At 49.6% G+C, this 61,188-nt stretch overlaps 1 protein-coding gene and 2 long non-coding RNA genes across 3 annotated transcripts; 2 read left to right on the top strand and 1 right to left on the bottom strand.

The window, feature by feature from the left end:
* Positions 1 to 5,476: 5,476 nt before the first annotated feature.
* CECR1 (cat eye syndrome chromosome region, candidate 1) lies at positions 5,477 to 27,998 on the bottom strand. Its single transcript, XM_014937529.1, has 10 exons — positions 27,836 to 27,998; positions 26,442 to 26,767; positions 23,265 to 23,490; positions 15,917 to 16,127; positions 11,033 to 11,160; positions 9,842 to 9,932; positions 9,434 to 9,542; positions 8,344 to 8,501; positions 7,278 to 7,480; positions 5,477 to 6,385 (listed from the first exon to the last, which is right to left on the bottom strand). The coding sequence occupies exons 2-10, from the start codon at positions 26,752 to 26,754 to the stop codon at positions 6,277 to 6,279; spliced, it is 1,548 nt and encodes a 515-aa protein (XP_014793015.1). The 5' UTR covers positions 26,755 to 26,767; positions 27,836 to 27,998; the 3' UTR covers positions 5,477 to 6,276.
* Positions 11,181 to 23,259, top strand: LOC106885377. The gene is made up of 4 exons (XR_001411431.1): positions 11,181 to 11,472; positions 12,738 to 12,826; positions 13,888 to 13,955; positions 23,141 to 23,259. It is a non-coding gene; the product is annotated as an uncharacterized LOC106885377 (long non-coding RNA).
* A 535-nt stretch (positions 27,999 to 28,533) lies between the features above and the next one.
* Positions 28,534 to 37,874, top strand: LOC106885260. The gene is made up of 3 exons (XR_001411412.1): positions 28,534 to 28,642; positions 35,477 to 35,603; positions 37,163 to 37,874. It is a non-coding gene; the product is annotated as an uncharacterized LOC106885260 (long non-coding RNA).
* The last annotated feature ends 23,314 nt before the right edge of the window (positions 37,875 to 61,188 follow it).

Below are 61,188 nucleotides of genomic sequence, written 5' to 3'. Positions count from 1 at the left end.
GGGTGAGGATGGGGATGGGGGTGAGGATGGGCATGTTCTGCTCCAAAGTGAACTTTTGGAGACGTGGGGCAAAGGAGAGGCGGTACCTTCCACCTGGGTGAGGTGCTGTGCCTGCTAATGCCGTTTCATAGAATGATTTAGGTTGGAAGGGATATTAAAAATCATCTAGTTCTAACCCCTCTGCTGTGAGCAGGGACACCTCCCACCAGACCAGGTTGCCCATCCAACCTGGCCTCGGACACTTTCCAGGGATGAGGCATCCACAGCTTCTCTGGGCAACCTGTTCCAGTGCCTCACTAGCCCCATAGTGGAAAATTTCTTCCCAATACCTAATCTAAATCTACCCTCTTTCAGTTTGAAGCCATTACCCCTCCTCCTATCACTACTTGCCCTTATAAAAAGTCCCTCTCTGGCTTTCCTGTAGGCCCCCTTCAGAAACTGGAAGGCTTCTATATGGTCTCCCTGGGGCCTCCTCTTCTCCAGGCCAGAGCTTGTGTGCTTTGTAGTGTTTTCCTGCTGTGGATCAGCCATAGCAGAAAGCGTTGGTGTGGTTTGGGCTCCCACAGCATGGGGGGGGATGTTGGAGGTAGGGCCTGGGGACAGCAGGGGGGTTTGTGCCCACCGTGCTGCTGACACATGAGGTTACTCCTGCAGTGGAGACCAGTTTGGTGGAGAGAGCCATTTTTATAGCCAGGGCACCCACTGTTGAAGACGTGCCCCTGAAGAGCTTATACGCCCCAGCGAGCGTTCCCAGCAGGCTGGCAGAGCTGCTGTATTTATTTTTACAGGGAAGGCCGTCCAACAGGCTGAAGTGCTTATTTTTAAACCAACAGGGAGGGAGTTTGCCAGCGGCCGGGCACAGGCTGAGCCTGGCACACGCAGCAGGGACCGACAGCCCCATGGCTGCCAAGCACAGCACCCCGTGGTGCCCGCTTCGGCTTATGAACCCCCATCCTCCCAGCTCCTCCCAGCAGGCAGATTTTAGCCTGCTTATCCCTGTGCTAAACGCCCAGTAGTCCCATTTTCTCTTCAAGAGTTGAGGCTTTCTCTCTCACTCTACTAGGAGCTTCCCGTTCGGCACGTTATACATGGATGGACCTTACAATTTCTTCTGCAGGCACATCTGGCAACAGCTGTATCCCCTGAGATGCTCTGTCTGCCCTTCTCACACCAGCCCACAGGAGACTCCCTCTTCTTCCCCTGTCTACACTGCACTTTGATGTTTCCCCCACCCCCTTACAGAGCTGCTTTTAAAGACAAGCAAAACAGGCGGTTGCCCACAGCCTTCTCCCGTGGGTTACTATGTAAACTCTGCAGCTCTGTTTTCCCTGGACTCCAAGCCCTGTCATCACTCCCCCCCCCTCTCCTGACCTTCTAACAGCCCCCTCGAATGCAGCCATACCTTTGGTCTCGTCTCTTACCACAGAAGCTCTAATGGCCTGAATCAACTCTTCCCCCCAGCCCCGGTTTATCTCTTCTCTTTCTCTGCCGCAGCCTGCTCGTGGAATGATGGACAAGCTAAAGGTTGAGAAAATACAGTAAAATGCCTTTCTTATCCTGTAATGACCAAGGGGGAGGACACAGCCTGATAAAAATGACAAGCCAGAAGAACTGAGAGCCAAACCATTCATCTGCGTGTCCCTCAGCGGACTTGATAGACCTGCCATGATTGCAACTGCTGCAAGCCTGGAAAAGAAAGGAATTAAGTACTGAGCCAATTAGAGCTACAAGTTTCTGGCCCAAGAAATGTCCTTCTGCTACCTGAGAAGAGACTAATTCAGAGACTTACAGGAGAAAAAGCTGAAGGGGGCTGAGCATCAGGAGCTGGTGGAAAACACCTCTATAGCCTTGTGTTTTATGGCCAGAGGGCTTTGCTTAGCATCTGGCATCTGTGTAGTCCCACTGCAGTGATGGAGGCTCGCATGACATATAGATCCAGCTGCTCACTTGGGCCTATCTCTATTTTCAACCAGCTACTTTATTCCTCTGTTTTTATTGGCGTGATTTTTGGCAGCAACGACCAGCGCTGGATCAGCCGTTTCCTGCCGGTGAGTGACCAGGAGGCAAACATTTCATTTGCTAAAGTGCCCCAAAGGTAGTCGAAGCTGCTCTGTGACAAAACACCGCCAGACCTGTGACATGGTGTGCCACAAACAAAGCTCCATCCAGCTCCTGTGTAAATAAATCAAACCTGAAGAGGCCACAGGGAGAGGGGGATAACAGGCATGAGGCTTGCCGTATTCTTATGGCTGCTTGAAGTAAGCAGCACAGAAGCTTTCATGGACTTTCCACTCTCCTTCCTTGCTCCCGAGTCCATACGGAGACTGAAGGAGGGCACTTTCCGCCCCTTTAGGTCTGCCCTGCTCAGCCTCCCTCCATCCTTGTGGCTGCCTCCAGCCCTGCTTGTCGAAAGACCTCTCTCATCTCAGGCCATCAGGTTCTGAGCTGGTAGGTAGCACAAGCAAATCGTATCTGTTGGGCAGACTGTATAGGAAAACGCAGCCCAAAGCTGGATGAAGCTACCATGCGTTTTGGGGAAGGGGGGGGAGCTGGGGGACCAGTGTCACGTCTCTGCCAGCTTGACTCCACAGCACATTAGCCCTCTGGATCAAATTTCCCTTTGCACCATGTTGTGAAGACATTTTGGACCTCCTCCCATAACTGTACTCCAGGCAGGATGATGTGAAATATCTCCCCTTCCACTGCATGTTCCAGATTAAAACCTCACATGAAACACAGGTATAGAATCACAGAGTCATAGAATGGTTAGATTTGGAAGGGACCTTAGAGATGATTGAGTTCCAACCCCCCTGCCATGGGCAGGGACACCTCCCACCAGACCAGGTTACTCAAAGCCCCATCCAGCCTGGTCTTGAGCACCTCCAGGGATGGGGCATCCACAACTTTTCTGGGCAACCTGTTCCAGTGTCTCACCACCCTCACAGGAAAAAAATTTCTTCCTAATATCTAATCTAAATCTCACCTCTTTCAATTTAAAACCATTACCCCTTGTCCTGTCACTACACCCCACAATTAAAACAGGTTTAAAGATCTAAATATATACTATGTTCTGAAAGAGGCAGGCAAAGAAGTGTTAGATGCAGTGTGTTTGCTAACAAATGTGAGCAGGGAGGCAAGGTACTGAGGAGAAGGAAATGGACTGGCAGCAAAATCCTCGTAACATTACAGCTGAGTCTCAGGAAAGCCCCAGAGCCAACTTTACCTGAAGCTTTGGGGATATCTGAAGGGATTGATGGTTTTTAGTGGCTGTGATTCAGCCTAAATCCCTCCTCCTCTGCACACCTAGGGTTAGGGAGGTGGGGATGCGGTCTGGCCTTGTCAATTTGCACCTTTCTCCAAAATAAGGCAAGCTCTAAGGAAGAGTTGATGCCCAGCAGTAAAGAAGGCTGGCCCTCCTCTCCTCGGACTCTAAGGCCCTAAAAATGGTTAAAGCCCATCTACTGCCAGAGGACTCTTGAGAAGCTGCAGTCACCACATGGGTCAATGCCATGTTCAAGCAGGGATCCAGGGAATGCTGTGCCAAAGGAGTCAGGCGTCTCCATGAAGTTCAGGGTCACATTTAAACATATGTGATCAGGACGAGAAGGTTTCTACTCCCTGACCAACCCTAAGATGGATACCTTCAGCAGAAGTGGAGTCACTAGGCTAGTCCCAAATGCAAACATAGCCCTGTCAGGTCAAGGTTCACCTTTCTGAGGGCTTCCTCTGAAGATCACCTAGGCCTGTGCGATTTTAACCCCCCAGTGATTTCGGTGCTGTAATCCCAAACAGCATCACCGGCTGATGGCTCCAGACCCCAGGCCACACCACGTCGGTGTTTCTGATGCAAAGTAGGGAAACGGCCAAGTGCTCAACAGGCTTTTCCTAGGCAGGCAAGAACAAACTGGACACAACAGGTAAACTGGTCCCAGCAAGCGTTTGGCAAACAGAAGATCTAGCCCTGCTGCTAATGTGGGTAATGAGGAGGGAGTACTACAGGTCCATCAGTGGTTCAGTTCCTCAGGAGACCACGTGCAGGAAGAGCTGAAACCTTTCTACTGTGGCAGAAAAGGCAGGGACGTGGTTCAAACTATGTTGAGGAACTCAGCTCCTCCTACACTGCCTCTGTAATGATTAGCTTCACCTTGGCAGCAAAGAGGCTCATTTCAGTCATGGCAAATAAAAGATCTTCCTCCATCCAGGTATAGCAAAGCTGAAAGATCAGAGGACTTGGGGGGACAGGGCTTTGTGTCACTGGTTAGCACGCATTTCACCTGTTTGCAGCAGTTTTTCCTCAGCAGCAGTACAAATTAGGCATTTCCCAAGTCAGCATTTATAATCTGACCGTGGTCCAAGCCTATCTTGGGGACTTTAGACTGAGGTCTGTATGCAACATCCAGGGAGGAGGAGAAAAGGTGACTCTACTCTGGCTCCTCCTCCATGATAAAGCTCGTCCCAGGACCAGCTGTGCATCAAGACCCAGGAAAGGCCATTAGGCAAAGAGCAGCTGATGGTGATGATGATTCAGAGGAAGGTCTGGGGTGTGTGGGCAGAGAGACCTGGAACAGGGGCAGCTCTGGCTGAAAAGGGCTCTCAACCCCCTCAGTTAGTCAAATGTGTGACTGGTTTGTCCCTTTTTTTTGTGGTTTTGCGTTGCTGGCTTTCGCAATGCAGACACCTTTGGTTTGTTGTGGTTTCATTTGTTTTTTATTGTGGGGTTTTTAGTGTGGGTTGGGTTTTGTTTGTTGTTTTGGTGGTGGTTTTTTTCCCTGGAGATGAACTTGCAGCCTGGGAAATGTGGGCAATTTAACATGGGCTGAGCAGCTTGATCTGCTTTTCTAGCAAGTATATTTGCCTCCCACTAAGGTGTTTTAACCGAGGTCAGGGGAAATAAACACTATGGCCAGCTTGGGACAATTAGCAGAAAACATAAAGAGAGGCAATTTACCTGAGCTGGTCAGATCAAGAATAGCCCTCACAAGTCTGAGGCTCTGAGGAAGGAGACGCCTTTCAGCAGGAACTTTTGGAAATTCTCCCTTGGCTAATGCAAACCAGCATAATTGAAGTCAGGGGGAGACACTGGTTGATCCTGGCTGTGTGCTTGGGGTATGTATGCCGATGGATTTTGCTGAATTTCTTTACCATCCTGATTAAGATTTCTTTTTTCTTTTTTTTTTTTAATCTCCTTGCAACTAGTTCTCCTGATATTTTTGATGTTGTTAAGCAAGGGAATCTGCTTGTTCAGATGCTATTTATTAGGTAGTTGGGGCAATACCTTTTTGCCAAAGAACTGGAAAGTCCTCCCACAAAGGTCCAAGTGAACGAAGTGGATATCCATAGTGTGAGAGTAGTTCTCCACCAAGGTGAAAATCTGTCTGACAGGCTGAATAAGGCCACATTTGCACTCTGATTAGGTGACAAAGGCTGGTGGAGGAACCCCCTGAAATCAAAAGGCACTTCCTATAAACGCAGAGGCTTGTGTTCACATGGCCCAGTGCAGAGGGACAGTTTTAATTAAGCTGGGTGGGGGTGTTTTTTTCTCAGCTGAAAAGTGTTTTAGCTTCCTTGTGACCAGAGGACAAGAAAAGATCTTGCAAGAAAAGAACTCAGCAAATGAGGCACCGCTTTTTGGCTTTATGATCACCGTGCAACCAGGCTTAAATGTTCTGGGAGCAAGTTCCATCAGCTCTTTTCCAGCCATGGTAGGTCCTGAAATAGCAGACATCAGACCTATGACTGGTTCTTCGACCGAGCAGTGCTATTTTGGCAGCAGGCCCAGGGTTAAACATAACAAGAGTCATTTTCAGTCCTTGCTTTCCTGAAGGTCAGTGGCCCAAATGGTTGGATGTTTGTCTTAACTGTTTCCGGACAAGGTCTGCATTTTGTAATGATAAGGCGAATTTCAGAGCTCCTCGTGTTGGCCATGTCCTGCTAACTCTAATTAGAAAGCGTGTATTTCCTGAATAAGGATGTCAGGATTTGGTCATGGGCGGTTTTTAATTGTTTTGACTATTTTGAGCAGGGCTACTCTTTTTGTGGCTGCTATAAAAGCTCACTGCTCCACTTCACCTCCAGTCCATGACTTTCACAGGATAGTGCAGCTCATTCTTAGCATTAAACCCATAAAGCTGAGCTTACCAGAATCGCCCGCTGCCAGGTGAGACTTTGAGGTCCATTCATCTGCTCAGGTCCCATGGAAGAAGCAGTCTCCCTCTTAGCAATAAGCCTGGCTCGCTCTGGCTTGCCAAATGCCTTCTGAGATGTGTCTCCTCCCTTCTAAAGCTCCCTCAAAAAGCTATCGGAGAGGTCAGCCACAAATTGGTCCCATTTTTTCTGCCAGAGCTCTTTGGCCTTAGATTTCTCATCCGGTAGCATGGCACTGTATCTGTGAGGAGTAGAGAAGTCAGTATCAGACAAGAGACAAGGACAGCAGCTATTTCAAGATCAGTAGCCAAAATGAAGAGGGAGGAAGCAGTAACAGATTAACCCTTGCAGGACAGGCCTACACTGCACAGACTAACAGTGTAAAGAGGCTTGAGCTCCTGCCGGCTGGGCTTATGCTGGGATGAGAAGCATCATGGCCATATCAACAGCCACTGAGTCCTGCACCATGAGGACAAACAGCTCAGCTGTTTGCACATAAACTGGTTGCACCCAGTGGCAAGTACAGAAGAGACAGCGCTGCTGTTGCTTTCAGATGTCCCCTGGGCTTGGTCCAAATTGGTAGGAAATCAGAGTATTTGTTGTATTTGCGGGGACTTGGGACTGGCATGAGGATTGGCAGGGGATTTGGCAAACAGACAAGAGTCTAGGAATGTACAAAAAGACCCTGGGCACCATATCCAAACTATTTTGGGACACTCAGAGCTGTCCAGATAAACAGAAAAAGTGGTTGCATATACCCAAGCTACATGCTGGTAGATTGTCTTCCCATGTTTCCCCAATGGGCCATAGCAAACACCACGGCAAGTCAGATTTTGGCAGAAATAGACAAGTGATAAAAAGACATAAATGTTTCTCCCACACCCAGAACCAGGTGCTGGAGGAAAGTTTGCAAAGGATGGAAAAGGAGGAATAAATTGGGACACTGAGTCAGAGGAAGATCACCTGTGTCCTGCCCTTGGAGGAGACACACAGAGGCTTTGGATCAATGGAAGCCCAGTTCATGTGGCAGAGGAGACCCTGGGGCCAAAACCCAAATACAGCGGGTTTTCAGGGAGCAAGCTGATAGTCCCCTTAGTATTACTATGGCTTGATGAGACAGGTGAGGAACTTACTTTATGGAGTTGAGCGCAAGTTGTTTTAAAGTCCTCAGATCGGCATTCATCCCTCCGATGGCCATGAACGCTTCGTAGAAGTCATAGGAGACACCCTTTGCCCCAAAGATAGGGGGATCGTCGGGGCTGATCACGATGGGGTGCCCTTCAGCCATGAGGTCAGCTGCGGGGTGGCTCCGCAAGTCAGCTACCAACAGCAGGACCTTGGTGGGGAAGAGTGGGAGACAATATGATTTTGGGTTACTGTTGCAGCTGCGTTTGCATTACAGCACCCATCACACTGTGTACCTGCTATAGCTGCCTGTGTCACCAGGTAGTCATCAGGGAGGAAGAGCCTCCAGAGGGTTGTTCAGAGCAAGTTAGGTGTTCTGCTTTGAACTGCTGCAGAAGGAGCCTACTTGTCTCCACTGACTATACAAGGAGATCTGTTTCTTAAATTAATGACCTAAATCAAGGCCAGTGGGGTGAATAACCTCTGCTTATTTATAGAAATTTGGCTGTGACCGTTTCAGGAGCAGTTTTTTGGTTACGTATTTGCCATGACACTTAGCTGAGGGCATCTGGAGCTGGTATCAGGGTTCTCTCCTGAAAAGCTCGCGCCAGTACATCTTTACCCCAGAGCATCCTTTCTGCTGCACCCAGGGGACAACACACACCACATGCTAATGTGTTGCAAAAGAGTTCCCCCTGGTTATGAATACTACAAAACCAAAAGGGCTCTCAGTTGCTATCCCAGCTTCTCAGCCTCCTGGCTTTGAAGTATTTTTTTCCCTTGAATCTTTTTAGGCACCTCCCTGGCTCTGGGCCTCATCTCCTCTAGGGAGGACCTTCCCAGTTTCCTCTGGATAGGAATTTAAATGATTCTGAGCTGACTGGTGTTACAAGCCTTATACAGACAGAGTGTGTGTCTGTGTAGCAAACTGCAGTGTGATGTGGTACAAAGGAAACCAAGCCAGCTTGCGTGCACCAAACATCTAGCTGACCCCTGTTCCCTGCTGCTCCAAGCTGCCATGGTACATCTCATCCCAGTGTCCCAGCCCTGAGACCTAAGCTTTCACCAACATACCTGGTTGGAGATGGGACAGACTTCTACAGGAATATCCTTCTTCAGAGACAAACTTCTGGCTACCGGGTGTTTAATGAGGGCAAGTCCATGGCCAATCCGGCTGGTATTCAGTAGTAGTGCATCCAGCACGTTATTGTCTACAGAGGTGCCCTGCCAGTCTGAGCAGAGACAGGTAAGAATCACTGCAGTGCTGTGAGGAAATATATCTTCTCAAACCACTAGATGGTTTTGTTAATAAATGCCTCAGTTGCAAGGTGAGAGGGTTGCTCGTGCTCCGAGTTCCCACTTTAGATTTTCAGTGAAACAGGGGTCTATATCTACCCAGGACATTGCTCAGCATAGAGATACCCACTCTTTAGATGTCCACAGTATTGTTCTTACAGCTAAAGTAATCACTTTGGTCTCTGTTCGTAGTTAAGGGAAAGGAGGGAACATTTCTGGGGAGCAGACTGTACACCAGGAGGAGATGGATTACACCTTAGAAGTGCCTGTTACTATCTATGGCTGGAAAGTGAGCTAGGGTAACTAGTCCAGATGTAGACATCTTCTCTGTAGGTGTCAACATGCAATAAGCATAACAGACAAGTTAGATGCAAGTGTCATATGTGGTTAGGATAAATCCCACCCCTACAGACTGAATAATATATTGCCAATAACAATGCATTTCCCCAGGAACGAAGGGCAGTGATCGGTTACTTTGATGAGTGTATTCAGTTAAGACTTGAGGTTGGCTCAGACATTCCTTCACCTTAACATGTAAAATAATGGTTGAGGAATTCTGCTGTGTCTCCAAGGAGGAAATAGCTACCAGCAGTAACCCTTGCAGCATGACTCCATGTCACACACGGGGCAAAAATGCTGAGCAACGTGACACCTGCAGTCAAAAGCAGCAAGCAGGTAGGGGAGGTGCCACATAGGGATGCTACAGCAGATATTGGGAGAAGCATAGGGAAACCTCATGACACACATGCATGTGTACACACACACACATCCCATCATCTTAATATAGCCAGGCTCACTTTTCTGTGCTTTGCAAGACTTCGCCTCTTGCCTCTGTAAGCAATAACAGGCTTTGAGTCCTCATACTCACCAGTCTCCCCAGCATGGAAAAAGTATGGCAAGTCAACTCCCAGGGAATATGGGATGGTCAGGGCATCCTTCAGTTCCCATAAAGAATGACCTTCATCCTCATCACCAACCTGGGGGAAATAGGAAAGGAATTTTTGAAGGCGTTCTGGAAGGTGGTGGGACTTACAGCTGTATATCACTGAGGTGCCAACTGTACTGAGATTGCAATGCTGTGGGATAGGGAGCTGATTCTTTTAGAAGATTTTTAACCTCAGCAAAATCCTTAGGTGGAGGATTTGCGATTTATTTACGCTGACTTCAGTGCAGCAGCAGAGGGTCTGGCTCTGGTATGAAACGTATGCTGTATTATACGTGTAGTTTTATTGCACCTTTAGGGGTTAACTCGAAGCCACAGAAGAAATATGGTTACCAGGTCGAAGCCTGCCAGGGTGTCTGGGAAGCGGTCTCTGAGTTCCATGGCAGTGACGATGGCTTCTTTAATCTGGGAAACATTCAGCATCCTAAAGAGCAAGAGAGAGAAAGCAGCTCAGAGGCACGCTCCCACTGGGCCTGCCTTCTTTGGGTTTGAGTTGTGAAATGGGGCCCCCAGGGGTACTTCCAAAATGCAGCTCTGACAACCAGCTTCAGGTCCCCGGAGTAATAGCAACAGAAAATTGATATTATGAAAGTAAACCCCTGAATGACCAGGAAATGCCTGGTGAGACCCTGCTGTCACTTGAGTTGTGGCACGCTTGCCTAAGAGTCACTGGCTTCCCCATCTACCAAGCAGGGAACACAACAGCATGGAGAGAAAATGTGTAAATTTTATTTTTTTTTTACCTCTTGACTGTTTTGCTGGGGGGTGGGACAGTAGTTGCATTTCAAGAGAGTTTTAAATGTAGATTTTTTTTTTTTTTCCCAGCCCTATGGGACTTAAACATCACGGTGCATTTTGCAGGCAGACCTGTGTCCATCCCCAAGCTGGCCAGAGGCAAAGCCAGCTCTGAACTGGCAGCAGCATCGTGCGGAGCCAGAGTGAGTAAGTGAAGGTCTGTTCTATTTGCTCAGGATCACCTCACATGACTTCATGGCATCTGGCTGACTTGGAGAACAGCCTCGTGCCCGCCCGTGAGCAGCAGCACGAACATACCGTACCGAAGGCTGGTGGGGGAGCAGCGTTTGCAGGGTCCCAGGAGGACCTTTGCAATACCCAGTGCCCATACTCGGGCACTGCTGTCACTGCTTCAGCTCCCGTGGAGAAGAGGAGGATGTCCAGGCTCGGGAAGAGAGCACACACGGCTTGGACACGCACGCAGCCCTCCCCTTCGCTCATTCCCTCACCCAGGGCTCACAGATTCTTGCTTGTCTCTCCAGAGCACACTGTGAGCTCACCCTGGTCATTTCACACGTAGGCAGACTTATATAGATGGTTTCTCAACCCTCAGCCTTTCACGCATGCCAGGGAATGCTTTGGGAGTCAAAATCCCAGGTCTGATGACGCATGTGGGCATTGCTAACCCACCCTGACACTTCAGCCCAGCCCTCAGCATCTCTTCTCCTGGCCTGGACCCCTCTCCTCCCTACCACCACCCCAGCACGGCCAGCCCCGCTCAGCCTCTACCTGTGTGCTGTAAATATAATCTTAGCTCCGAGAAAGTCAGGGTGTTCCTTCATGAACTGCTTGGTCACCTCTCGGTAGGTTGCCACAGACCACGATTTATTGTGCCGGGTGCCATCCAGTTCATACACCTGCAGGACAAAAAGCACACAGCAAGCAGGAGTTGGAAGAGGTGTTTTATTGGAGGGTGGGAGAAATGAACTGGAAAAAAAAACAAAAAAAAAAACAAACCTTGGGGGAAGCAATGTGCTGTGGCAACAGGGTGGAAAAAAAGCAGTTAAATCTGTGCAGAACATTTTCTTCTTGAAGACTTTACCAGCTGGCAAGAACCAAGGAATGGTTTTCCTCCCTCCTATGTGATAGAAGAAACGAGTATCTCCATGTTCAGACGTGGCAAGCGAGTGCCCTTGAGCGCCCAGAGGAGACCACAACCTCTTACTCAGGTCTGTATTGAATGCTGGGGCGTTTTGTCCCGTCTGGAGGCTCACACGGGCTCTCTGCCTTGCAGTGCCACTCTGTCAGCCAAGGCAGCCCCCAGGCACGCGAGGGCTGAGCTCCGTAAGCTACCAGCTGGGCTGGGCTTCTGCTCCCCTCTGCCAGAGGTTTGCTCCGTGACCTTGAGCCAGTTGTTTAGTCTTGCCACGCTTTCCCAGTTCTGGGAAAAATAATCCTTTGGGCACGCTCTGTCTCATCAACTTACTTTGTGAGTTCCCCACTACCAAGGGCTCCGCGCGAGGCTTGTGCCCTTGTTTCAGCAGGGGTGTAGACCCCAATTGATGCTAACCCTACAAAGGCCCACCCTGAGCAGTGGCTGAAATCACTCTGTCTGTTCCTTCCTTATCCTTCTTGCCTTTCTTTTCTTACAGAACTCAAAGGGTATCACAGAATCTTAGTGGTTGGAAGGGACCTCCGAGATCATCGAGTCCAACCACAAAAAAAAACTAAAACACACAAACAAACAAACAAACAAAACCACCACAAGAACAACAAACCCAAAACCCCCACCCCCCAGCTACACCCCCCACCCACAACCCCACACCCTACCCCCCACCACACACCAACAATCCTGGGCACTAGAGCATGCCCTGAAGAGCCACATCTACACGTTTCTTAAATACCTCCAGGGATGGTGACTCCACCCCCTCCCTGGGCAGGCTGTTCCAGTGCCTGACCACTCTTTCAGTTAAGTAATTCTTCCTAATATCTAATCTGAATCTCCCCTGCCGCAGCTTCATACCATTTCCTCTGGTCCTGTCATTATTCTTTGGGGAGAGGAGGCCACCCCCCGCCTCTCTACACCCTCCTTTCAGGTAGTTGTAGAGGGAAATGGGGGCTCCTCTCAGCCTCCTCTTCTCCAAACTAAACATGCCCAGTTCCCTCAGCCTCTCCTCATAGGACTTGTTCTCCAGACCCCTCACCAGCTTGGTGGCTCTTCTCTTTCACCCTTCTCCTCCACCCTTCAACTGGTCCACTCTGCCTTCTTGCTGCCCCTCGCCAAGCCCCTGCGCTCCCCCAGGCTGTGGCATCCCCCCTTGCAGGAGGCCGCAGATGCTCGGGGAGGGGGGGTGGAAACTTCCCCTGCTGCAAGCCCATGGGAACGTGAGACTTTACACAGCCGAATTTGCAAACACAGCTGGGTTTGGGGGGGCTTTTCCACAATGTTTGCCGTTTCGCACTAAATCCCGCCGCTCATTGTGCTTTATTTCAGGGGCAGCTTCTGGCAGGGTGTGCTGCCAGGGGAGCTTCTGCAGGGTGCCAGTACCATCATCTAAGCCTTGCAGAGGATCTTCAGCCCCCGTAAGCATCTCGCTGTTCCCCTCACACCCTGCTCACCTCGACTTTCATGGCGAGGTGCTTCCCTTCCCTCTCGTCCGCCCCTCCAGCACTTTGCTGCCCATTGGGGCTGGCAATCCAGCATGTCCCCAGCTCCTTACAGCCCTCGCAGAGCACCAGGGTTGTGGTAAGTAGGACCCGAGAGGTGATCATTCCCCTGTACTCGGCACTGGTGAGACCCCACCTCAAGTACTGTGTCCGGTTTTGGGCCCTCCACCACAAGAAAGACATTGAGGTGCTGGAGCGGGTCCAGAGAAGGGCAACAAAGCTGGTGAGGGGTCTGGAGAGTAAGTCTTATGAGGAGAGGCTGAGGGAGCTGGGGTTGTTCAGCCTGGAGAAGAGGAGACTGAGGGGAGACCTTATCGCTCTCTACAACTACCTGAAAAGAGGCTGTAGAGAGGTGGGGGTCGGTCTCTTCTCCCAAGTTACAGATGATAGGACAAGGGGTAATGGGTTCAAGTTGCGCCGGGGTAGGTTTAGACTGGACATTAGGAAACAATTCTTCACAGAGAGAGTGGTCGGGCATTGGAACAGGCTGCCCAGGGAGGTGGTTGAGTCACCATCCCTGGCTGTGTTTAAGAACTGTTTAGATGTGGTGTTGGGGGATATAGTGTAGGGGAGAACTTTAGAGCAGGGTGGATGGCTGGACTCGATGATCCCGAGGGTCTCTTCCAGCCTAGATGATTCTGTGATTCTGTGAAGCTTGTCTGCCCGTTCATCACAGCATGCCGAGCTGCAGGACACGAGGAAGCCCAGGGGGGCTCTGGAGGCTCCCACGCCCGGAGCCAGCATCAGGGGCTGGATGGGAAGCAAATTTTCCCTGCCAAGCCTCTCTTCAAAAGACATTACAGCCGTGTCTGAGGGCTGCCGGTAAAGGCAGGGTATTTTCCAGTCAGGCCCACGCACTGCTATCATGGCAGATCCTCTTGGCCCAGAAACCTGTGTGACCTGGGGGGATGCCAGCGCTCGCTCGCTCTGTCTCACAGCGCAGGAATTTTGACATTGCTGTTTTTTCCTCTTTCCAGGTACCCCAAAGACAGATGGTGACTGAGTTCAGGGCAGCTGGCTCACGACCAATCCCCAGCAGAGTAAGGTACATATAAGCTTTGTGGTCTTTCCCCCCCCTCTTTCTTTTTTTTATTTCTTTTCAATACAGCCTTCTCATCTCAGGCACGACAGAGCTCTGAAGATTCACCACAGAAGATTCTCTGTTTTCACTGATTGCGAGCAACTGACCGATTCATCCCTAGGAATTCTTGCAGGAGACATGATCCTGGAAGGTGTTTCTTGAAGTGAAAGGGAGTTTGACCTCAGTGTCCTGAATCCCTTCCCTTTCAAGGGCTGGGCATCTTCACAGGGTGGCTTTATGTTTTCTATGACACTGGTAGACTGTTTTACTTGTGCTTAAGACTGCTTTTCGGGGTACACTTAGTTTCCTTATTCGTTCTATTAATGATTCAAATTCCTCACCTGAGCTATCTGACCCTACGTCTCTACTTGGTCGCAGTGCCACACTTGGCGCTTTATTTTCTGTGCTCTTTTCACAGCTCCTTTCTTTCCTTCTAACAAGCAAGTCCAGACTGCCTCTGGAAATAGGGTCTTTCAAATTTTGTGGTGGTGGAAGTTTTATGCGCCTCCAGCTCTCTCTCAAGTCTTTCACTCCTTCTTGGTAGTCATTTTTGTAGTCACAGTTTTGTAGAAAGAGTCTTCAGAGCAGAATCAAGACAGAGCAGCCCTGACACTGAGCCCTATTTTGCTACGGGGCCAGCCCAAGACACAACGGGGCAGGGTTAGGCAGCCCCGCTCCCCAGCCCTTGGGGTGGAGGCAGGCACAAAGCCACATCAGCCTCCAAATTTGTCACAGCACCCGCCTGTCTGCTGATGGGGTGGCTGTGGAGACCTGCCCCTCAGCAGCAGTGGTTGCCAGAGCACAGACATCCATCTGCAGCTGGCTGGAGCCTGCCATTCCATGCAAGGGCAATGATTGAAGGAAGTTGGGCCACTGGCAGGACATCAGCATGGCTGCTCCATCCACCTGATGCTGCTGTGCCAGCAGCAAGCTGGTTCCTGCCTTCCCATTCATGGTCCACCACCGCCACTTGGGTCCTTTGTGTGCTGCTGGATGGACCTTGCACAGCAGCTTCATTCCCGTGCAATGGACATGAAGGTGGATGAAGGTGGTGAGGGGCAGCAGCCCCAGTTCATTTGTTTTGGCAAGGAATCTGTCTCTCTAAGACATCTCCCATCCCTCTCTAAGATATCTCCCATCTCCACGCTGCCCCGCTTGGACCTGGCCTGGAGAACTCCATGGGAAAGGTGTGCCTGCAGTGTTGAAATTGCAACCAGGAAAATGGGAAACATTATAGTCAAAGAATGATGGTGGTATCTGCTGATGCTTGGGAAGACATCGGGGCAGTGGGGGATTGTAGGACAATCTCACCAGCTCCAGGCAACGTGCAGGAAAAAAGGTCGAAAGTACTACTAACAGATTTTAGTGCTAGTGGCAATGAAAAGAGCAGTTCATACTTCACATCAACAAAATTTTAGGCTGTCTGCAGATTGTGGAAGTCTGTGCTCTGCCAATTGGTTTACTAGCCTGTTCAGAGAATTCATTCTGAAGTAAGTTCTAGATTTAAAATAACATAACTCTTCCAGAATAAGTCTCTATTCAAGATGGGAAATTGCTACAGAAGAGCTGCTGCAGACCAGGTGATTCTGGTGCAGACCAGGTGATTCTGGTGCAGACCAGCTGAGATGCATCTTCCCGACCAGCAAGATTTCAACCCAGCTGCCAGTCAGACTGCACAATGGAGACTTGTGCTGTTGCCATAGTAGGTGTCTTCCTTAACCATTAAGAACAAAGTATCTCTCACTTTCAAGCTCTCACCTATGCAAATCTTCGAGAAAGACCTTTGAATATGATCAAGGTTTTCCAGCATCCTTAGAAGGGCAAGGTATGCAAACATCCAAAAACTAAATTCAAGATAGGGCTTGAGAAAAGTTATGGAGAAACAAGGATTTAAAAGAATACTAGAGAAGCCAAAAAATACATACCGCAGGCAGGATGGCTCTTATCTCGACATACTGTACGTTATCTTCATAGAGCTCCAGCAGCCCCTGGTAGAAGTAGGCCTTGAACACAGGTGCATAGCAGATAAGTCCAGAGGCAATGAGAAAGACTTCTTCAAATCTTTTCCAAATGAAAGCCTGAGAAGGGTAGGCCAGCTCAGGGGCATCCGTCACCAGGGTCAAGTTTCTCAGCAAGCTGCAGAAGAGGGTAAAGAGAAGGCGAAGAATGAGAAGAACAAACAAGGCAACTGGCTTTCAGCATGCAAAAAGGCAACGGCTGGCAGCTGGGTGTTCAGTACAGGAAGAAATAGGTTTCCTCCAAGACAGGTGTGACTTTTATTGTCAGACACCAAGCTTTGTGGACATGGCACTGCATGCTCTAGGGTGCAGCAGGGCAGTGGCTGTGACAAAGGAGTCACGTGTTCTTTGGGCATGACCAAGGAAAGGTACAAAGCTATTCCTGCCACAGTAGGTGCCCAAGATCTACCTCGGAGCCTCTTGGCACTGCGGTACAACAGGCATAACAGTGATTAATACAGCTAGGAAGCATACAGGTCATTTTTTTTCTGCCACCTATATTTACTCCTCTAATGGCTGGTACAGATAATAGCTGACAGGGAAAAAGTCATACACCACATGTTGAGCAACAAGCAGGGTAAGACTAAGGTGTCCAATAGCCACACCTTCCTTTTTTGAGGGCAAAATCTTGAGGAGTAATGGAGTTACAAAAGCAAATATGATGGGTTTATATCATAAGAATTGCACTCTGCCACCCAGGGTTATCTTTAACCCAAAAGTAGGCTAGTACATTACTCCTGCAGACAATATATTCTCCCAAACATCTCCAATGAATATAAAAAGTTGTGACACCCGGCCTTCTGTTCACCACCCAAAGGCAGGCTGAGTCTCCAGGAGATGCCATGTACTGGGCCACCACCAACCTGCTTACTAAGCCTGTAACTTGCCCTGGTAGCTTCGTATTGTCAAAATATGTCATCTAATATAAGCAGGGGGAAAATGATTGTGAATCAGAAATTCTTTTTCCCCGCCAGTAGAACAAATCTGATATCCTGCCTGCCTTGCTGGTAACTTCTTCAGCTTTGTCTGCTGGGAAACAACTGATAAGAATCACGAGTCCTGGCTTCTCCTTAGATGGACGGAAACGTATTTAATTCCTCCATAGACTCAGCTGGGGTATAAGCCTCTTTCAGAAATCCAGAGAGGCGGTGGGTAGTTTTATCAAGCAGAGTTTAAGGGAGCCCATAATTGCAAGATTATCTAGTTGGGGGTGAGAGCTTGCATTTAGGGTGAACGTCTGTGCCACAATGCTGTCATCTAACAAGCTGATAGCCTTCATCGCACGTGAGACCTCTCCTTGGGCAACAGCTCTCCTCCCTCCACCCATGGCGGCCTGAAGAAGAGCCTGTAGTAAATTGGACAAAGTCTAAATGGCGAATATCAGGGGGATGATTGACTTCATTCCTGGGTGGGCAAACTGAAGCCACCACAGCAAGCTGAGGAGCTGTTTGCTTGCAGGCAGGGGGGCTTACCAGTCCAGCCAGGCCTGATGCTTATCTAGTGTCAGGGGCTAAGCAGGTTCAGATAGAAATGCCTTCGACCGTGCTTCTTCTTTCACCCGAGTCTATTGTTTCCTCTCAATAACAGCTACTGATCTTTAATAACGATTCGTGTTTGATGTCTTGGCCCCCATCCTCGTGCAGAGCTCTGCTCTCTGGTATGGGAGATGTGGGTTTGATTTGTGCTCTTATTATCTTCTTCCAGGAGGCTTCTGCGGATGGAATTAAAATCCTCCCTCCTACAGACGTAAAATGTGATCTGGTCCAAACTCATAAAACTAAGACATTCTGGGCAGGGACATCCCTTTGGAGTCCCTCCATCCGGCCCATCAAACGGAACCCATTCCCCCAGCATCTGCCTGCTTTTTTGCTCCCTAAGGACCCTCTTCCAGTGGCTGCAGTTTTATTTCTTCTTCACTCTCCTAATTTCTTCGCAGGGAGCTGGTTTAGAAAGGAAAACTGCGCATAAAAGAGATGCTCGTACCACGTTAAGGATGAGATTTTTAAATGCTCAACGGCCAGGAAAATTCAGAGTTAAGGTTTCCACAGCAACTTCGGCTCTGCCCTCCCGCGCATTACAATAGGGGCTTTGGTGCCATTATCACAGGACACTGGGCAACCCCAGCTCCTGTTCAGCAATCCATGACACTGCACAGACCCAGCTGGACCACGGCTGGGGCGGGTGGCATTATCAGGCAGGCGCTGAGAAGCACGGCAGCGGCAGGAGACACTCAGAGCATCACCCTAGAAACCAGGAATGCAGGAGCCAGAGGCATCTTGGAAGCGCTGCTCCAGCTGCCGGGGTGGAGAGGGTGTGTGTGGCAGCTTGGCGGGGAAGGGAGAGGAGATTTCCTGTGGGAAGAGCTGGGGAAAGCAGACTTCTCTGCTCCCCACCCCTCCATCCTCAACCCTGGCCGAAGGGCAGCTCCCCACCAGACCCACACACCAGCAGAGAGCACCTGCCCGGAGCCGAGCGCTGAGTTCCCACCAGCCCTGCAAGCACCCAGGGGAAAAAAAAAACCTCCCCATGGATCAAAAGGCCGTGCAAGCCCATTCTCGCCACCCTGCAAAGCTCCATTTCAGATAAGGCCGGGTGGTTCTTCGGGCTCCCACCGCTTTCTCCCCGTGCCCTGTGAGAACTCGGCTCCTCCAGCAGCCAGCGCGCACAGGGCTCCCCTCCCTGCCTTTAAATCTAGCTCTACAAACTTGTGGTTGTTTACTTAGCCTGTGCTCTTGGGCTAGAAACAGCAATAAATCCCCACACCGCCCTGCTCCTAAAAGCACATAAATCAAATTGTGTGCTTTTTTTTTTATAATCCCCTTCCCTTTGAGACTGATTATTGATCCCTATAACTGTTGAAGATTTATTGCAGAATAGTGATCCATCCTTGATAACTGGACAATCTCCTAAGGGTTCAGGGGCTTTTGCCATCAGTGGCTCATGTAGATGAAGCAAAGCTTCTTAAATACATTTTTTGCTTATTTTCTGGAATGGGTGATCAGGTGCAGACTACAAATAGCCTTCCATGTCATGTCATATATGCACCGAACAATGCTATTGCAATGCATATGCCCAAAGGGGCACAACTAAAACGACCAGCTAAAGATTATTTATTTTCAGCTGTGGTTTTGCTGTCTCTTGTCCTGTTTTGTTTGTTGTTGTTTTGTTGGTTTTTTTCCCCCTAACTGTTCTGCTTTCTTGCTCTATATAATGTAGAAGTGGTTTGGTTGCCTTGTTTTTAAAGGGATTCTTTTTCCTGCTCCTTTTTTTTTCCTGTTCTCGATGGGTAATTACACCCCTCTCCTCACCGTAGTATCTGAATGTCTTCCAGTGGTGCATTAAATAGTGTGACTAACATCTGTCACATGTGGTTCATTCGCTTTCTCTCTCTCTCTCTCTCTCGTCCCCTCTTCTTCTCCCCAAGGGGAGACTTGTAGAGGGAGTGGAGTGCTTTGTTTCTGTAGTGGATTTTTATTCTTTTTTTTTTCTCTTCTCTTTTTTCCCTCGTAATGCACGCATTGCCCTATTTTTCTGTGAGATAAGGCAGTGGGAGGACACAGAGGGGAAGGGGATGGCGGTCGGGGCAGCAGTTTAGCGCCCAGGGGAGTTGTCCCTGCAGCCTCGGCCGGTGGTGTCAGCTCCCTCACAGATGACTTCATCCTGGTGACAGAGAGCTCCGCGGGGCCACCGGGGCTGCGCTGCTGGGCACGGGCTTAATCCGGGGAGGCGTGTGTGTGTGTGTGTGTCTGTGTGTGTGTGCACGCGTGCAGTGGTATTTTACAAATATCTGGAATGTCAACGCTGTTTCCCTAAATATCTGGGGGCGTGCTCTTGAGACGGTGGCAATGGCCACCGTCATATGTTGCATCTTGAGGAAAAAAAAAATAGGCATTCTCCTATATCGTAATTGATTGCGAAGTAAATAAGTGAGGATTATTTTTTTTCTTTCGAGCCTCCGAGCAAAATTCCCTTCCTCCCTCTGCCTCCTGGCCCACAGTCTCCTGACTCTCGTAATAGCATCCTTTTGGACGCTTACCAGTAACAGGATACTCCGGGGTCTTGGCCCATAAGACGTGTGTTTTGAATAGGGATGATTGAACCTTCTTTTGAGGGAAACAAACAAAAAGACTTCCTCCCAAAACAGACATACGCACACATATGTATATGTATGCATATGTACCTAAAAATGCAAACAGCAAAAATGTAATGCAGATACCTCTCTCCCTCACACCTTCCCGGCCAGGAATGCGGTAAGGTGAAAGAGGTGCAGCATCTTGCAAACATTTCCATTGTTCCCTTCACATTTGCTGATCCACCCTGTCTTGCATGAGAGCCCTTCCCTGCTGCCATATTCCCTTGATACTTCCTTGAAACCACCCAACTATCCATCCGTTCCTTCCTCTGACATCTGCTTTCTCTCAGCTTGTCAGTGCTCAAGGGCAAAGAGGAGCGCAGGAAAGAGGTAGCCTGGGATGCACATGTTCAAGAGACTGGGAGAGTTTCCAGAAACTGAGAAGCAGAACAGATTGGGGCCTATTCCTGGCTAGAGACCTATTTCCAGGCGGCCAAAAAACATTCCTAACCCCTAGACTAGTACCCGGGGATTAGATGAAAATAGGAGGGGAAGCGCCTCAATGTGGCTGTTGTTCATGTGTTCGCACATTACGTGCAATGACTCCTCCGCAATTTTGTGGTGATGAGCACAGAAGGGCAAGAGATGAAGGACAACGTACTCGAATGAGTAAGTCTGAGCACCCAGGATGCAAGAGATCCACGTTTGTGCTTGGCTCTGGCACGCATTTGCTGAGAAAAATCCCATCATTAGTCTCTGCCTCAGTTTCCCCTCTGCCCTTGGGGAAACTCTTGTAGTGGGGTCTGTCCTGTGTCCCCGTGCAGTGCCTGCTGTTCTGAAGTCCTGGTGTGACTTGTGGCTACTAGGCATTGTGGGACAACTAATACAAAAGAAGAGGAATGTGATAATACTGCTTCTGAAAAGAAGTCCTGTTCCTAAGCAGGACCATAGGGAACCAAACAGCGCACAGCTCCACCCTCCTAGGTGTATAGGATGCCATGGCCTCTAGCTCACACTAGCTCCCACAAATACATCCAAAAACAAATACAACGAAGGGTTGCTCCTGAGATGGTTCCGAAATACCTGGTGCAATCCCTTGGGCTTTAAGGATGTGAAGCTGTTTCAAAATCCAGTCTTTTGCACATTATTTATGGGTCCCCTGGTGGGGTTGAAGAGAGCTGGTGCCATGGTCTTTCCCTCATCACCACTCTCAGCAGAAATGGAAGGGAGATAATGGGGAACCAGTGCTCGCTATGGAAGATGTCAATAAGTGACTTCACACTGGATCTTATTTTTTCATCATATGTCAGGGGGCAGTTGAGCCTCAGGGTATGAAAGGTCAAGAGCCCTGGATCTGGCACTACCTTCTCTTTGTCTTCTGGAAATGCTTAGACCTCTGCAGAAGATGGGTGTTGGGTGCCCTGGAGAGTCAGGTCCCTCTACCCTGCCCCTTGCTGTAGCTGGGGAGGGAAGGCAATACCATCCCAGATGTCTGGTAGCTCCTCAGCTTCTCAAGCTGACCTCCTTCCCAGATCTGTAGGGCACAGAGCCCAGACAACAGTGGACACCAGCTCCCTAGGTGTTAATAGGTCTCTTTTTAAGAGCACGTATACTCACTGAAGACCACTACAGTAAAACACATGAAGTTTCACTTAGGAAATGCCGTAATTAAGGTCACTTGCGTCACCTTAATCCAGCCTTCTCCTAGTGCGTTGGCATATCTTTAATTACATGACACCCTGTACTATTTTTTTCCATGGGACCCCAGCCCCCCAGAGCACTGCAGATGGTGGTGCCCTCTGAATGGATCACTACTCAATATTTTCCCTTGTCCTCATCACTCAGTGTCTGACTTCATGCATTATTTAGCGTGCTCTCTCCAGCCCCCCGGACGCCACACAGAACTACATGCTTCCTCCTGGCCTTTTTGGTGGGGCTTTGTCCCAGGATCAATGGCACCTGGGTGGGGAGATAGGGGTCTCTCTTCCTACCAGCACCAGTGGAACCAGGCTGTTCCCACCCACCTATATGTGATTAAATGGTAAGTGGCTGCTGAGCAACCAGCTAACACCTGGTACTGATAAAAGCCTGCCAGCAGCTAAGGTAGGAGCTGCCTGCAGGGAAGGGAGCTCCTGGAAGAGAGTGAGTGATGCCTTGGGGAACCATCTGAGGTGTGATCTCCTGGACAGGTATAGGAGGCCTCATCTGTAAGGGAAGAAGCTTTGTTAGTAGGAGTGTGTTGAGTGCTGCCAAGCAGAGGACCTGTGTGTAGGGTTCATTGGCTCAGCCAGTGCCTAGGCTGAGACCTAACCCCTCATCTGAGGGTAGGAGGACAAGTTGTGGTTCCTGGTGCTTGAGGGTCCTGTTGGAAATCAATGCCACATACTTCAGCGTGGTGAGTGCCGGTGGGGTTTTGAAGAGAGCAGTCAGAAAACAAAGATAGTGTTTGGAGGAGGAGGCTGAGTAGGGTTTTCTTTTGGGTTGCTTTGGGGTTTTTTTTGCTAGCACAGTAACTAACATAAGTAGTTTGCCCAACTTCCTGCTCTGAATCAAGATGATGACTTTACAAATGGCTTCTCTGCTGTTGGGGGGAGCCTGTTCCTCAGCTACTTGACTTTCTCATCCTGCTCTTGGGTACCTTGAGGGATGAGGCAAGGCCATTCACCATGTAGCCCTGTCCAGTGCTGGGAACACATCCAGCCTTGGTGCTGAGGAGACATAACTCTGTTTAAATCCCTGTCTTCAACATGTTTGTGCAAAAGACTAGAGTGCCCAGAAAACTTCAATTTGAGGGTGGTGAGGCACTGGAACAGGTTGCCCAGGGAAGTCGTGGATGCCCCATCCCTGGAAGTGTTCAAGGCCAGGCTGGATGGGGCTTTGAGCAACCTGGTCTAGTGGGAGGTGTCCCTGCCCATGGCAGTGGGGTTGGAACTCGGTGATCTTCAAGGTCCCTTCCAACTCTAACCATTCTATGAATTTTGATGGTCTCTAACTCTGGTGTACTTAATGCTGCAGCTTTCAAATTCTTACATTGCTATTTGTTTGCTCTGTGTACACAGCCCCAAGCAGCATTCCCTGTGTTCTGAGCAGCAAGCAGATGGGGAAGTTGGGCCAGAATGACCCTGTTGGCTACACAACGCTATCATAAAGTACCGTCAAGGCTTGCAACCCCTCTTCACTCACCTGCGATCAAACTCGGTCACGTTGCTCAACTGTTTCCGGTAAGTCTCCAGCAAAACCCACTGGGAGCACTGGGCTGGCACTGGGTGAGGAGGGTGAGGCTTGGAAAAGTGAAACCGAACGGTGCCCGTGGGGGTGAAGCAGATGTAGCAGTCAGGGAGGTAGGTGGCATTGTATACTAGCCAGTCCACGCTCAGGATGGCATAGTCATGCAGGTGTAAGACAGCACCTGGTGGGAAGAGAAGCATATCCTAATGAGACAAGGCAGCTGAAAAGCAGGAAGGGAGTTTTAATGTGATAATAGTTTGAGTTGGCCCATCCAGGGGCATCTGGAAAAGCTTCTAGGTAGCTGCGAGTGACCTCTCCCAGCAGAGAGATGGAGCGGCTGCTCTGCCTCCCCCAATGCTGGGGGATGTGGCCCCCTCCACATCAAATGCGGGGCAGGCAGAGCGTGACAGTTCCCCGGGAGCAGAGGGAGGGGGGAAATCAATAGGGAGCTCTACTTCTCCACTGGGATGGAAAATGCTCCGAGTTATTAAAGGTCTTTCAGACAGACTTGGCTGTGAGCTGGCTCGGGCCCCACTGATTTAAAGAGGAACTCGCACAGTAGGCAGCAGTTTACAAGGCATCCTAGCTGGCTGGCAGACCTGAAGCAAGCCTCTGTGTCTAAGCCGTTTGAATCCCAGCCTCAGTTTCTGCATCTAGCCTGTGTCTCCTCTTTCATCTCTTTGAAACTCTGGCGCACACCAAAATCCCAGGCCATGACATGCCGGGGAATTGCACTCGGATGCAGAAGTACCAGCTACTTCTACCCCTTATCAAAAGCATGCTCGCTGACGTTCTGCATCTGCTGCTGCCCAGGACAAAGGGCCTTTGGGATGCTCTGTTATTGTGCAGTGTGTTGGCAACTGCCAGTCTTCCTGGCATAGAAAGTATCCTCTGAGTGCTCGTCTTCCTCAGCCCATCCTTTCATTTTGCTAAAAACCTCTCCTTTTGCAGAGACTTCTTCCATTATTGGTGCTTGAACTAAACTTTGCTTTTGTTAAAGGAAGATACTGTGAGAGCTAAAGTCTTAAATGTATGTATTTTATTAGCCTAGAGGAGACCTCATAGCCAAAATAACTTTGGTGCCCATAGGGGTAAAGGGAGAGCATGAGTAGGAGGAAAAAAAACAAACAAAAGATAGGTATTTGTGTGACATTAGACAAACTACAAGATTATAACCTATAGTGGATTAATCTAATATAGACTGTAAAGTCTATAATCTCTCACTACAGAGTCTGACTGTTAAGATGCTGAACAACTGTGGTTACTGCTGTCACCAGAGCTAGCATGATGGAATGGGCATGCCACAGCTGTCTAGATCTTGACCCTTCTCTCACTGGCAGTGCCACCCTCTTCCCTACGTGAGCAGTAATAGAAATTACTGCAGTGCTTGAAACAGCAGTAGTTCCCCCAGGGCTCTAATCTGCACCTCTAAGACTAGGTCCTACTTAAGCAGTTGCAATCATGTGATCTTGGCCCTAAAAGCTTACAGCTCTTGCAAAGATTCTAAGAACCCATTTTAGCATTGCCTGGATTGAAAAGTTAATCTTTTGTTTTGATTCCTCCTTGGTATCAAAGATACCCCATTTAAGAGGGAGGAACTTTAAAATTCCTTACTGTTCCGTTCAGCAATGAAAGGGTAATGGCAACTCTGACATCTCAATCATTTATGGTAACAGATTAGGATGCTGCAAACCAGGGATCCTTGTTTCACATCTAGAGGCTGGGAGGGAGAAGCTGGGAAGTGAGGAAGACAGCTCTTATCCCTGTGCCAGTTTCACAGCCCTGCACGTGAAAAATGCTCCTGTGGAGAAGCTGACCCCCCCAAATCTTCTACAGCAGGCCACCAGCCTGTTTCGAGGCAGCCATGTGGGCAAGGCCATGGGAATCTGCATCTAAAGAAGGAGCACCTGGAACAGTGGACGTAGAATTCGGAGTCATGGGGATATTGGCAGTTTCATAGCTTAAACTAAAGAAGCCACCTTGTTCAAAAGCTTCCTTACTGAACCAGGGATGTAGAGAGAGAAGCTGGTCAGTTAGGAGTCAAGGCCTTCCTCCTTTGATCATCTCAACCTCCTGCTTCTCTGCTGAACTGTCAGTGGCTCAGGGACATAGAGACACCAGGCTTCCTGCTACACAGCCTAGGTGGCTTGGATTTCCACTTGGTTAAAAATATCCTCTCTTCCTTTCCATCACAACCTGGAGCGCTGAGCTTTCAAACGCTGCTTGTCAGTGGGTGCACAGGGTGATACAGCAAAGGTATCGGACAATCTCATGCCATCATCTAACTTGGAATGTTCCAGATGCCTTAAAAATTATGTATGTGCTGCAGAGTGCAGAAGCCCCTTTTGGCATGGGGCATGGCAGCCCATTAGCACATACCTTGCTGCACAGAAGGGGAGAAACAACATCTCTTGAACTAAAGACAAGAGGAGAAATGCCTGCCCTCATAAGCTGGGATCTCCTAGAAGTGCACAGAGTAGAATATGATTTAAAAAAGAATAAGTGAGAGAATACAATAGTTTCTATATATTATTCTGCAGGTCACGTGAGCACAGGCTTCGGCTTCCGTTCAACAATTTAAAAATGTGTTGTGTTTGGAGATAGCACCTTCCTCCTTTAGTGCCCCTAGGCTTTGTAGTAGACTTCCAGGCCTGCTACAGAACCACCTGTGTAAAAAAAACTCATTGGGCAATGTAGCACTTCTGGCTAAGAAGTGGGTTAAGGCAAGGTTGGTAGCACGTCTGTGGTGTGTGTGGAAAAAGGAAAGGCCCTGGCTGGAGTATGCGGAACAAATACGACTGTCTGATGTCTTGTTGTCATTGCTTCCCTTGCCCTTTCTCCACGCTTGAAAGGCTGAAGGATCCATATTGTAAGTTATAGCGAATGCTACAATTGCTGGAAATGTGCATTCATCCAATCCATCCCCCTCTTCCTCTCTCCCCCTGCCCTGTCCCCAGGCTCCAGAGGCAGGGCTCTTCCTGGAACCCGGAGAGAGCTTGATTTACAGCTCTCACAAGCTTGCCTGCAAGCAAAGGTCTGCCATGTCTCCTCAGGCTCTGTCCTCGCTCTGGCATGGAAAGCAGAAGGCGAGAGGAGGATGACTAAGAGAAGCAACCCGTAGGCCAGGCCTACCTTTTGGCATGCGCTTTAGGATGCTGAACACCGTGCTTTGGTCGATGAGGCCTTTTGCCCGAAAGAAGTGCATACTTGGAGGAAACTGCCCCGTAGCCATGGCCGTTGCCACCTCCTCCTTCTTGAGGTCTACGAGTTTTGTACTGAGCTGCTCTTCCTGCCTACTCAGCACCAAGTTGCCACCTGTCTGATGGGCTTTCTCCTCCTGCATTAGGGAGTCCCGGTCCTTCCAGATTGGGGTGGGAAGGCAGAGGGAAGCCAAATTCAGGAGAAGGTATGCCAGGCTGATGCCTAGGCTGGATGGAGGCTTCATCTTACTGCTGCACCTGAGGGGGAATAAGAGAAAATCAGAGCACTAGCACAGGTCAGAAGGTGACATCTTAGCAACGACCCATTGGGACATTAAACTGCTGTCCCATCCTGCAGAAGTAGTGGGTTAATTGGGTGTTCAGTACTGGGGCAGCATCTGATAGCTGTGTCCCCTGTATTTAGGAGTAGACATTCCCATGCTCCCCGTGATGCTATCTGCCCACAGCCAGACTGTGGGGAGGGTGGAGAGGAGATGTTGCTCCCCAGGTCAGGCTGGCAGCACATCGCATGGACCTGCAGTCTGGCAAAGGTCTCACCCTGGAACGGGGGGAGTGCTGAGATCAGGACTCTGGTTTGCAAGCTGGGATGGAGCCCCCCCAGAATAAGGGGTGCTGGGGACAAGGTGCCACCTGTGCTGCCAGCATCCTGGGGAGAGAAGCAAGGAGATGTCACAACTTTAGGTGCTTTTGGTTTTTACTTGAGCTAATCAGACCCTGATTCCTTACAGTCAAGATCTTGTTGCTGTAGTATATTCCAGCTATCAGAGGGGTTAATTTATGGGCAGAAAACCCCTGGCTTCCCCCGCAGTGACAGAGGTGTGTCCCTTCCTTGCAATTCCAGAAGAAAGAGGACGGAAGGGAGACCATGGGAGTAGTAAGAGATCAGAGGAGACAGGCTCATGTGAACTCGGAGAACTCTGCCCTTCCCAAAAAAAGCACAGCTGCAATATAATCCTCCAACACTGGGATTTAGTGACCCTCCACACCAGTCTCTCCAGACCAAAGCAGGCTGGAGAAAGGCTGAACATTTTGAAACAGTCCCCTGTGAATTACTTAGTAAGTCCCTGTTTGAGCACGTGTTTTCTGCTTCCAAGCCTCTCCTCCACCCGTGGTGCCTCCAGCCCCTCAGCCTCTGCCCCATCTGTGGGTCCAGGGAGCTGAAGATGAGCTGGGGGAGTAATCTGCTGGGAAGGAAGGGGGTTGGAAGGGTTTAGACACAGCCTGGTGTCAGGCCTGGCTCTGAACTTAGCGAGAGAAACATCCTGGAAGGCGCTATCTTATCCCTGGTGAGACTGACTCACTTACTGTTAACTTTCCTCCTCCTCGCATCCAGAGCTCATCCAGCTGCCGCCCCAGAGAGCGGGGAACAGTCTTCCCTCCTGCGAGCCGGCACTCGTCCCAGCAAAGATAAAAAGGGTCGGGATCCGTCCCGGCGTTGGCGGAGCGAGGCTCTTGCCGGCGCAGACAGTTCCTCTTCCTGTGCTGTCGCTCCGGCTTGTTCAGCTTTTATTTATCCCCGGCCCTACCGCTTCATGAATATATAAAGAGGAGGAGGAGGCAGCAGGGGAGGTTATGAGAAAACGGGACACGGGCACCCGGGCAAGCTGAGCTGGGAACCCAGTTGTGGGGGGGTGTGTCAAAACAGTGGGATCACCTACAGGAACCCCTCCAGCTCCCAAAAAGAATAGAGGTGGACTCTTTAACCCGTCATTGCCTGCCCATGAGGCGGCCAGGGACTTGTCTGTGCAGCCTTCCAGCACACCCTGATGCACACAGGCAGCTTTTAAATACCCTGGAAGAAACGCTTTAAGCGTGTGTTCCCACTTCTTAAGCCCCACTCAGGCTGTCCCAGGAATGCAGGTGAGCTTGGGTATTTAATCTGATGTAGAACCCCGTGCATTTAATGCCAACAACACTGCAAACTCTACTTACTCATAGATTTCTTTTCTTTCTTTTATCCAACGACAGTCATTTGTAAACTATTTTTAAATTATTTTTTCCCAGTCTTTGCCAGCTGTGCCAACCAGGCAGGCACCAACCTAACTGGCTGTACCCGGGCTGTGTTGGCCACATAGGGCTAAACTCGTTCCTGGGCTCTAAATCCAGGTGGAGGTGAGTAGAGCTGATTTCTTTTTTTATTATTATTTTAAATCACAACAAATATTGTGATTTCACCATTTTATTTTGCATGGTTGAATGGACTGAGTTTTAAAGTTATTTAAAGCAGATGTTATATAAACAGCTTCCAGTGGAGAACAAAGTCCACTTGGTTTAATTTAATCAACATTTTAACTATTTTAATTTTTTTAATAAAAAAAGAGAAAGATCCTGTGAGCTAACAGCTATTGAAAACAACCCATAGCAGTCACAAGGATGGTTTTTAAGGCAGAGAAAAGTAGAATCTGGCCAATAATATGTTAAATTTCATTAGCTGGCACCACTGCAACAGATTGAAGGCAGGGTGGACAGGCCCCCTCTGAATATCCCAGCTGGACAACTGCCAGCTTTGCTTCTTCTCTTGGTCCCTTCACCCTTTGCTGTCACCAAGATCAGTCCCAGCATCCACACAGGGGTGAGCCAGGGTTTGCCGATGCTCTCTGAGCCCCAGTCAGGGCAGTGTGTCCAGAGGGTCCTTTGCCTGGTCCTCAGCAGAACAGGTTTTTTCTTGAGTTTCGAGATGCTTCTGTTCCCGAAGGGAAGATGTCCCCAAAGGGAGATCAGAGGAGTGGAAAGATGACCCTTCTGTGCTCTGCAGCAACTATTACTTGATGAAAGCAACCCAAGGATGAGAGTTACAGGGAGGGACCGCAGAGGGAAATGCGTGGAGTGGGAAAGGGGATGGTTCAGTGGGGACAAGCGTTCCACCTACAAATACCTTCAAGGGAACAATATAAGCAAAGGCAGGGAATTGCTCTAATTATCTCAGGGTAGTAAAGCCTGGTGTTAGGACCATAAAACCAAATTCAGGCGAGGCAGATAGCAAACCATCTCTGCGGTGAGGAATGGGGAGACAGGTTCCCAGGGAGGTGCGTTGAGAGGGGTTAAAATGCTGTGTGAAGGACCTCAGATAGCAGCTCAGAGCCAGGCGGGGGTCTTGGAAATGGCTGCCAGAAGGCCTCTGAGATTTGCAGTGCTTGTTCATCCTGTCAAATCAAGTTTGAAAAACAACCCCAAAGTCCAGTGCTAAAACACTTCTTTAATGGGACTTTTATACGTAAGCAATCACAGCCATTGCCAGAAGACTGTTGTACAGATGTTGCAAGGGTTGTGTTGGGAAATAAGGAGGTGTTTGAGATGCTTTGCTCTCTATTAGAATGTGGTCCGTGCCCTCAAAACAAAAATCATGGGGGGCCAGCACTGGTGAGGTAAGACCGCAGCTGATTTTAGGCAGGATCTGTCTGGACATGGAGGGTGGAAGGAAGGAGAACAAGGACAACCCAAGCAAGGGTTACCAGCAGCCAGGAACCTTGTTTACTGGAGGACCTGGATTTCTCTAGTGCCTGCAGGCATTGATACCGTTGGCTTCAGACCTCCCTGGGAACCAAGGCATGGTGTAGGAAGACTTGCTCTGGATAAAGGAACAACAAGAAATGTTATAGGCATCTTTTCCATGATGTTATAGGCATCCATCAACTTCCAGAGAAGTTGCAGGTGGCCCATCCCTGGAAATGTTCAAAACTAGGCTAGATGGGGCTTTGAGCAACCTGATCTAGTGGGAGGTGTCCCTCTCCATGGCAGGGGGGTTGAAACACCATCATCTTTAAGGTCCTTTCCAACTCTAACCATTCTATGATTCCATGCCAATGCATCTCCTGGCTAGTTTGAATTCTTGCTGAGAAGTGGGTAGCCTATCTGGAGGCTGTGTAATAGCTCTGTGTGTCTGTCCATGAGACCACTAGTGCAGTTCCTGTCCAGCCTTGACTGGCTCCTGAAATAATTCTAACCCCCCGGCTTTGCTGTTTAGCTGCTGCTGACAGGGGCACAAGTCATGCCCTGCTCCTTCATCAAATGCTCCAGTTATTCCCTGTTTTCTTGGGTGGTTTCTAGCCTGTGCTGACCTCTTGGCTGCTGCAGCATTCAAAAGCCCTGTTTTCAAGCTGTCGTGGGTCTGTCTGTGCAAGCTGCAGGCACACCCTTTCTTTATGCCCAGCTGCACATCAGATGCATGTGAAGCTTTAAATAGCTGGTGGCCACCACTTACTGTGCGCACAGTGAATTCCCCTTGGTTCAGTTTCAGTTCTGCGTGTGAAGCAGTTTTGGGTTGGTTTGGGGTTTGTGGTTGTTTGTTTTGTTTTTTTTTTTTTGTTTTTTTTTTTCAAACATTCTGAGCTTCTTGGAGAGGTGACAACCATCTCCTGCAGCACGTTTCCCCACCTCTCCCTCTTGCATCTTCCCTGTTACCACCATAGCTGGGTGTCTGCTCTCAGTGTTCAGAGCCTTGCAGCAGTGGTGCAAAGGGGAGCACAGACACCATGGCCAGCAGCGGGGTGCAGGAAGGAGGAGAGGACCGCAGAGGCAGCAGCAGGATTGCAGACGTGCATTTTTCACTTCATCTTTCAGCTCAGCAGTGCCTTACAACATCCTACAAAGCCCGGCTTCCTGCTGCACCCTCTGCCCGGAGGATCAGCTTGCTGTGTGCCCCTGCACACCCCAGCCCCAGATTAAAGCCCTGCAGAGCATGTAGATGATAGCAGAAGCTCCAGTGATGACAAACCCAGCAGAGGGTGGACCTAGGGGTGGTGCAGACCCGGCTGTTTCCTGTGTGGTGCAACCCATAAACCAAATCCAAACCAAGGAGCGTTTCTGATAGCACAGAGGGTCAGGGTGCTTTTTTAGCTTCCTAGCCCCGCTGAGCCAGCTGTGGAAATATCACCTTAAGGCCAGGAAGAGAAGGTTGGAGCCGAGAAATGCTTTCCCAGCAACACCAGTGAGCTGTCCTTTCTGTGCCAGCTGCCTCATTTGTGAAATGGGACCAATTCCCTACCTCGCTGCCCTGACAGTGATGATTATTCGCTGTATCTGTTGGTGAAATAGACATATTTCATAGTAATTTCATTCAATAGACATAGAATAGTGCTTCCTGGGCCAGCAGCTAGGTAATTGTGGTTTTAAAGCAAGTCCACATAAAGGACATACTCTTATTTTGAGTGGAAAACTCTGAGGTTGAACAAGGGGCTGGCAGTACCTGAGCAGATGTAGCAGCAAATGAGGGCAGACTGTGGAAAGCCTATTCCTGGAATTCCTATGTCTCTCCTAAGCCTGAGAAAGACCCCAGTCTCTTCCCTGCTGCAAAGCTGTCCCAGCCCCCAGTTAATGCCTGTGAAATGCTTAGAACATGTAAAAATGTTAAGTGCTATCAATTATCATTAAGAATAGACTGGCCCAGGGTGTTTGGGATTATTAAAACCTCCCCCCTGGCCTGCTAAATAACCTCTGCTTTGGTTTGGCTGGCCACAGGTTGGTTGGGTGGTGGTTTTTTTTTTTTTCCCCCATTTCCCCACCACCACTTTGTGCCCAGCCAGGCAAAAATATGGTCCATTTACCAGCCAAGCAAGGAGGTCAGTGGGAGCCCTGCAGCGGAGAGGATGCCGGGTTGGTGTGGGTCACGTTGGCAGCGTTGCTCCCCAGCCTACAGCCAAGTTCTGCTCACCCTCAAGGTCAGAAACGCTCCCTCCCCTTTGGTGCCTCCATCCCTCTCTCCTTCCGCTCCTCCTCAGCTACATCCATGGCTACACCATGATTTAAAACCAGTAAGACACTCGAGATGCTCCAAGAACTGGAGCTGGGAGAGCCAGGGAAAGAGCTCAACTCCCAGGCAAACGATGAATCACTCTGGGAGTGGGGTCACTGATTGGTAATCATTGCCTGCCTCCCAGATATAATAGCCATGAATTCCTCTGACCAGTGACCGAGACGAGGTGCTTTGGGCGATTCCCAGCACACCTGCAGAAATTCAAATCCGTCTTGCTCACAGGAGCAGGGCTGGTAGCTCCGGGAGCCCAAGAGCTTCCTCGCTGCTTGCCCTCTCACAAGTGGAGCTGGCAGCACTCTCCAGCAGCAGCCTGCATGCACGCCGGGCTGTCGCTGAGCTGAGTTTGCAGATAAATAAGTCAAACGGCATGGTTTCCTTCAAAACCTGACCCCCCCAGGGTTGTTCCCCACTGCTGTCACCCCACAGCGGAGGGCTGGGAAGGTGGAAGGACAAAACAAAGCAGGGCAGCGTGTATTAGCCCCCTGTGGCTATGGGAGCAGACAGCAGGCTGCCAAGGGCTACCAGGGCAGGAGCTGAGAGCCCTGGGTATTCAGGAAAAAGGCTGGGCGCCATCCAGGGCAGGTCCCAAGCTGTCTCTGAGGTTTCTGTGAGAAGGCTCCCAGAGAATATTAGCAGAGTCTTGAGTTTATTATTTGTATTTTCTCCCTTGCCTACCTGCTAGGGGCAAAACTGAAAGCAAACTAGGCAACCAGAACACCCTGTATTAGCAAGACTACCTGACTCACTCTCTCTAGGGAATGACTTTAGGGAGGAAAGAAGCTGAGTGCCACTGTGAGAAGTGTTTTCTTGCTTTTTCCATTAGTCACATCAGGTTTCCTACCTGCCCTGTGGTGTCTATCCATCATCAGTGGCTCCAATGGATCAGCATGGTTTTGAGGGGGTTGGCCCTAGTATAATAAGCAGGGCAAAATATCTGTTCCTAAGAGCTATATTCCATCTAAACATCCTCCTTACTCCCTGAGTCCTGCCCCACCCACCTGCCTTCTCCAACCAGGATCTAAAGCAAACCACAACTCTGTCTAGACTCCTAATGCTCCCATCTCTGCCCCAGGAGTCCATCATGTCTTGAAACAGAGGATCAGAGTTCATCCCAGGTCGCTCTGCAGCTGTGGGCATCCCCATGACCTCTGCCAAGAACACCCTGTGTCTCTACATGTCAACCATCTCCTCTCACCGGCTCTCCGTTCCTCTGCATCACCCAGGTGGCTCCACCATCACATAGACTTCAAGCCTGATCAGTAAGAAGTATGAGGGCTGGCAGTGGCACAGCACCATGGTGTCTTTATTTCTCTCTCTCTCACCCTGGGCTGTCATAGAAATCCCATGAGAAGACACATATGCCACACTGCATCCCAAAGGTATGGCTCTGTCATGCACTTGAAGACTCCAGAAATGCTTTGGGAGAGAGGATAGAAAAGGCAGGGGAGCACACCAGCAGCTACAACCAACCTCTAGTTGCTCAGAAGTCACCCCACTGTGTACAATTCCTTTTCCTCCTGTACACAAGGCAAGCAAGCCGGCATTTAGATTAGGTCTATACTGCAAAATTAGCAGCAGTGGGGAGCATTTTGAGTTATAACCTGACTCCTCTCCCCAGAAGTGTCTGTCTTGTAGCCAAGCTTCCTCCTGCCTAGGCAAACCTCCAAACTTTTATTAAAGCCTTGAGATGTCAAAACAAGGCTTCTGCCTTGTTCCCTTTACAGGTGCCTCCACACACCATCACCGCAAATGCAGAAGATGGCCTCAAGCCAGTTAGCACTAGCGGTGCTGCCAGCAAGACATCACTCCCCCCAAGCATTTCCCAGCTTCTGGGGCAGGGTTGCACTCCCTGGGGATTTGTATTGCTACCAACTGTAGCAGCACCTGAGCAACGAGAGCTTGAAGCAAGGGGAAGGGTGCTCATCACAACAACAGTCGCCTGCCCAGGGTACACACTCAGCGGCAGAGCCCAGCCACTTGGGATCATTACAGTAAAACCTCAGGGCGTTTCTGGCGTGCCTAGACTTGTCCATCCTGTTCTTCAGAAGCCTTTCAGCGCAGCCCATAGCGCTTTGCCTCTCCTTTCCTGGCACCTCCTAGCCCTGTCCTGCAAGCAGTGATAGGTGCAATCTTACCTTTGCCTAGATCACTGCGTTGCCCCAAGAGATCCTCTTTCCCTAAAGACATTGAGGTGTTGAAACAGGTCCAGAGAAGGGCAATGAAGATGGTGAGGGGTCTGGAGCACAAGTCTTATGAGGAGAGGCTGAGGGAGCTGGGGGTGCTCAGCCTGGAGAAAATGAGGCTGAGAGGAGACCTTATCTCTCTCTACAACTCCCTGAAAGGAGGGTGTAGAGAGGTGGGGGTCGGTCTCTTCTCCCAAGTCACAGGTGACAGGACGAGAGGAAACGGCCTCAAGTTGCACCAGGGGAGGTTCAGGTTGGATAGTAGGAAAAATTTTTACACTGAAAAGGTTATCAAGCATTGGGCTGCCTAGGGAGGTGGTTGAGGCACCATCCCTGGAGGTGTTCAAAAGACGAGTTGACATGGTGCTTGGGGAATTTGGTTTAGTGATGATTTTTGTCAGAGTTAGGTTGATGGTTGGACTAGATGATCTTGAAGGTCTCTTCCAACCTAGATGATTCTATGATTCCATGCAGAGGCTTCAAAGAATATGGCTTGTAGGATCTTCAAGCCAAACAGTTAGTGTCTTTTGGCAGTCATGGGGGTACAACCACTTCTCAGCCCACCCTGGGAACGGACAGCTCAAGCCCACCTTCTTTCAATGACTGGTGAACAAGCCTTGGCTCTTGAACTTCCCTGTCAGCTCTGAGAATGGCTCCTGTGTGACAGGACAGGGAATGTGCTGCTAAGAGGTCCACTGTGTAACCTGGATCATCAGCATGGCTGCAGGGACCAGCCCCTCTGCCTTACCCTGGGATCACTCTCCGCATTTAGCATCGCCTCCTCTAGAGTGGCACATCAGGAGCCCCGGGGAGCCATTGTCACCATCTGCCTAAAATTCCCTGTTCCCATGGCCTTCTTCAGTTTGAGAGACAGCCCTCATGGCTCCAGCACACATTAAGGTTCTGGTATGTGGCACCTACGTGCAGGAATGCTGACCATCGCTGCTTTGCATTATAATATGTGAGAGCTGCTTCCTTTATGTTCTGCCTGATCAATAATGTCCTCTGCAGACGGACAACTCTATTTCCCATTGTGGTTTCACTCCGTCGTTGACAGCCAAGGCAGGATCAGAAGCAACGTCATGGATGAAGGCATCGATCAACATGTCAGCTGTGAGGAAGGGCTCCATGGTGGAAGGTGAGACTGGAGCTGGGGTGACAGCAAGGCAGGCACAGGGCAGTGGCAAAGGCACAGTCCCATGATACCTAAACAAGATTTGCAGAGAAGGTCTGGTGATGGTAACCAGGTTCAGCCAAGAGTCCAGCGATTGGCGGGCAAATCCATGATGATGAGACAGATCCGAGGTCAAATCAGGGATTGAATCCACAGGCCAAGTTCCACATAAACAAGGTAGATGGCACAGGTATGGCTGCAACACAGCTGCAAGGGAGCCCAGGTGGAGACCAGGTGAAGGAGCCTCAGTTTACAAGTGATTAGCAGCAGACCAGGCCTTCCCTGAGGCTGGTTAGGAGAGCTTTCTTGGAGAGAAGCGCTGCATGGACACCTGCACGATTGTCTAAGCCAGCTTTGAGCCCAGGGAGCCAAACCCCCAGGGCCCTGACACTGGCTACCATGCTGTGTAAGCCTTCTCGAGACAGGTACAGATGCCAGGGATTAATGTCATCTGCTGCCAATCCCCAGGTTCAAGCTCCACACCTCCACGAATGCCCATGGTAACAGCAGCGGGCATTTTAAAGGAAAAGACCTTTACAAGACACCCCCCACCTCTATCCCAAGCAGCTCTCTGCCCAGCTGGGACGAGCCTGTGTTATATCTGGGGTTGGTACAACACTCTAGCCCTGTCAGCTTCCTTGAACACAACCAAACCGTGCCCTAATACAACCCGTGGCAAATAGTGCAGTAGTACCTGTGTGCTCTGGTTTCACCGGATCTTGCTTCTGACTTTTTTACCCTCTTGCTTTTGGTCTGACAGCAAATGCCATGTAGGGCTGGCTGCCATTTCTTTTCCATCTCTATGAGTTCTCTATGACTTTGAGGTCTACTTTCCCTGCCCATCTGTGTAAGGCACCCCTTTGCAGAGATAATGCCACTTCCTCGGCTTTTTTGGGAAGGCACAGGGCAGTGGAGGAAGGGATGGTTTGTGTCCTTACAGTCAAGCAGTGGTTTGTTGCCCCTGTGCCTTCTGCAGCAGTGAAGTTCTCCAGCCTTATAAAGATGTTGCTCTTATGGAAAGGATGTGGAAAGCTGCTGTAAAAAAAAAAAAAAAAAAAAAAGGAACAAATAGAGACATTTCCAACTGCATAAAAATACCTATGTTTCAGCAAAGATTTGAAACAGTGGTGAGGACACAAAGCAGTGCAGTGCATAGCAGGGAACTCTGCCTCAACATTAATAGGTGGAGACACACACCTTCCTACGCTAAAGCAGTGTTCACAACTTCACTCTGGACAGGCAGAACTATAAACCAAGCTGAACTTCTGAGTGACTCCAGTGAATATTAGGAAAAACAGTGGATATTAGGAAAAATTTCTTTACTGAAAGCGTTATCAAGCATTGGAATGGGCTGCCCGGGGAAGTGGTTGAGGCACCATCCCTGGAGATATTCAAAAGAGGAGTTGACATGGTGCTCGGGAATATGGTTTAGTGGGTTTTTGTTTTGGTTTGGTTTTGTTTTTTTTGTCAGAGTTAGTTTGATGGTTGGACTAGATGATCTTACAAGTCCCTTTTCAACCTAGGCGATTCTGTGATTCTGGTAGTTTCTGTTTATTTACCCCATTGTGAGTTGGACCAGAACCAGATCCTACCTGCATCTCTTTGGGGTGTTCAAAATCCACTGCTGGCAGAACACAGGAAAGATTAAATGCTCAGCATTTGTGCCATCCTCCCCAGTCCCTGAAGAGAAGAAGGGGCTAGCAGCCACCAGCACCCTTTCTGGACCAAGGAGAAGATGTGTCAAGGTAGGGATGCAGGAGGGACAGCAGGGTACTAGGTTCAAAGATTTTGGTCTAAACTCTGCATCCAAGCTTCTGCCCTGGTGAGGTTCTACTGCAACGAGAGACCAAGCCTAATAAAACACATGGAGGGCTGTGCCACAGGCACTGAGACACAGCCAGGCTGCAGCTTGTTGGAAGGGACAATCCCCATCAGCGTGAAGAAAGAAGATCCAACGACTGCATTTAATGTGTGGACATCTTAACCTCTCTGAGACGGCCAGCCCACCTCCTCCTGCCGCAGTCCCAGCCCAGCGTGCATCGCCGATGGCAGGACTGATGTAAAGCTGTAATTGCCAGCACGGGGCCTGGGCCAAGGGGAATTTGCTGAGACAGTCGGGCTCTCCAGCAGCCTGTCAGTTCCCAGGTCTGCAATGGAAATTAATCACTGAAGCTCAAGGAAGCACACCTTAAACAACAAACCCCACCGGCTACTCTGAGGAGGCAGGGCACGTCCAGCCTGTTGAAATGACATTGTAATTAAAACATAATAAAAAGTGGCGTTTATCGATGAGTTGTATTAACCTAGTCTAAAACCATTTGGGCCAATTAAAACTCCTCTCGGTCTTTTCCTGCCGCGTTAAAAGCGGCAAGGCACGAAAGAGATCAATGATGCTAAGCCACATTGGCTCTTTGTTTGGGGGCAGAAGAAAGCTTTGCTGTTGGAAAGCTTCAGCTGGCATGGCTTCAGCCACCGCGACGCTGCCTCCTGGCCTCTGCCAGGGCCCCTGCTGGCGAGCCCCAAAAGAGATTGCCAGGGCACTTAGATGGGCACATAAAGAATGCTCCCAAAAACGCTGCCGGGGACCAGCTGTCCCACTCCGGGGGACACTTCCAGGTTATTTGCATGAGCAGATATAAATGTATGCCCCAGAGAGGGCTGCCAAGGCCCCTGCTGGCACGCAGCAGGGGGCTGCTGCCAGGGTTCTCGCCCGGGCACAAAGCAGGGCCGGCCTCGGGGTGAAGCCATCGTGGTCCCCGTGCCTGCACCTCGCACCCCTGCAAGGGTGGTACTCCATAGCACAGCTCCTCACGGGGTGTAAGCACCCAGGGCCCCCCATCCCAGCTGGATTCCCTCCCCGCTGCTCCTGCGCCGGCTACCCGACCTGTAAAGCAGAAATCCTGCCAGGCCTTCAGCTCTTCCCTTCCCTCGCCCAGCTGCGGCCGTCTCTCTCCAGCCCCACAACAGCTGAGCAGCTCAGCACCGCGCCACCTGCTCCCCACCTCCAATCCTCCCCCTCCTCCAAATCCCACCCTGGGGCTGCTCAGGGCTCTGCCCCCTTTGGCTGCACCCTCCTCCCATGGGGGTCTGGCCCCCACGGTGGGACTGATCAAGCTGATTGCAGCAGGAGGGAAATGAGTGGGCAACCTGGGGAAGAAACTCTAAATACGACCAGCTGAGGTAGGGTGGGCAAGTCAGCCTCACGTGTGCCTCCTCGCCAGGCAGGAAGGGCAGCAATGGGCAGGAGTAAAGGCAGGGGGGACTAAACGGGACGCCTTGGTCTTTCATCTGCTGTTGGGGATGCTCTCGGTGAGTCACAATCTGCTCACGGTGAAGAGTTACTGCAGTTTCTGCTAGGAGCTGCCCCATAGCATGTGCTCACGTCCGTTGTTGGGTTTGCTCAGGCTGCGACCACGGTGCTTCCCCCTGCGGTCCTGCCACGGCCAGGGTGCTGCTCTTCTTCTCCATCACTCATCCACTGCTGCGCTTTGGCAGCCAGTGACTTGCCACAGGCCGTTGTGTGTGTGCACAGCACTAAATGTGTGGATACGGTGGTTTAACTCCGGTTGTTCTCATATGATCAAGTCATCACCAGGCTTGTCCCTTTTTTGGATGCTGGTAAGTCCTCGGTCTCCGTTACAGCCAGTGGCACAGGGGAATGGTGGTCTGGCTGCCAGCAGCCCTTCAGCGTCTACAGTTGGTACACGCACACTGCTGGTGTGATGTGGGCACCCTTCAGGGATGCTTAAAACCGTAAAACACTTCTAGAGAGTAAAAACATTTAGGAACTTTCCCATTTGGAAATGCCAGTGCTGCAGCATGGCCAGCGAAACCAACTTTTGGGAGAAATAAATCTGATAAAAAGAAAGTTTACCTGTTTGCTTCCCAGTTGAACAGGTAGTTGAGAAGTAAAACTGATAAAAAGTTTGGTTTTTTGCTTCCCGCTCAAACAGGTAATTAAGCCATGGAGCTCATTGCCCCAAGGCATTTGTTTAAGGCAAAGGATTTTTTGCACCTTTCCACAAGCCCCTTCTGGAGTAAGGACACTGCTGGCACCACTCTCGAGCCATCCCTCTAACCTTGCACTGCCCTCAGGGCTGTTCAGGATTGCAGTAGACATATTCGATAATTGACATTTAAAGCAGAAATAGAGAAACTATTTTGTGTTGGATCAAACTAACTCTTCTTCTCTCCTAGTGCTCTGCTTTTGCCAGGGATCAACAACATCGGCAGGGACACAAAAACTGCAGTAGGTAGGAGCAGGAAAACACCCCTACTGATGGAACCCTTCCCAAACTCCACAGGCGAAGGCTGAATCCAGCTTTGGTAATCGGGGATTACATGACTAGAAGCTTTTGTTTCTTTAATTGTAACTTTTAATATTGCCTGTAAAAATGTTTGAGACCTGCTGAACTCTTATCTGACTCCTGCTAAGACCCTTGGGCTCCATCGCAGGCAGCAGAAGCAAATTCCACAGGTAGGAAGTGAATGGTGTGAAAAGATACTGCCTTTAATTGTCCTGATCCAGTTTCTGATGTAATTGAATATCCCTGGATTTCACACAATGGAACAGGGAGATGAGTTCCCAGTGAATCTTTTCAAGCTGCTTATTCTTTTGTGGAGTTTTATCAAGCTGCAGCCACAAAGGAGGGGAAAAAAAAGCCTTTGACTCAACTCTGGCTGGGGAGGAAAATGCCTTTGTTTTTACTGTGTGGTTCTGCTTCCCATTTGCATTTAGAATTAGAAGTACTCCGTCTAGTGACAAAAGTAAGTTCTTGACGCTTTTCCCCTTCCTGCACCTTGGTTTCATGTGGTCTTCTTGCAAAAACAATGTCAACGTAGGGTATTACTACCAAGGGTTAGCGAGCAAAATATGTCATGCTGATAAAGGCATACGAAGAAGAAAACCCCGCTAAAGCCTCAGGCCCCCTGTTTAGTTTGCAGAGTTGCAAAGCATTAAAAAAAAAAAAATCCCTGTTTTATAAATTGGGGAAATGTGGTCCGGAGCAACTGAGAGACACATGTGGAACCCCATGATGCCAGTGCTACAGACCCGCTTTTCAAGCTAGAACAATACTTTAAAATGAAAAATTCATTACCCAGATCTGTGAAAGGCAAATGAAGCTCAGCCTTTCCTAACCTTGACATTTTCCAGACTGCTGGCCAAATCCACGGGTAGGACACAGGCACACGCATCCACCCCCACCCTTCAAAGGGCTGGCTGGTCTGACAGAGAATGCCTTTCAGATGTGACTTATCTTCTCTGAATGAGCCGTGACACCACCGAGTCCCAGCGTACGAGGCACCGAGCATCTATACTTCTAATTACTAAACCTGGCAGTGGTAAAGGCTTTACGGCTCTGGCTGTGCACTGTCTGGTGTAGTCCCCAAAGACACAAACCAGAAGAAGAGCGGCTGAAAGCAAAGTGCAACAATTAGTAAGTTCATTTGATGGAAGACCATTTGCATGTGCTATTGCCAGTTGCCACTCCACTTAGCCGTCAGGAGCGTTGGCAGCCCGGGTCTGCTTACTGATGTGAGGCTACCCTAACGCCACCCTCTTTGCTGTGTGTTTCTGTCCCCATCCTCCCCCCAGCTCTGTCTATAATGTGACAGTTTCTGCCAAACAATGTTAGTGCATTAGCCACTTTTCAAACGATCGCTTCCCCACTGGGTAGGGTCTCTTCAGAGCGAGGGGATGGAGACCGCAAGCCTCTCAGCTCCAAAGAGATTTTCCCCTCTCGGGTTGGTGGTATTCCCTGAGCCCTGCTGATGAAAGACACAGATGTGTCTGCAGAGGAGCAGCTCTCAGTGCCTGCCTCATTCCCCAGAGCCCTCTTCAGCCAGTTTGATGTCTAAGTGGAAGGGAAGAAAATAAGCTGACAGTGGGGTTACCACCCAGATGATTTTCTGAATTGATTAGCTGCTTTTTCAGAGGTCTCACAGCCACACAAACAGCAACCTCGTTGGATCTCGCAAGCTAAGTAATGACCTCGGCTAGGAGAGCTCTGGAGAAAGACCAGCCGTAATGATGCGCTGCTTCCCTTGGAAAGAAACAAAGGAAAAGCCAGGGGAAAACAACATGAAGGGAACTAAACAGCAGCTGGAAAGAGGCAAGGGAAATGCAGCTTGCAAGAGAGGAAAAACGAGCACCTTTCAGCAGCACCTTTCTTTTTGACCATAATTTGTATGTAAAGGGTTGAGTGGGCAAGGAAAAGAGAGCTCGGAGCACAACTTTTTGAGGTCAGGGCTGTGAGTGTGGGACAGCCCGGTCAGCAGCGAAGAGCCTTCTTTGGGTGTGTTATGATAGAGGTGATGTTGTAATAAAATCCAGATCCCTTCGAGCTGTCATGTGCTGGCCAGCCCACAGCCACACGTGGGATGGCCGGGAGCAGGGTTAGAAGTTCCAGCCATGACCTTCATGCCAAGCAAAGCCGAGCCATGAGGGCAAGCATCATCCCTTACGCTGTGCTCCTGCACCTCAGAACCTTCCTGGCCACGAGGCTTTCAGGTCAAGCAGGCAGGCCTGCAGAGAACTTTGGGATCCATAAATGTCCCACTTTTGGGGAAAGTGTGAGCTTCACAGGTGCCTCTGGGCAGAGACTGGCTTCTACAAGGGCTGCCACCAGCCAGACTGCGGGTGCCACCAGGGCATGCTCTGCTACATCCTGCAGAGGTGATGGGTGGCATAAAAGGGGTGAGTTGTGGAAGTGGGGAGACTTAGGCTGGACTCCCAAGGACTACGCTAATTTGGATCAGATACTGAAAATCTGCTTTTGAAGGGGAACAAATGGTCCAGCCTTCCTAATTGTTTGCTCCTGCCCCCTCCTCCTCAAACCCCAGAATGATGCGGATTAGAAGAGGGAGGGGTGAGAAGAGTGCTACAGAGCCTCATCTCATTGCTCTTTCCCATCTGTGCTGTGCTACTGCTGCCAGAGGTTTTTATTTGACCAAAAAAGACAAAAAAGAAAAGCTGGAAATAACCCCCCCCACACACACCATATTCCCTCTGCAAGTGCCCCACCCTTAGAACTGCAGTCTGCTGCTCTCAGCGCCTCTAATTAGCTAAGCAAGGCAAGCACTCATTAGCCCCACCTGGGTCACTCTGCAACTGGGAAAGAGGAGCATTAACCCCCACATGGCTCTGGAAAAAAAATAGGTGAGAGGCAGATTGATTCCCTCTTGGCTGCCTTTCTTGGCAGAGGGGTCCCAGGCAGCCTGGTCCTGGGGCAGGGATGGATGTGGGTGCCAGGATGGATGTGGGTGCAAGGAGACTGGACGTGCTGACGGTGTCGTCTCCCTCTGAGGTCCTATTGGCTGTAGGTTTGGAAGGAAACTTTGGGAGGGGGAAAGATTTGTTGTAGGACCGCAAAGCAGAGAGCTGCGATTTTGGCTGTTCTTTTGCTGTAAGTGCTTTGCTGGTGGCATCTCCTGGAGTATATCTGCATGGGGATTGGGGGGGGACTCTGGCACAATGGGTATAACCACAGAGACAGAGTTTGGCTTGGCACTGGTCTGATGTTTTCTGGCCATAACTTCAGAGAGCTAAGCAAAGCCAGCTGCCAGCTTAATAAAATGATGATAATAATAATAAAAAAAATATCTTAGATGTGTTTTTTATTAAAGTTAGGGCACAAGGGGCAAGCCAGCACCAAAACTAGTCCCTGTGCATGTTATACAAGTATTTCTCTCCTTCTATGTCAAGGCTTCTCTCAGAATAGGTATTTTTTTTCAGCTGTGGTAGTGCAACCTAGAGCCCAGGGTGCCTGGTACAACACATACATGTGGGACAAATCAATCACTGCCTCAGGCTGTTTGGAGCCTTAAAGTAAAGGCACTTACACACTGGAGTCACCCAAAATGGGCAGGCGGGGTAAGTCAGAGAATAAAAATAAGTGCGTGGTTCCTTGTTCAGTAAAGTTCGTTTTTTATTTTTAGGAAATCGGTGCTAAACCATACAAGGCATCCATCTGGGAAAGGACAAGAGAGGAACAGGAGCGACTGCTCTGCCTGCAGACAGGAGATGGTGAAGAACACGGAGCGTAAGTGTTAAAAAGAAAATCTGCCTCTGTCCTTCTCTCTCTGGTACAAAGAAACAGCATGGGGCACAGCAGCTGCAGCAGCCAGCAGCAGGAAAAGGATGGAGAGAGCTTAAAATACTTCACGACTCTGACCGAATCTTGGGGCTGCAGAGAAGTTCTGCCTTCCTCTGCGTCCCCTGCCCCACAGGAGGGAGGAAATTCAGGGCAGAGAAGGCCAGTGGTGGAGCCTGGCATGAAAACCAACCGTTCCAGGATTGGGAATTATACAGGGTATACCAAAAATATGCTATCCTGTCTCTCATTCCTCCTTTGCAATCAGAGCAAAACAATTAGGGAGAGCCCCTGAGCTCCCCAGGGCAGGGTACAGAAATGAATTGAAACAGTACAGCAACAAGCCACTAAATCAGCAAGTGAACGGTGGCTTCAAGTGACCTCCTAGCAACCGCTCACAGCCTTTTTTTTTATTCTGGGGACCATCTCTCACCAGGCATTGATCACTGACATGGAGATGTCAGGAATAGACGTAACGGGCTGACAGCCATCGACCTGAGCTTACCTAGCAGCCTTCTGGTTACAGCCAGGAATAAAACATTCCTCCCCAAACCCTGCCCTCTCCCATGCCGCTTCAGATGAAGGGACTAACAGTTGCCTGAGCTTCTAGGTAGCTCCTCCCTCAGCAGCTTTGAGTTTTCATCCAATTTCCTAAGCAGAAAGGTTGAAAAGGGGTAGTCTCTATAGGCTACATATGTACATACACAGATATGTGCTCATGCATACACGGTCCTCCTCACATTAATAACACTGTAGGAATTTATTGCCTCTCCTAACCATGCAAACTATCAACACAGGCAATAAAGCCTAGGGCTATTAGCAGTACAGAGTCTGTAACACACAGTTAAGCAGATCCTTCTATAGTCTTCCACCTATAGCACTTAAGGGCCTTTAACAAAGACCTGTTAATAAAATTGCATATAGCTACACCCATATGTTAACGTCTTCATTTCACAGACGATGATCTTGAGGCATAGTGATCACTTGTACTAATAGCAGTCTGGACCACTAAAACTGCTAGCATAAAAAAAAAAAAAAAAAAGATAATTACTCTTTATGCTAGCTCTTTCCCACCTGTATTTTTTCTCAGCTGGGTCCAAGAAATTAGTTTGACTGGTTTCTCTATTATTTCAAGTTATCTTCACTTCTCTTTCTGTTTGCTCATCTTCCCCAGCATGGTCTTCAAAGTTGGGCTTGGGAAGACTGCAGGGGAATTTTGACTGTCAGTTTGGTTTATATTTAACATGACTGTCATAGAATTCATCTGAATGTTTTCTAAATGAAATTTTGCTTGGTTTTGCTTTCAACTTGACTCCTACAACGCTACTTCAGAACAAGGAGAAAGAAAAATTAGTTGAGGAAAGCACTTGCTTTGGAAAGGTGAGGGTAGAGTTGTGATGGGTATTTAGATGCTATTTACATCAGAAAGAGAAGAGGGGGAAAGAAAAGCAATAGTAGTGAAGTTTTGCCTCTCTAAGCAAAGAGTGGCCTTATATGGGGCTCCTTTCTGAGGCCTTAGAGAGCCAGGCAGGCAGAACCAGAAATCATTTAGGTGGTCACCTCAGCTGATAGCTCATGGGCAGCCTGGTACTTACAGCCACAGGGCTGACAGGAGAGCACAAGCTAAAGCTGAATGTTACATGCCAGTGGGCCAGCTGATGGACCCGGGTAGGAGATGAGATGGGAAGAGGGTTCACTCCCGCCAGATGCAGTGGCTGCTTGGAAGCTTAAATTAGAGAACACCCAAAAAATTGTATATTGTCATCCCAACCAAAAAGCTTTTTGTGTAGGTCCCACAAAAAAAAAATAAATAAATCAGTTCTTCAGGTGTTTGCAATGAGCAATGCTTTATCCTCTGTTGGCATAGTCCCCGCTTCCAACAAAGGCAGCAAAGCCCAGTGTTGCCAGCAGAACTTTACTGCTTGTGCCCTTGGGCCAGCAAAGACTGGAGATCTCTGAGGTCAGGTGTGCCTACACAGGCCAAGGAGAGTGATTCTGGCAAGGGCAGGCACACTCACACTAGCTACCAGCTCGCCAGCTGAGTAATAATAGGAGTAAGGAGACTTGTTGCTGAGAAACCCAATTCGTGCTCGAGTGGGCTGGTCCCCTTCGTGCCGAAGCCCACACTGCTGCCTCTTCACCACTGCTCGTGAGACATGCTCTCCATCCCACTTTGCTCCAAACACACGTAGGTGGTCGGTGGGAGGTGTCCAAGCTGCCTGAGCAGGGTACGGCTCCATGCGTGCACCCAAAAAAACCACCAGCCCAGCTCCTGCCTCTTCACAACCCCCAGATCAAAGAGAGAGGACTTAAGTATGAAGCATGGCTGGCAGCTAGGCAATGCTTCTTGATAGATGATACCCCAGGAAAAGAAGGGTGGGCTTTTGTTTCTCTGCTCTTTTGTAGAGTCTCGCCCAGGGGAGCAGCAGGATGGTCATGATCTTGTGGTGTGGTGGGCAAGAGGGAGCTCCTCTGCCATGTCTCCCTCACACTGCCAAGGGTTTTCTCCCATCTTACAGCTTCACAGAGAACATGGGTGCCCAAGGGGTGTGTTAGGTGGAGAGCAGGCACTGAATGCCAAGTGGGCCAGGATGAGGTGATCTGCCCTGTCTACATGTCTCAGGATATCCAAGCTCCCTGCTGCCACTTGCCTGAACAGGGGCTGCTGGACCCATCTTGCCTCTGGAGACTCTCCCCCGTCCACTCTGGCTGCTGATCACAAGTACGAAACATGTTTCGCCCAGAAGCATCTCCGCGGTATGTACTAACAAGGCATTTTCTCCTCCCACCAGAAGTCCAGCTGCCTCTAGCGTAGACCGTGCACAGCAGGGCACATTTCACCAGGGAAGGAGAAGATTAATTTCTCCTCCAGCTGAAGCTGTCTGGAATTGCTTTAAGACCAGCAAAATGCCACTGCTCAGCTTGCAATGTGCCTGGCGCACGTGTGCCCAAACAATACCCAGGGATTTTTCACCACCAGGAAGACTGAGACCTATATACAATATTACTTCTTAAAAGACAGGATCTCTGGAAGCTCCGTCCCACTTCCCACCCCCCCACACACACGTGCTGCACTTGGTCCAGCAGTGACTCTGAGGGAAGATCGCTGACTTTGGACACGCTTCCCATGCTCTCCCATGTCTCCCTTGGAGGCCTTCTGTCCGTAGGGAGCCATCCCACCTCACAAGAGCCCCCATGAACCCAGCTTTCCCACCGTGGAGGCCACATGAGGTAGCACGCATCATGACACCGGTGGGGACATCCCTAGCTGGGTGTTCAGGGTGACAGGAGGCAGTGGGAGGATTTGCTATTTGCCTGACATGCTGGCTCTCTGATTTAAGTTCCTTAACCCCCTCAGGCTCAGCTGTGAGTCACTGCCAGTATTTGATCATATTTTCAGAGCAGGATTAATTACGCTTTATTGCTTGTTCACATAACGGACCGGTATCATCTTCAAAGGCTCATTCTTTGGAGGAGGAGGAAGGAGACATGCCCTGTAATTTAGTGACCATTGCTTCTAAATGAGAAGGTTAATAGCTTGACCACTTCATATTTTAACACCCAAGCCCTTTTCCCTCTCTAATTGTGAAGCCTAATGTTTTTTATTTCCATACAGCAGTTCCCTGTGGGGCTTTGTCTATCTGTATAAATCAAAGCCTTGCTGCTGCCTTTCGGAGCTCGGGGGCAGATTCTGCCCTCACCCAGAGCATAAAGTGGGGTCATTCCCACAGCTGCCAGCCAAGTTACCCCATTTTGTCTGCACGGCACTGGAAGTGGCCCCTGGGAACAGGCCAGGGAACGATGGCCACTCGGATAACCAGCAGGGCGGTTGGGTACCCAGTACTTTGGCAAATCAGACTGTTTATCTATCTAGGTGATTACGTACAGCATTACCTTTGAGCAGCAGATTTTTTTGGTGCCATAGCCTAGCCTGGCAGACAGCATTTTGGGGGATGAGGTGGACAGACAGACAGAGCTGCTGGCATACAGCACTCTCTTCCCCGCAGGAAAGCGAGGCCTAGGCATGAGGGTGAACCATGAAGGCTGGATGTGTGAAATCCAAAACTTGAAAGCTATTAAGTGCAGAAGAAAGAATAAATCAGCCAGCTCTTCTCCCTGCCAAATAAGGCCATTCTCCATCACATACTTACTTGTATTTTCATCAAGTCACAGGTTTAAAACAATTGAGGTGCTTTCACAGGAGCAACCATCCCACCACAGCCAGGTCTTTTGCAGCAGGATCCTCATCTTGAATTCAGGGGAAAGCAGAGGTGCAGCGGCAGGGCTGTTTGGGGAGCTGGGAACCAAAGCCTAGGGGTTCCTCTGGCCAAGACTGTGATTTATTTATGAGATCTCTGATCAGGAGCCTACAGCAGCCCTCCTGCCTAATGCCTGACTGTAAGGAGTGCTAGCAGCTTGTATTGACACACTATTAGCATGGGAAACCCTGGAGCTGAGCCTCAAGGGTTTGATGAGAGGTAGTAAATGAAAACCAGCTGGAGGAGTCAATGGATGACAGTGTCAGTAATGGCACAAGCAGGTCTTTTCTTCCCACTTCTACGCTGCTGCTTTAAGCTGGGCTAGTGACCAAGAGAGGTGACCAGCTGCTGTCATTGTGTGCCCTGTCTTAAATACATCGCATGGCCTAAGTCCACACCTCTGAAAGCCTCTGAGCAGTAGAGTTGCCATGGAGGACACAAGGGCTCCATCAGCCAGGCAAGGTTACTTCCCAGCAGACAATTATTTCATCAGTAAGGAGATCACTGCCATGCAAACCGTGCCCAGGAAGCAATCCTTTGGGCAGCTTGGGAACATTGATTTTCATGGCGACTGGAGCACAAGCACATGTCAAACCCTACCAGTGGCTTCCTGGATTTGGTATTTCTTGTACAAAGCAGTGTGCTGAGAGGAAGGCTGAACACAGGGGTCTAAAAAGGTGGTAACACCCCACATCGCTACTCGTGCTACTCACCCTGTGCACTGCAGCATGCCTAATGGCTACAGCTCAGACCCTGGGGAGGACCCTTTCTGGGCTGGGTACCAGGTTGAGGTACAAGGATGTGCTGCTTGGTGCCTTGGAAGAATGAAGCTGGTGCCTGCAAAATGCAAGAGCGTAAAAGCCTTTCCCAACCCTTGTGGAAATGCGGTAGGAAGAGCAGCCTGCCTTTTCGGGGCTCACTGTCACCCCTTGGCTAGCCAGGCACCCCCCCGCCTCACTAGAAACAGCTATTGGAGAGACCAGGGGTCGAGAATGGGTGAAGGCAGCTCCTTGGCTCTGCATCTCAGGGCTGTTCTAATAGATATTTGGCACCCACAGAAATACACCCTAAGGTGAAGACTGTGCTCCTGTGGAGAGTCAGGCTTTCCCTTAACTGGCCAACAGGAAAAGCTGTGTCTCTTAAAATTCCCTAGTTACAAACAGGACTGTTCCGGGAAAGGTCTGGAGATGACTAACTGGATTAGTCACTAGCTCTTTCCCTTTGAGGCTGGGCACTTAAAATCCCTTCAATCCACGAATCTGCCAGCCAACCCCCCCCTTCAAGCTGCCTACAATGACTTTTCTCTGAGCGGCTTGACATCCCAACAGGTTTTGAAAGTCTTTCATGGACCTTGTTCTGATTGAGACCTGCCTGAATTATTTATGCCAGATCCTAGCTGTTTTCCTTGCACTGAAACCCAATCCTCGTAGATATGTGGTTAAACGAGTTTAAATGGTGTTTATGCTGTGTGAGTTTAATTACATGTACTGAATTAAGTAAACCAGTAAAAGTGCAGCTTAAACTGATTCAAGATCATCTACATTAGGGATCTGGAAATAAATCAATTTTGTTATATGTCAGGGAAACTTTTTTCCAGGTAGGTCAGACCTCATAGTAAAGCTATTACCAGGAATTTCAATTCCCTGCTTTTGGTATTTACAGAGAAACTGGATTAAGTCTCTCCATCTCACCTAGAATAATAATGTTTAGCATGTAAGTAGCATTTTACAATTTCAAAGCAATAAACACTGAGATACCATGGTAATGAGAGCTGACAAGGCACTAGCATTAAATAATTAAGCCTCACAGCCTCCCTGAGGTATATAAATAGGACCGTTCCCATTTTATAGATGAGGAAGATATATATTAATTGATTTACTCAAAGGCACAGAGCAATTCAGGGAAAGAGCTGGAACCACCACTCAGTCCTCCATGAGGCTCTGCCTTATTTCTGGATCAGAGTAACCTGGTATCCCGTTCTTAGCCAGATTTAGAAACAAATTACTTTTAATTTCTATGGACTGCCATGGAAGGAATGAGATTTGAATATCTCCCTAGCCAAACACGGCAGCGATGAGTGGAGGTATCGGTGAGGTTGCAGATGGATGCTGGTGAAGTCACAACAAGTTGGCACTCGGGAGCTGCACTCACCGCAGAAGCAGCGTAGCAGGAAAAGCAACTAACAGGTGGGTGTCAAATAAAGTGTTGGAAAGGACTGTGTTAGCTTAAACCGTCCAGGGTCTTGCCTTTCCAACCCCTGCAACAGCTGTAGTAATTGGTATGCACACAACCATCCCGTTTTTTAATTTGTATGGACTTAGTGGTTTGCATCAACTCTGAATCTGGCTCGGAAACCTCCCTCAGCTTTGGCACCAGTTCTGAGTGGGAACCCTCTTGCTCCACACTGGTAAGTAACCAACAAAACCTCTTGTAGCTCTCTGAGAGGAGTGGCTTTAGACAGGAGACTAAGCTTTCCCTCGCATGGCGTCTTTAGGTCCGGCCTATGGAAAGCTAGGAACAACAAAGGAAATATCAGGGGCACTGCCAGAGCTACATGGGTACCTCTAATCCCCATCTAAGGAGGTGTTGAGCAGAGAGCCACGTCGTTATGGGTTGTAAGCAAAATTGTCTTTTAATTCCCTAAAGGAACGTAGATTTTCTCTCCTGGAAGGACTGGTGGGGAGTTCTGATGGGATGAGGTTCAATAAGGCCAAGTGCTGGGTCCTGCATTTCAGTCACAACAACCCCAGGCAACAATACAGGCTGGGGGCAGAGTGGCTGGGAAGCTGCCCAGCAGAAAAGGACCTGGGGGTATTGGTGGACAGCTGGCTGAACATGAGCCAGCAGTGGGCCCAGGTGGCCAAGAAGGCCAACAGCATCCTGGCCTGTATCAGGAGCAGCGTGGCCAGCAGGAGCAGGGCAGTGATGGTGCCTCTGGACTGGGCACTGGGGAGGCCTCACCTCGAGGGCTGGGTTCAGATCTGGGCCCCTCACTACAGGAAGGACATTGAGGTGCTGGAACGTGTCCAGAGGAGAGCCACCAAGCTGGGGAGGGGTCTGGAGAACAAGTCACACGACGAGAGGCTGAGGGAACTGGGCATGTTTAGTTTGGAGACGAAGAGGCTGAGGGGAGACCTCATTGCCCTCTCCAACTCCCTGACAGGAGGGTGTAGAGAGGTGGGTGTTGGCCGCTTCTCCCAAGGGAATAATGACAGGACCAGAGGAAATGGTCTGAAGTTGGGGCAGGGGAGGGTTAGATTAGATATCAGGAAGAATGACTTTCCTGAGAGGGTGGTCAGGCACTGGAACCGCCTGCCCAGGGAGGTGGTGGAGTCACCATCCCTATTTAAGAAATATGTAGACATGGCACTTCAGGGCATGCTCCAGTGCCCAAGATTATTGGTTTGTGTCTGTTTGTGAGGGTTTGTTGTTGTTGGTGGTGGTGGTTTTGGTTTGGTTTGGTTTGGTTGGGGTTTTTTTGTGATTGGACTCGATGATCTCAAAGGTCCCTTCCAACCATGAAGATTCTGTGATTCTCCTATACGTGGAGCACTGCCCTGCTGTGAAGCATCCTCTGTGTTTCACCAGGGGCTATTCTCTTTGCCTGCAAGCCCCTTGCCTCCACAGCGTGCTGCACCTGAGCTGAACAAGCCCTGGCTGAGACCGTGAATCCCAACGAGCCTCTCATTGGGAGTTCGGAGGCAGTCTGTAGGAACCAGCACCATTGCTAACCACTGGTCTGGAAACAATTAAAATATCCCTTTGTTTAGGTCGTAGGGCTGCTGCTGCCTGTGGAATAGCTGCGGATGGCAGAAGTAGAGACAACAGACCTGGAGAGACGTGGAAGCGTTGGGGTTCGCTTTGGTGTCTCTCCGCTCTGCTTCCCACCGAGGTTTCCAGGTCAGGACATGAGCTCACCCTCTTCTTTTGTGGCCGTCCAAGCCATCCCACCTCTGGCCCCTCTCTCTGCCACGTGTATGGACCAGTGCAAAAGATCCAGGCTCCCTGGCTCTAAATCCATCGCCACAACTTATCACTTGCCTGTTGATTGCTCTCTGAGGGACAAGACATCAAGTTACAACCTGCGGTTTTCAGCCCCAGTGGACTAAGAGCAGAAAATCTGTTGAGACCTAAGGCTTAGATCTGTTGGTTTGATATGTAGTTCAGCAAAGCACACAGGAGAGGAGCCACGGTGGAGGGTGCTTTGCCACATCAACGCTGGCCAAATTCCCAAGAGGTGGATGCTTTTTGACTAGGAGAGCCGATGAAAGCTAAAAAGGGCACGATGATGTTAATTTTCTGCCTTAACTGAGAGTGACGGTGTGACTGCTGTTATGCTTCATGGAAAGAGGGGCGACACTTCAGTAATGTGAAATTACTCCCGCTTTCCAGTGGTTTGCTCAGCTGCAGATAGTGCTGGGAAGGAAATATCTGGGATATTACAAAAAGCATGGAGCAGTTTTTCGGATGCTAGGTCAGGTTCTCCGGGGTGACTGCTTTCACATTAACTTGTACCTTAAAGAAACCGAATGTGTACATCCAGGAGGTGAAACATTCTTCACCACATTTCTGCAACTGCACTCTCCACGGCGTAAGAGCTCGGATCTGCACCTGAGAAGCTGGAGGGGTGCAGCCTGACCAAGCAATGGGTTCTTGAGCAGATGAGCCTCAAATCCACGTTGCCCATGTTGCAGGCTGCAGAAATCACAGCAAACCTCCTGCTTACTCAAAGCTAAAGAGAAAGTGTTCTGTCCCAGCTGGATCTGCAGCCCTGTTTATGTTAGCTGAAGTTTAAATGTAGTTGTATTGATACCATATACCTGTCTTCAGCAACAGACCTTGTGCAGCTGGTTTCACCCCAAATAAGTAAGAATGCTGTTTTTTCCTTGTGTTACTCCCATCTCCCACACTTTCCAGCGCTGCCCAGGCAGACCCTGTTCTCTCTCGTGCCTCCACTCAGCAGCTGTTGCCTGCACCCACTCATCTCTTCCCCATTCATTTTCTGTGTTAACATCTGGCTCTCCTTTTTACTGACTCCCTCATCTTTTTCTCTTGGTAACTTAAATTTTCGCATTGTCAGGCTGCTCAGACCTCACACTTTGTACCTTCCTTGTCTCACCACCTTATTCAACCCTGCAGCAACCCCCTCGCCAGCAGAGCCTTCTGCTTGACTTTGCCTTCACTACGTACCTCTTCCTTTTTCTCTGCTCAGCTTCTCCGTCCCTGACTTTGCCATCTCTTTCAACCACTCCCCACTCTTTCCCTTTCTTCCTCACAGCATTCCCCCTCCTTCCACACCCCAAGTGTTTGTGACTACAGGCTTTTCCATATTCCCTCCTGATTAGGAAGCAGATGTATAGACTCCTCCACTTTCCACCTCTCACAGCATTTACCAGTTTCTCTCATCCCCTGCTTCCCCTGTGTCTCTCTCGTCCTACACAGTCTCTTGACTACACCCATGTCCTCTATTCTACATCTGGTTTCCTCTCCTTCAGCGCTTTCTTGTCAAAGAAACCAGACTTTCCCTGTTGTTCCACTCCTGTTGGTTTTCATGAGTCTTATTCTGCCCCTTATGTGCCACTTCTGTCCCTCCTTATAAAACCACAACTAGTGGCTCAAAATGAGTAATTATGGATACCAAATATGGCTTTCTTCTCTCGACTCTCCTGGTTTAGTCACAGGAAACAAAATTTCACACCTGCCTTCACACCTCCTCTGTGATGCCTCCAGCTGCCTCCACAACCCCAGCCCCACCACTACCCAGAAAAACCCATGCTCTCCTTTTCACCATATGTGCCTCAGTTTCCTTGACTTGTTTGAATCAGAAAGGCAGATCAAGGGATTAAAGCCAGACCCCCGATTTCTAAGTACTCCACTTCAGTCTTTGCTCTCTTCAGGAAGCTTTTCAACCATGCTGTGTAAACCACAAAATCTCTTTGCTCAGGAAAAGGGAATAAGGACCTTGAAGATGGATCAAAATATAAAGAGACCTACAAGGTACAAGTGACCAGGGATGAAAGTAGGAGGCTAAATCACAACTGTCTTCTACTTCATAACTCAGAGAGCAAAAAGAAGCAAAGGTGGTAAGATTTGCTAGGATGTGCTGGACTATTGAGGGAGGTCAACACAATCAAGGAAGCAACAAAATTCAGATGTGTTAGAAGAGGGAGCTGAAGCAGTTCACACAATGGAATGCAGAAGTTCTGTTTTGAAAAAATGTTGGGTTTAATCTGCTCTTAAATTGTTTCCCCTGAATTAGGAAAACACAAAACCCCCGAAGACTTATGCTTCTGAGAATGTCCTGCCAGTGAGAATGGAGTCTGAAGTTTGGCTGGTCCTTCTGCAAGTGCTTTTGAGTCCTTACAAGGGAAGGCTGCAAAGTTGTCCTGTACCTAGTTTATAGAAATCTACTCAGTGGGGCTTTAGCTTAAAGCCAGGAGGTGGAAATGCAAGGAAGTTAAAAGTTTTTTTAAAAGAGATCCTTATTAAGGATAATATCGCTTCAGCTGGTGAGGAACTGACCTGTACCTGTCAGCAATCCATTCCCTTTCAGAGGCGGGCTACAAGAGATCTACGTGTCATTAACCTAATATTACATTACCCTAATATTACATTTAAGCTTTGCCAAATCGGGCACATATTGCAGGTCATTCTGGAGAAAGTGGAAAGCATTCCTCCCTTCTTTTTTTTTTCCAGGTGAAACGATTTGTCCTACCGGAATGGGGACATTCAGTCCCTGTATCTCCTACAACCTTTTTGTTTGCTTGTGGCACTTTTAATTGGGCATATTTTTTTTTTCTCAAGAACATGGGCTCAGAAATCCAAAGACAACTTTGAACAACAAAAACATGAGACACTGATGTGGTCCATCGCCCTCCGAATTCTTTCTCAGTGTGGTTCTACGTGGTACAAGCACTCAACTTACAGCCAGATTGGGAAGAAAGGAAGAGAAAAAACACAGAAAATAGGGGAGGAGTGTAAGTATGAAGTGAGCAGCCAGGATTGGATATTGAGCTGAAAAATCAGTAGGTAAGTGAAGTTTTACCAATAGCCTAGAGAAAAAAAAAATCGATAGGAAGAATATAGCATACTGGGAAAGGACACTGGTCAAAGCAGGCTTTGCTTTGTTAGTTATGAACAGGAAAATCATAACCAAAGGTGGCTTGGAAAGGGAAAAGCACATGGATTTGTGAATGGAGGAATTTATCAAAGAAGGGGAAATGCCATACTGTACTCACCAAGTCTTTGCCTACTGTTAAACAACAGTGGGAGAGCAGCGACTTTTGTGCTTGAATAATACATCTAAAGAAGTGATTTAAGAACAATGTAAGAATCTGGCAAAGTGAAGCAACCTTAAGTGATCGCGGGCAGCCTCCAGCATCCCTGTGTGAAAAGAACAATGTAAGAGAAAATACAGTCCGACAGAAATAATGGGGACGATAGAGGGAGCCAAATTAATTCAAAAAAATGTTAGGCAAAATCAGGACCGTAGCTCTTCTGACAGAAATAGAGATTAGGAGTCTTCATGAAGGCTCACAAAATCCTCAGTGGGATAGAGAGCGGGGATACCACAAAGCTATTTATTTGACCTAGTGTCAAGAACAAGCAAAGATGCAGCAGTAAGATAAGCCATGGCTGGAGGTTACAGGAATTCAGGGAGGAATGTTAGGATAGAGCAAGACAGAAATGCGGCATAAACTCCCTTTACGTGTCCAGAGGACAAAAAGTTTGCTCGATAGGAGAATAGAAGAACGGAGCAGTAAGTAATACCGGAGAGTTCTGGATCTGGCCCAAAGGAAACTATGTCTGAAGATTCGTTACTCTGAGATTTCTCACACAAGCTATTGGTATGTTACAGTGATTCTGTATGTTGGCTATAAGTACTATAAGTTGGCTATAAGTACTATAAGTCAGCCTCTTCAGCAGTTACCATCTTGTAGCTGGAGCTGGTTTGGTCCAGTGCAGGCAGATATGATACACAAGAGAGATCAGACACTGCCTTGCTGAGGATCAGGTCTTGGAGTCATTGTGCCTTGAAACAGTCAGGGTTTCAATAGAACGTATTGGTCTCCTACAAATAATAAGTTCACTAAGTCAAAACGGTTCTGTTTTTTTTTTAGGGGAAAGCAGATGCAAAGTCTGTACTGCAAAAGGTAACTAATAAACCAATCAAACAGTGTATGTTTTGGCAAAAGCCTGGGTGGGGAAGGCCTTGGAAATCTATGCTGTGAGTGTGAAATTAACAGCAAAGGAGAGCGAGGTCTGTGTCTGAGGAATGGTGTAAGAAGCACGATGCTACCTTTTATGTCATCCTCTTTACCACCCCATTTCTCCAGGTGAGCCCAGAAGCCCTCCTCATCCAGCCTTCTCACTTCAACAAGTGCCATTCTCTGATACTTCAAGGAAAGGTGCAAGAAACCTCGTAGTGGACAATTATAGAACAACCTGCCCCACAAGGGAAGTTTCTCCCTAATCCCTCACCATCGGTTGGTGGTTATGTTGTGCCTTGAAGCCTGACGGTTTATATCCCTTCTAAAATGTATTTATATCCTGTCTAATGTGACCGTGAATGTTCTCAGTATCCATATAAATGTCTAATCCTTTTCTGAATCCTGCTAATCTCCTGGCCTCAATGAAACCTCATGGTAACAAATGCCATGTGTTAATTACACATGGTACAAACGTTTCCTTGCACCATTTTAAATTCGCTTCCTTCCAATTTCGCTGGGTATCCCTTGATCCTGCAACATGGAAAAGAGCAATGAAATTAGAGCTTGTTCATTCTTGCCAAGCTGTGCTGCTGTCTCTTGGTTCGTTTCTTCTCGAAACTGGCTGTTCCCACCCTTGGCCAAAGTTTTTCCTGGGTCAGGCTATTAGGCAGTGGCCTAGGGCCCAGCACCGAGCTTATGCTTTCGCCTTATTCTCTGTTGCCAAGTTCATTTTGAAGGGAAAGAGAGAGAGGGAACCCCGAAAGTCTCAAAAGCACGTGCTTGAGGTTGCAAGCTCCGAAATCAGGCTGCTTTCTGTCAGTTGGTACGAGCTCAGCAGCAATAGGATGATGCTGACTGATGCCGCTGGCTTTTCCCTCTCTGATGCCTCCAAGTCAGAGGCAGAAGGGGGCATGTGGAATGTGGTTTCCCCCATAGCCTGATCCAGCCACTCCGAGATGGCACTGGAAGCAGTATGGGGATGTAAGGTGTGAAGAGGAGAGGCTAAAGGTGAGAAAGTTAATGGAATAAAGGAAAGGAAAGGCTAGAGGAAACGGGACTGGTACAAAAATGGCCCCATCCAGTGAAGGCAGGAAGGAGTGGAGGGAAGGAGGTCCCAAACTGTGGTTGAACTCAATGGTTTCACTGGAGGTAAGCCCCTAAGCTGGTGCAGCTCTGCACGGTGACACTTAGCAACTGTTTTGAAGCTGGGCTTCGGTGGCAAAATGAGAGGCTGTGAAGTGACGCCATGACAGCACGCGAAGCTGGAGCAGCTTGGTGTTTCACTGAAGCTCTATGTCTCGGTAGGGCAGCCCTGCAAAAAAAAAACAAAAAACCAAACCCAACCCCAAAACATCCTCCAAGTTGCTGGATGCTTTTCAAAATAGGGCAATGTTAACCTCTTCATTTCAGAGCCAGGAGAAGCGGAGGTGCTGGGTGTACCAGTGAGATGCTACCATGCTTCAGGGCAGGGGAGAACCAGAAGTGCCCCTTGGGGTCCCTCACTCAAAAATGCAAAGAACAGAAATTCGGAAGGGCTTCCCCCTTCACAGAAGCCCCAGCAGCTTTCCACCACCCCAAGCAGCTGCTGCCACCCCTGGTGACCTGCCAGAGGGCACGGGTCCGGGGGAGGCACAGGCAAGGCACCGGGGGAGGCATCTTCCTGGTGCCCTGGGGTGCAGAGGAGGAGGGAGATCCACCAGGGAAGGGGCTGAGGCCAGACAGCAGCGAGGGGCTGAGGGGGGTGACCCCCGAGGGCAGGCCGCAGGTGGGGAGGGGAGCAGGGTGGGAAGATGGCCAATCGGCGGGGATGTGCCCCGGGACCTGACGATACAAAACTGGGAGGGGGTGTTGACACGCTGGAGGGCTGTGCTGCCATACAGCGAGACCTGGACAGGCTGGAGAGGTGGGAAGAGAGGAACAGGGTGAAATTCAATAAAGTCAAGTGTCGGGCACTGCACCTGGGGAGAAATAGCCCCCTGCACTGGTACAGGTTGGGGGCTGACTTGCCAGTGAGCACCTCTGAGGAGAAAGACCTAGGAGTCCTGGTGGACAATAGGATGCCCATGAGCCAGCAATGTGCCCTTGTGGCCAAGAAGGCCAATGGTCTCCTGGAGTCCGCCAAGGAAAGTGTGGCCAGCAAGTCAAGAGAGGTCATCCTGCCCCTCTGCTCTGCCCTGGTGAGGCCCCATCTGGAGCACTGGGTCCAGTTCTGGGCTCCCCAGTTCAAGAAGGACAGGGAACTGCTGGAGAGGGTACAGCGGAGGGCTACAAAGATGATGAGGGGCCTGGAGCATCTCCCTTATGAGGAAAGGCTGAGGGACTTGTGTCTTTTTAGTCCGGAGAAGAGAAGGCTGAGGGGAGATCTGATCAATGCTTATACTTTAAGGGTGGGTGTCAAGAGGACAGGGCCAGTCTTTTTTCAGTGGTGCCCAGTGACAGGACAAGAGGAAATGGGCACAAACTTGAACTTAATAAGTTCCACCTAAACACGAAGAGGAACTTCTTTCCTTTGAGGGTGGCAGAGCCCTGGAAGAGGCTGCCCAGGGAGGTGGTGGAGTCTCCTTCTCTGGAGACATTCAAACCCCTCCTAGACATGTTCCTGTGCAACCTGCTCTGGGTTGGACCTGCTCTGGCAGGGGGGTTGGACTAGATGATCTCCAGAGGTCCCTTCCAACCCCGTGTGATCCTGGGATTCTGATCTCCCCCCGAGGGGCTCCCGTGGCCTCTCTCCGGCGGGGGAGCGGGCGGGCACCCCCCCCAGGAGGCCGGGGCTCCCTTTCCCGCCCCGGAGCAGCGGGGGGACAGCGGGGCCGCCCCGTCGGGGGAGACAACGGCCACCGCCCCGGCCCCGCCCACCCCCGGCGTCCCCGCCCACCGGGGAGGGGCCTAATCTCCTGGCCTCAATGAAACCTCATGGTAACAAATGCCATGTGTTAATTACACATGGTACAAACGTTTCCTTGCACCATTTTAAATTCGCTTCCTTCCAATTTCGCTGGGTATCCCTTGATCCTGCAACATGGAAAAGAGCAATGAAATTAGAGCTTGTTCATTCTTGCCAAGCTGTGCTGCTGTCTCTTGGTTCGTTTCTTCTCGAAACTGGCTGTTCCCACCCTTGGCCAAAGTTTTTCCTGGGTCAGGCTATTAGGCAGTGGCCTAGGGCCCAGCACCGAGCTTATGCTTTCGCCTTATTCTCTGTTGCCAAGTTCATTTTGAAGGGAAAGAGAGAGAGGGAACCCCGAAAGTCTCAAAAGCACGTGCTTGAGGTTGCAAGCTCCGAAATCAGGCTGCTTTCTGTCAGTTGGTACGAGCTCAGCAGCAATAGGATGATGCTGACTGATGCCGCTGGCTTTTCCCTCTCTGATGCCTCCAAGTCAGAGGCAGAAGGGGGCATGTGGAATGTGGTTTCCCCCATAGCCTGATCCAGCCACTCCGAGATGGCACTGGAAGCAGTATGGGGATGTAAGGTGTGAAGAGGAGAGGCTAAAGGTGAGAAAGTTAATGGAATAAAGGAAAGGAAAGGCTAGAGGAAACGGGACTGGTACAAAAATGGCCCCATCCAGTGAAGGCAGGAAGGAGTGGAGGGAAGGAGGTCCCAAACTGTGGTTGAACTCAATGGTTTCACTGGAGGTAAGCCCCTAAGCTGGTGCAGCTCTGCACGGTGACACTTAGCAACTGTTTTGAAGCTGGGCTTCGGTGGCAAAATGAGAGGCTGTGAAGTGACGCCATGACAGCACGCGAAGCTGGAGCAGCTTGGTGTTTCACTGAAGCTCTATGTCTCGGTAGGGCAGCCCTGCAAAAAAAAAACAAAAAACCAAACCCAACCCCAAAACATCCTCCAAGTTGCTGGATGCTTTTCAAAATAGGGCAATGTTAACCTCTTCATTTCAGAGCCAGGAGAAGCGGAGGTGCTGGGTGTACCAGTGAGATGCTACCATGCTTCAGGGCAGGGGAGAACCAGAAGTGCCCCTTGGGGTCCCTCACTCAAAAATGCAAAGAACAGAAATTCGGAAGGGCTTCCCCCTTCACAGAAGCCCCAGCAGCTTTCCACCACCCCAAGCAGCTGCTGCCACCCCTGGTGACCTGCCAGAGGGCACGGGTCCGGGGGAGGCACAGGCAAGGCACCGGGGGAGGCATCTTCCTGGTGCCCTGGGGTGCAGAGGAGGAGGGAGATCCACCAGGGAAGGGGCTGAGGCCAGACAGCAGCGAGGGGCTGAGGGGGGTGACCCCCGAGGGCAGGCCGCAGGTGGGGAGGGGAGCAGGGTGGGAAGATGGCCAATCGGCGGGGATGTGCCCCGGGACCTGACGATACAAAACTGGGAGGGGGTGTTGACACGCTGGAGGGCTGTGCTGCCATACAGCGAGACCTGGACAGGCTGGAGAGGTGGGAAGAGAGGAACAGGGTGAAATTCAATAAAGTCAAGTGTCGGGCACTGCACCTGGGGAGAAATAGCCCCCTGCACTGGTACAGGTTGGGGGCTGACTTGCCAGTGAGCACCTCTGAGGAGAAAGACCTAGGAGTCCTGGTGGACAATAGGATGCCCATGAGCCAGCAATGTGCCCTTGTGGCCAAGAAGGCCAATGGTCTCCTGGAGTCCGCCAAGGAAAGTGTGGCCAGCAAGTCAAGAGAGGTCATCCTGCCCCTCTGCTCTGCCCTGGTGAGGCCCCATCTGGAGCACTGGGTCCAGTTCTGGGCTCCCCAGTTCAAGAAGGACAGGGAACTGCTGGAGAGGGTACAGCGGAGGGCTACAAAGATGATGAGGGGCCTGGAGCATCTCCCTTATGAGGAAAGGCTGAGGGACTTGTGTCTTTTTAGTCCGGAGAAGAGAAGGCTGAGGGGAGATCTGATCAATGCTTATACTTTAAGGGTGGGTGTCAAGAGGACAGGGCCAGTCTTTTTTCAGTGGTGCCCAGTGACAGGACAAGAGGAAATGGGCACAAACTTGAACTTAATAAGTTCCACCTAAACACGAAGAGGAACTTCTTT

This window comes from Calidris pugnax, unplaced genomic scaffold (assembly GCF_001431845.1).
Source record: "Calidris pugnax isolate Ruff unplaced genomic scaffold, ASM143184v1 scaffold1, whole genome shotgun sequence".
Taxonomy (NCBI): Eukaryota; Metazoa; Chordata; class Aves; order Charadriiformes; family Scolopacidae; genus Calidris; species Calidris pugnax.
The sequence above is the reverse complement of the archived record's forward strand: the minus strand, read 5'-3'. Positions and strand labels throughout refer to the sequence as shown.

What these genes read in the sequence shown, in the direction of transcription:
- CECR1 (XM_014937529.1), bottom strand. Translation starts at nt 26,754, where the DNA reads ATGAAGCCTCCATCCAGCCTAGGCATCAGCCTGGCATACCTTCTCCTG. An exon ending in TAAGAGCCATCCTGCCTGCG is followed by an intron (nt 11,161 to 15,916) that starts GTATGTATTTTT and finishes TTTGTCCTGCAG; the next exon opens with GTGTATGAACTGGATGGCAC. An exon ending in CTTGCGCTCAACTCCATAAA is followed by an intron (nt 6,386 to 7,277) that starts GTAAGTTCCTCA and finishes TACTCCTCACAG; the next exon opens with ATACAGTGCCATGCTACCGG.